At 42.7% G+C, this 72089-nt stretch overlaps 1 protein-coding gene across 3 annotated transcripts; it reads left to right on the top strand.

Moving 5' to 3' along the window:
• Window positions 1-21742: 21742 nt before the first annotated feature.
• On the top strand, window positions 21743-66068 carry CDK2AP1 (cyclin dependent kinase 2 associated protein 1). Of its 3 annotated transcripts, none has more exons than XM_056535928.1 (4): window positions 21743-22551; window positions 53175-53275; window positions 55937-56063; window positions 60655-66068. In XM_056535928.1, exons 1-4 carry the CDS (start codon window positions 22485-22487, stop codon window positions 60720-60722), a joined length of 363 nt encoding a protein of 120 aa, XP_056391903.1. In that variant the 5' UTR covers window positions 21743-22484; the 3' UTR covers window positions 60723-66068. The 3 variants fall into 3 exon arrangements, with proteins under 3 accessions (XP_056391903.1, XP_056391909.1, XP_056391918.1); XM_056535934.1 differs by lacking the exon at window positions 21743-22551 and adding an exon at window positions 29238-29370; XM_056535943.1 differs by lacking the exon at window positions 21743-22551 and adding an exon at window positions 40887-41065.
• The last annotated feature ends 6021 nt before the right edge of the window (window positions 66069-72089 follow it).

Raw genomic sequence — 72089 nt, 5'->3', positions numbered from 1 at the left:
CTTTGAGTCCGTTCTCCAACAAATCCCGTTCAGGAGGACATCCTATCTCCAATACCGAACAGGACTTTATCGCTCTATCACCGGCACCCCTATCCCCCCGCAGAAATTAGCGTTATTTTTTAGACATAAGACACAGGACCCCGGTGAAGATGAAAATTACGAACTTCTTCCCAAAAAAGACCCAAAAAAGAAAACTAGAAGAGGCAAAAGGGGAGGAGTCAGAAGAACAGGATGCAAAAATCCTAAAGAAACAGTGGTCCCCTCCCCCACAATAGACCTAGCCAACAGGTCAGGGACTGGATCCACAATTAAGATTTTCAATCTATCCAGTCACATCCTGAATACGGGTGAACACCTGCTCCTGCAAAAGGGTCTGTCTTACTGCCCTCACAATAACCCTGACAAATTTGGACTTTTTTTGGACCTACATGGGTTCACAAGACGCTTGACGTTACAACGTCATTTTGCACTGGCCACCAAAAATCCCAATCCAGAGATGGAAGAGACATTACCTGGGATACATCCAGATGTCAAAACCAAAAGTAAATTTTACCCCATCAACAGCCAGGGGCACCTTCTTAAGACTTTCCACGATCTGGTTGCCAATGAGTTTCGGACCCTACCGGACAAGATCACCTGTGTATCCCAGGAGGGAAAACTTACCCCAGTGGAACACAGAGCCCTAAAATCCCTGAAAGAAAACACCAACATTGTAATCCGCTCAGCGGACAAAGGAGGGGGGATTGTATTACAGGATCTGGAGGATTATCATAAGGAAGCAATGAACATCCTGGGAGACACTACTTACTACCAACAAGTACAGGGAGACCCCTTTCCAAAGCTACAACAAAAAATATCTATCCTGGTGAGTGAAGGTCTGAAGAAGAAGGTGATCAACAAGAAGGAGAGGAAATTCCTCCTCATACCCAGCCCCAGTGTACCATACTACTACCATCTACCTAAGGTACACAAGAATGAGCAATGCCCCCCGGGGAGACCGATCATCTCGGGTATCAATAGCGCTACCAGCAATATGTCTCAATACCTAGACCTTATATTGCAGCCCTATGTTAAAAAGCTGCCCAGCTACCTGAAGAACTCGGACGATCTGATCACCATCCTGAAGAGCCAGGCATGGGAGGACGATATGGTGCTAGTGACAATGGATGTCACAGCACTCTATACTAACATTAGGCACGATCTGGGCCTGGCAAGTAATAGAACACATCTCGAAGGGGACACACGGATTCCCCCTGCACAGGTATCCTTTCTTATGGAGTGTCTCCAGATGATATTGGAAAATAACTTTTTTAGATATGACGGCAGGACATACCATCAGACGAGAGGCACAGCGATGGGGACCCGCGTGGCCCCCTCCTATGCTAACCTCTTTATGGGGTGCTTCGAGGGTAGCTTCATTACCCCCAACCCCCTTTTTTCCAAACACGTGTCTATATACCGGAGGTATATAGACGATTTGTTCTTTCTTTGGAAGGGGGACATTGATTCTATCTCCACCCTAGTGCAGCAAATCAACGAAAACACCTGGGGTATCAAACTGACCCCCAACATCTCCAGAACATCCATAGAGTTCCTGGATTTACAGATAACTCACACTGAGAATCGGATTACTACGTCCACGTTTTTCAAACCAGTGGATTCAAACAGTTATATTCCTTTCCAGAGTGGACATCACAAGAAATGGAAACGGAATATTCCGTACGGCCAATTCCGCAGGATTAGAAAAAACTGTGCCGAAGAAAAAACATTCAAAGAACAAGCAGGAATCTTGAAAGATCGCTTCCACGAAAAGGGCTATCCCAAACAGCTGGTTAGAGATGCATACCAGAGAACCCTCAAATTGACTCAGGAAGATTGCCTACCGGTTCCTGAAGCAGGATCCTCGGCTTGGGTGGCTCTCCCGGAACCAGCAGCGATGGATCCTGTTGTTTCCCTAGTCCATCCCTTGGAAACAAAGGGGAATGAAATAACACCAGTACCCATATCTCCTGGCCCCAGAAAAAGGAAACAGGCAAAGTCAGACAGAAATAATCCAACATTGAATTTTATTACCACATACTCTGGAGGCCACAGAATTATACAACAAATCATCAACAAACACTGGAATGTTCTGAAATCAGATCCCCATCTCTCTGGAATAATTCCAGATAAACCTAGGTTTACCTACCGTAGGGCTCCTACTCTACGCAATCTGATCGCCCCTAGCCGTGGTAAGAAAAAGAAAAAACATCTAACCATAGGGGGTACCTTCAATACCATGACCACGAAGAATGGAGCCTTTAAATGTGGTCATCCCAGATGTTTATGCTGCACTACCATCTGCCATAAGCAATCAACCATTACGAGCACAGCAACGGGTGCCACGTTCCACCTTAAATCCCGCATGACCTGCCAATCATCTTACGTGGTCTACCTGATAAACTGTATATGTGGCAAACAATACATTGGTCGGACCACACAACCACTTCACATACGCTTGAACCAACACAGGACGAATATAAGAAAAGGTTTTCTCCTCCACAGCTTATCCAGACATACCAGTATTCATCATAAGGACATCCCTAACCCAATTACCATCACACCAATTGAGCAGATCCCCATTGGCGCGGACAACAGGTCTGCAATACTGAACAAAAAAGAGATGTTCTGGATTTACTCCCTCCAGACACTTCACCCTAGGGGTCTGAATGAGGCAACTGAGCTCATCTGCTAATATCAAGCTATAGACATTACCACCCCCCTTAGGTCTGCCAGCCTATTTTCTGCCTAAACCATGTACCCCCATCAGCTGGATTCAATGGAAGGGCTTAGATTGTCGGTTCCTATGTCTCCCATCCAGAGGTTTGTCCCTGCCATGCCTGAACAGCGACTAAGTGCACCATCTGTCCATGGCCCCATACCGCTGGGACTTCCTGTGCACCATGTCGTATAGTATCACTGCCCAATACTTGTTGCATGAAACTATACTAAATATAGAACGTATCCTATCTTTTGTTTTCACATGGGGCCTTTGTAACATTCTGTGCCCCACATGTTTGTATCGCTCACGATCCTTATATATTATGTATTTGTCTGCTATTTTTTGCATTATTGTGTATTCTGTGATTATGAGCACCCAAATTCGCGGGCTTTTTTCCCTTTAAAACACAAGCCCTACCCCCTAGCCCTTATGATTGGACCTGAGGAAGAGGGGAGCCTGTCCCCTCGCAACGCGTAGTCCCTGCTTTATTCAAAATAAAGTGCATCTTTTACCTCATCACGGCTCCTGACATCATTTCCTCAGCTGCCGCACGGGTGAGCGCCAGGATCGGATTCCTTTTTCCCCGCTACCACTCATACTCTCAGACCGTCCGGCCGGACGGGTGGATCCGGGCAGCACACCGTGGATTTCCACTTACCCAAACCTGTTGGGCCCCTTCAAGCTGCAACAGGTGTTATGCTCTCAGCATAACACCACCAGGTGAGAGCATTCCTTACGCTTCCTCACCTGTCACTTGTAATAAGGATAACGGCACATAGATAGGCGCATTGTCCCTTTTTGTCTTTCATACTTCTCTGTTTACATATGGGGTATCGCCGTACTCGGGAGAAATTGGGCTTCAAATTTTGGGGGGTATTTTCTGCTTTTACCCTTTTTAAAAATGTAAATTTTTTGGGAAACCAAGCATTTTAGGTTAATTTTTTAATTTTTTTTTACATATGCAAAAGTCGTGAAACACCTGTAGGGTATTAAGGTTCACTTTACCACTTGTTACGTTCCCCGAGGGGTCTAGTTTCCAAAATGGTATGCCATGTGTTTTTTTTTTGCTGTCCTGGCACCATAGGGGCTTCCTAAATGCGGCATGCCCCCAGAGCAAAATTTCCTTCAAAAAAGCCAAATGTGACTCCTTCTCTTCTGAGACCTGTAGTGCGCCAGCAGAGCACTTTTCACCCCCATATGGGGTGTTTTATGAATCGGGAGAAATTGGGCTTCAAATTTTGGGGGGTATTTTCTGCTATTACCCTTTTCAAAAATGTAAAACTTTAGGGAAACCAAGCATTTTAGGTAAAAAAATTTTTTTTTTTTTTTTTTACATATGCAAAAGTCGTGAATCACCTGTGGGGTATTAAGGTTCACATTACCCCTTGTTACGTTCCCCGAGGGGTCTAGTTTCCAAAATGGTATGCCATGTGTTTTTTTTTGCTGTTCTGGCACCATAGGGGCTTCCTAAAGGTGACACGCCCCCCAAAAACCATTTGACGCTCCTTCCCTTCTGAGCCCTCTACTGCGCCCGCCGAACACTTTACATAGACATATGAGGTATGTGCTTACTCGAGAGAAATTGGGTTTCAAATACAAGTAAAAATTTTCTCCTTTTTACCCCTTGCAAAAATTCAAAAATTGGGTCTACAAGAACATGCGAGTGTAAAAAATGAAGATTGTGAATTTTCTCCTTCACTTTGCTGCTATTCCTGTGAAACCCGTAAAGGGTTAAAGCGCTTACTGAATGTCATTTTGAATACTTTGGGGGGTGCAGTTTTTATAATGGGGTCATTTATGGGGTATGTCTAATATGAAGACCCTTCAAATCCACTTCAAACCTGAACTGGTCCCTGAAAAAAAGCGAGTTTCAAAATTTTTTGAAAAATTGGAAAATTGCTGCGGAACTTTGAAGCCCTCTGGTGTCTTCCAAAAGTAAAAACTCATCAATTTTATTATGCAAATATAAAGTAGACATATTGTATATGTGAATAAAAAAATATATATATTTGGAATATCCATTTTCCTTACAAGCAGAGAGCTTCAAAGTTAGAAAAATGCAAAATTTTCAAATTTTTCATCAAATTTTGGGATTTTTCACCAAGAAAGGATGCAACTTACCAAAAAATTTTACCACTACGTTAAAGTAGAATATGTCACGAAAAAACAATCTCGGAATCAGAATGATAACTAAAAGCATTCCTGAGTTATTAATGTTTAAAGTGACAGTGGTCAGATTTGCAAAAAATGGCCGAGTCCTTAAGGTGAAAAAGGGCTCAGTCCTTAAGGGGTTAAAGGGGTATTCCAGGCAAAAACTTTTTTTTATATATCAACTGGCTCCGGAAAGTTAAACAGATTTGTAAGTTACTTCTATTAAAAAATCTTAATCCTTACAATAGTTATTAGCTTCTGAAGTTTTCTGTCTAACTGCTCAATGATGATGTCACGTCACGGGAGCTGTGCATGATGGGAGAATATCCCTTGCATGATAGGAGAATATCCCCATAGGAGCTGGACAGCTCCCGGGACGTGAGTCATCAGAAAGCAGTTAGACAGAAAACAGCAACTCAACTTCAGAAGCTAATAACTATTGGAAGGATTAAGATTTTTTTGATAGGGGGAGGTGAGCTGAAAGAACTTTTTGTTTCCTCTTTTCTCCTTCCCTGGTTCGTCATTCTCTCTCAGTCGCCCCCCCCTACTCCCGCCCAGCTGCACTTGGCCTCTATTTTCCGGCGGCTCATTCGTGCTTCGTCGATGTATGACCTGTGGCAGATAATCACCCTACGGAGCGCTCCTTTAGTTTTTACTCCCATCGCCATAAATTGCACACGCGTATTGATTACTTCTTTGGTAACCTTCCTATGGTGCGCATGCGCTCTGCCGCTTCTCATGACCCCATCTCCTGGTCTGATCACTGTCCTGTTCTTCTTTCTTTCTTTTCCTCACCTTCCTCTCTACATTCTTGCCACTGGTGACTGAACGACTCCCTTCTTAAGTCATTGCCTTCCCGGGAGTCGATCCAACAGTGTCTCCTGGACTACTTTGCTGATAATGAGGACTCGGTCTCGTCTCAGGCTATCCTCTGAGAGGCCCATAAGTCCATGGTATGTGGGCATTGTATAGCTTTGGGTTCGCGACTCAACCGTGATACTCTGGCTCGCTCCCGTGAACTCGCTCGCCTGGAGGCTCTTTTACTGTCTACTCCCTCTTTGTCGACCTTACGAAGCTTGGTAGCCGCCTGGGCAAGGTCGGGTGACCTGGCCCTCTATAGAGTTGAGCGCCAACTGCTGTTTGCCAAGCAGCGCTTCTATGAAAAGGGCAACAAGGCACATACGATGTTAGCCAGGCGCCTCCGAGACCGGGCGGTTGCTCAATCTCCCTCGGCCCTCGAAGATTCTTCTGGTGTCCTTCACTATCATCCGGCTGATATTTCTCGTCTCTTTGTGGATTACTACACTAAACTTTACTCTCTTCCCTCACAGCTTCCGTCTGATCTGGGGGAGCGGGCTGCATCCCTTGATTCTAATCTTTCACGGTGCGGCTTGCCTACCTTGTCGGGGGCTGATCGAGAGGTCCTCAATGCACCCATCACTGGGGATGAGCTTTTGGAGGTTCTAAAGTCCTTCCCTGCTGGTCGTTTCCCCGGCCCGGACGGTGTCCCGTATCTCTACTACAAGACTTTCTCTTCTATCCTAATACCTAGGCTCGTTCCTCTCTAATTCCTTTCGGGGGGGGGGGGGGGGGGCGGGGATCCCGCAGTCCTTTTTTGCACTCTCTCATCACCCTGATACCTAAGCCTGGTAAGGATCCTCACGATTGCTCTAGTTATCGGCCTATTGCCCTCCTCAATTGTGATTTGAAACTGTTTTCTAAGGTGTTGGAAGTCCGACTTTGCTCCTTTCTCCCGTCCCTGATCCATATAGACCAGGTGGGGTTCATCCCCGGTCACCAGGGCAGTGATAACACAAGGAGGGTAGTGGACCTTGTTGACCTGATTAATCGGAGGTCTGATCAGGCGCTCATACTTAGCCTTGATGCCGAAAAGGCTTTTGATAGACTCGGATGGCCATTTCTCTTTGCCACCCTTCAGAAGTTTGGTATTAAAGGTAACTTTTTAACTGCTCTGCGGGGTCTCTACTCCTCTCCCACTGATTCTCTGAAACTCCCTCACGATCCTTCTCCGACCTTTCCTTTGTTTAATGGGACTCATCAGGGCTGTCCGTTGTCCCCCCTGATTTTTGTCTTGTGTATTGAGCCTTTAGCTGCCATGCTTAGGAGGGACCCGGACATCACTGGTATCCCTCTCCATGATAGGGAATTCAAGATCTGCCTATTTGTTGATGATGTCCTTCTTACTCTCACTCATCCTTTACTTTCTCTTCCTAGTCTTTATAGAGCTCTTCATACTTACGGTGAAGTTTCTGGTTATAAAGTGAATCTCTCTAAAATTGAGGCGCTCCCTCTGAACCGCCCACTATGTCTTTCCACTCTCCTTCGCTCCAATTACTCTTTTAAGTGGTCTCCGTCTGCTATTAAATATTTGGGGGGTCTATATTACTTCTACTTACTCCTCGCTTTATTCTACCAACTATCTTCCCCTTTTTTGGGAACTCCGTACTCTTTTGGAGAAATGGCGCTCACAGTATATATCTTTTTTAGGGCGCATCGCGGCGGTGAAAATGACCAAAATTGCTGTATTTTTTTTAAATGTTACGTGCCATTATCCACCCTGCTCTCGTTTCAAACAGCTATCTTTAAATTCATCTGGGATGGGAAGAGGCACCGGCTCCCTATGTCGGTAATGATAGCCGGTAGGGCGTTTGGGGGTCTTGCTGTCCCAGATGTAGTTAGGTACTATTGGGCCGCCCATCTGCATCATCTTGCGGCGTGGTCATCCTACCATGTGTATAGCCGCTGGATGGAGCTGGAAAAGCTTTGGTTAGCCCCTCTGCACCCCAATACGCTTCTCTGGTCCCCTCCTGCATCTACTGTTTCTTTGTCTCCTCTATTAAGCCCTATGGCGTTTTCTAAATATGTCTGGGGATACTGTTCTGTGAAATTCAAGCTGTTCTCTCCTTCCTTCCCTCTTCGGTCTTTCCTCTATCATCCTGACTTTCCCTCCAGCTGGTCCGCAATCATGGTGTGGGAGTCTAGGGGTCTCTTCTGTTGGGCAGACGTTGTGGATCCTCTATCTCGCTCACTTCTTTCCTATGCTTAATTGCAATCTCTTTGGAATCTCCCCTCGTCTGAGTGCTTTCATTACCTACAGTTACAGCATTTTCTGTCCACTACCACCTGCTCCTTGGTGGTCTCTAAGCCCATTGGTTTTGAAAGGTTATGCCGTGGTGGGCCTCAGACGAGGGGTCCTCTCCGACATCTACTCTCTGCTTATTCAACCTCCCGCAGATGCCCCAGTATTGCACCGTTACATGGGTTGTTGAGAGGACGCACTCAATACTACCATTACTGTTCCTCAGTGGAGGGTCATATGGGAACGGGCTTCAAAGGTGTCCATCTGGTATCATACTCCTGAGTTGTTAAATCGATTGAACCCAGATATCCCTCCTCAGTGCTGGCGCTGTGGGGTTGGTTTGGGCACGGTGTTTCATATATTTTGGTCATGTCCTATCATAGTGAGCTATTGGATCAAAGTGCAGGAGCTGCTCTTTGAGGTACTGGGAGTCTTGGTATCCCTTAACCCACTTGTTTATCTTCTTCAACTTTCTCATCCTGCTCTGTCTAGGAAGATGTTTTGGCTCTTTATGCACATAGTTCTAGCCGCCAAAACCCTTGTGCTGGAAGAGGTCCCTATGGGAGCTATAACACTGCTAAAAAAAGTGAATAAAGATCATTTAACCCCTCCCCTAATAAAAGTTTGAATCACCCCCCTTTTCCCATTAAAAAAAAAAAAACTGTGTAAATAAAAATAAACATATGTGATATTGCCGCGTGTGCAAATGTCCGAATTATAAAAATATATCGTTAATTAAACCGCACGGTCAATGGCGTACGCGCAAAAAAATTCAAAAGTCCAAAATAGTGCATTTTTGGTCACATTTTATATCATGAAAAAATGAATAATAAGTCCTGTCAATGCAAAAATGGTACCGCTAAAAACTTCAGATCATGGCGCAAAAAATGAGTCCTCATACCACCCCATATGCGGAAAAATAAAAAAGTTATAGGGGTGAGAAGATGACAATTTTAAACGTATAAATTTTCCTGCATGTAGTTTTGATTTTTTCCAGAAGTACGACAAAATCAAACCTACATAAGTAGGGTACCATTTTAACTGTATGGACCTACAGAATAAAGAGAAGGTGTCATTTTTACCCAAAAATGTACTGTGTAGGAACGGAAGCCCCCAAAAGTTACAAAATGTTTTTTTTTTCCAATATTGTCTCACAATAATTTTTTTTTCCGTTTCGCCGTGGATTTTTGGGTAAAATGACTGACGTCATTATAAAGTAGAATTGGTGGCGCAAAAAATAAGCCATCATATGGATTTTTAGGTGAAAAATTTAAAGAGTTATGATTTTTTAAAGGTACGGAGGAAAAAACGAAAATGCAAAAACGGAAAAACCCCAGGTCCTTAAGGGGTTAAATAATTCTATTGCTTCCTTCCTTTCTGTCTGGGAACCCTGGGATCGTTTCTCTGATAGACAACCGCCTTAACTTTTTCTTCTCTTTTACTCTTCCTTATCCCTGTTTTTCATGCCTGCTTCCCTATGTGTGATTTTGTCATTTATTGTGGGTCTTTGTGCTTCCCCGTTTGTCTTCCCTCCCTTACTCTCCCTTTGATTTTGGGCCCCGGCCCTATGCATACCCTGCTGGCGTATTGGCATTTGTTTGATTATTGGTTTGTATCATATCTAATTGCTGATCGCAGTTGTAGTCACGGTCCTCCATTTTAGCACCGGGGGCCGTCAAAGCGCTTTCAGGTGCTGTATTAGCTTGCCACGGCCCTGTTCTTTGTTCACTTTTTGCTTTTGTTTGCACTGATTATTCATGGGCCTTGACACTTGTACTGTCTATGCTATGTTTATTTTCTGTTTGGATTGACCCCTTTTTTGTCTTTTTATGGCCCTTTTTCTTTGGTCACTTAACCTCTTAAGGACCAGTCACGTATGAGTACGTCCCTGCACCCTGGGTCTTAAGGACCAGGCACGTACTCATACGTCCGTGGGAATTTCGGTCCCCGCTGCGCGCTGGGCGGGGACCGGACCGGGGTGACTGCTGATATCTATCAGCAGGCACCCCGCACAAATGCCCAGGGGGGTCCCCCATGTCGGCGTTCGCCGCAAATCGCAAGTGAATTCACACTTGCGATTTGCGCGATTCCGGGTCATTACGGGTCTATGGTGACCCGGAATATAAGGGGGATCGCGGGTGTCTAAGACACCCACAATCCCCCTGAAGAGATAGGAGTGAGGTGGCAGGGGTGCCACCCCTCCTATCCCTGCTATTGGTGGTCTAAACGCGACCACCAATAGCAGATAGGGGGCGGGGGGGGTTAACTTTAGTTTTCCCCGTTCTGCCCACCCACAATAGGCAGGGCAGAACGGGGAAACCAAAGAGGACCGGCGCTGGAGTCCACTTAATCTGAGGAGGCTGCGGGCGACGATCGGCGTCGGAGATCGGCGGGCGGCGATGTCGTGCAGCAGGCTCCCTGGATCCGACGGAAGCCGGTAAGTTGCCTAGCAACATCTGGAGGGCTGCAGTCCGAGACCACTATATAGTGGTCTCTAAACTGTAGCACTCCAGATGTTGCAAAACTAAAACTCCCAGCATGCCCAGACAGCTGTTTGGGCATGCTGGGAGTTGTAGTTTTGCAACAGCTGGAGGGCTACAGTTTGAGACCACTATATGGTAGTCTCTGAACTATAGCCCTCCAGATCTTGCAAAACTACAACTTCTAGCATGTCCACACAACTGTTTGCTGTCTGGGCAAGCTGGGATTTGTAGTTTTGCAGCATATGGAGAGCCACAGTTTGCAGTGGTCTCTATACTAGAACCCCGATGACGTGTACCAATCAGTGCACACAAATGCATCTAAAAAATTATAAGTCCATATACTTTAATGAACTCACAAAGTTAAAACATACATAGAAAAGTACAGAATACATAAAATGAGAGGCACTGGATCACTATAACTGGATCACTATAGTGGTCTCTAGAGATGAGCGAATTTACAGTAAATTTGATTCGTCACGAACTTCTCGGCTCGGCAGTTGATGACTTTTCCTGCATAAATTAGTTCAGCTTTCAGGTGCACCGGTGGGCTGGAAAACGTGGATACAGTCTTAGGAGACTCATTCCTAGGAATGTATCCACCTTTTCCAGCCCATCGGAGCACCTGAAGGCTGAACTAATTTGACGCAGGATAAGTCATCAACTGCCGAGCCGAGAAGTTTGTGACAAATCAAATTTACTGTAAGTTCGCTCATCTCTACTGGTCTCTATACTGTAGCTCTCCAGATGTTGCAAAACTGCAAATCCCAACATGCTGGGAGTTGTAGTTGCGATCCCTCCAGCTGTTGCATAACTACATCTCCCAGCATGCCCTTCCTACATGCTGGGAGTTGTAGTTTTGAAACAGCTGGAGGTTTGCCCCCCCCACCCCATGAGAACGTACAGGGTACATTCACACGGACAGGTTTACAGTAAGTTTTCTGCTTCAAGTATGAGCTGCGGCAAATTTTTCTCCTAGCAGGGAACTCACTGTAAATCTCCGCCAGTGTGAATGTACCCTAAAAACACTACACTACACTAACACATAATAAAGGGTAAAACACTACATATACACCCCCTTACACTGCCCCCCCCCCCCCCCCCAATAAAAAACGTATTGTACGGCAGTGTTTCCAAAACGGAGCCTCCAGCTGTTGCAAAACAACAACTCCCAGCATTTTTGGACAGCCACTGACTGTCCAGGCATGCTGGGAGTTTAGCAACAGCTGGAGGCACCCTGTTTGGGAATCACTGGCGTAGAATACTGTACCCCTATGTCCTCCCCTGTGCAATCCCTAATTTAGTCCTCAAATGCGCATGGCGCTCTCTCACTTCGGAGCCCTGTCGTTTTTTAAGGAAACAGTTTAGTGCCACATATGGGGTATCTCCGTCCTCGGTAGAAATTACACTACAAATTTTGGGGGACTTTTTCTCCTTTTACCCCTTATGAAAAGGAAAAGTTGGGGTCTACACCAGCCTGTTAGTGTAAAAAAAAAAATGTTTACACTAACATGCTGGTGTTGCCCTTTACTTTTTATTTTCACAAGAGGTAAAAGGAAAAAAAGACCCCAAAATTTGTAACGCAATTTCTCCTGAGTACGGAAATACCCCATATGTGGGCGTAAAATGATCTGCGGGCGCATAACAAGGCTCAAGAGTGAGAGCGCACTATGTACATTTGAAGCCTAAATTGGTGATTTGCACAGGGGTGGCTAATTTTACAGCAGTTCTGACATAAACGCAATAAAATAAATACCGACATGTGACCCCATTTTTGAAACTACACCCCTCACAGAATGTAACAAGGCTTATAGTGAGCCTTAACACCCCACAGGTGTTTGACAAATTTTCGTTAAAGTTGGATGGGAAAATGGAAAAAATTATTTTTTTTCACTAAAATGCTGGTGTTACCCTAAATTTTTCATTTTCCCAAGGGAAAATTGGAAAAAAAGCCCCCCAAAATTTGTAACCCCATTTCTTCTGAGTAAGAAAATACCCCAAATGTGGATGTAAAGTGCTCGGCAGGCGAACTACAATGCTCAGAAAAGAAGGAGCGCCATTGGGATTTTGAAGAGAAAATGTGTCCGGAATTGAAGGCCAGGTGTGCTTACAAAGCCCCCATAGTGCCAGAACAATGGACCCCCCAACATGTGACCCCATTTTGGAAACTACACCCCTCATGTAATGTAATATGGGATGCAGTGAGCATTTACACCCCACAGGTGTCTGACAGATTTTTGGAACAGTGGTCCGTGAAAATGAAAAATTTTATTTTTCATTTGCTCAGCCCACTGTTCCAAAGATCTGTCAAATGCCAGTGGGGTGTAAATACTCACTGCACCCCTTATTAAATTCTGTGAGGGGTGTAGTTTCCAAAATGGGGTCACATGTGGGGGGGTCCACTGTTCTGGCACCACGGGGGGCTTTGTAAACGCACATGGCCCCTGACTACCATTCCAAACAAATTCACTCTTCAAAAGCTCAATGGCACTCCTCCTCTTCTGAGCATTGTAGTTCAACCGCAGGGCACTTGACGTCCACACATTGGGTATTTCCATACTCAGAAGAAATGGGGTTACAAATTTTGGGGGGTATTTTCTGCTATTAGCCCTTGCAAAAATGTGAATGTGAAATTTTTTTTTTTACATATGCAAAAGTCGTGAAACCCCTGTGGGGTATTAAGGCTCACTTTATTCCTTGTTACGTTCCTCAAGGGGTCTAGTTTCCAAAATAGTATGCCATGTGTTTTTTTTTTTGCTGTTCTGGCACCATAGGGGCTTCCTAAATGCAACATGCGCCCCAAAAACCATTTCAGAAAAACGTACTCTCCAAAATCCCCTTGTCGCTCCTTCCCTTCTGAGCCCTCTACTGCGCCCGCCGAACACTTTACATAGGACATGAGGTATGTGCTTACTCGAGAGAAATTGGGCTACAAATAGAAGAAGTATACATTTTCTCCTTTTACCCCTTGTAAAAATTCAAAAATTGGGTCTACAAGAACATGCAAGTGTAAAAAATGAAGATTGTGAATTTTCTCCTTCATTTTGCTGCTATTCCTGTGAAACACCTAAAGGGTTAAAACGCTGACTAAATGTCATTTTGAATACTTTGAGGGGTGCAGTTTTTATAATGGGGTCATTTGTGGGGTATTTCTAATATGAAGACCCTTCAAATCCACTTCAAACCTGAACTGGTCCCTGAAAAATAGTGAGTTTGAAAATTTTGTCAAAAATTGGAAAATTGCTGATGAACTTTGAAGCCCTCTGGTGTCTTCCAAAAGTTAAAACTTGTCAATTTTATGATGCAAACATAAAGTAGACATATTGTATATGTGAATCAAAAAAAATGTATTTGGAATATCCATTTTCCTTACAAGCAGAGAGCTTCAAAGTTAGAAAAATGCAAAATTTTAAATTTTTTCATCAAATTTGGGGATTTTTCACCAAGAAAGGATGTAAGTGACCACAAAAATGTACCACCATGTTAACCCCTTAACGACGCAGGACGTATATTTACGCCCTGCGCCGGCTCCTGCGATATGAAGCGGGGTCGCGCTGCAACCCCGCATCACATCGCGTCGGTCCCGGCGCTCATCAACGGCCGGGACCCGCGGCTAATACCACACCGATCGCGGCAATGTGCAGTATTAACCCTTTAGAAGCGGCGGTGAAATCGCGGCGTCCCTAACAGCTTACAGGACACCAGGAGGGCCCTTACCTGCCTCCTCGGTGTCCGATCGACGAATGACTGCTCCGTGCCTGAGATCCAGGCAGGAGCAGTCAAGCGCCGATAACACGGATCACAGGCGTGTTAATACACGCCAGTGATCAGCATGAGAGATCAGTGTGTGCTGTGTTATAGGTCCCTATGGGACCTATAACACTGCAAAAAAAAAGTAAAAAAAAGTGTTAATAGAGGTCATTTAACCCCTTCCCTAATAAAAGTTTGAATCACCCCCCTTTTCCCATAAAAAAAATAAAAGTGTAAATAAAAAAAAAATAAACATATGTGGTATCGCCGCATGCGTAAATGTCCAAACTATAAAAATATATCATTAATTAAACCGCACGGTCAATGGCGTACGCGCAAAAAAATCGTATTTTTGGTCACTTTTTATACCATTAAAAAATGAATAAAAAGTGATCAAAAAGTCCGATCAAAACAAAAATCTTACCGATAAAACCTTCAGATCACGACGCAAAAAATTAGCCCTCATACCGCCCTGTACGTGGAAAAATAAAAAAGTTATAGGGGTCAGAATATGACATTTTTAAACATATAAATTTTTCCTGCATGTAGTTATGATTTTTTCCAGAAGTACGACAAAATCCAACCTATATAAGTAGGGTATCATTTTAACCGTATAGACCTACAGAATAATGATAAGGTGTCATTTTTACCGAAATATGCACTGCGTAGAAATGGAAGCCCCCAAAAGTTACAAAATGGCGCTTTTTCTTCGATTTTGTCGCACAATGATTTTTTTTTCCATTTCGCCGTGAATTTTTTAGTAAAATGACTAATGTCACTGCAAAGTAGAATTGGTGATGCAATAAATAAGCCATAATATGGATTTTTAGGTGGAAAATTTAAAGGGTTATGATTTTTAAAAGGTAAGGAGGAAAAAACGAAAGTGCAAAAACTGAAAAACTCTGAGTCCTTAAGGGGTTAAAGTAAAATATGTCACGAAAAAAAATCTCGGAATCAGAATGATAACTAAAAGCATTCCAGAGTTATTAATGTTTAACCCCTTAAGGACTCAGCCCATTTTGGCCTTAAGGACTAATTTTTTCCTCCTCGCCTTCTAAAAATCATAACTCTTTTATATTTTCATCCACAGACTAGTATGATGGCTTGTTTTTTGCGCGACCAGTTGTCCTTTGTAATGACATCACTCATTATATCATAAAATGTATGGCGCAACCAAAAAACACTATTTTTGTGGGGAACTTAAAACAAAAAACGCAATTTTGCTAATTTTGGAAGGTTTTGTTTTCACGCCGTACAATTTATGGTAAAAATGACATGTGTTCTTTATTCTGAGGGTCAATACGATTAAAATGATACCCATTATTATATACTTTTATATTATTGTTGCGCTTAAAAAAAAATCACAAACTTTTTAAACCAAATTAGTACGTTTATAATCCCTTTATTTTGATGACCTCTAACTTTTTTATTTTTCCGTATAAGTGGCGGTATGGGGGCTCATTTTTTGCGCCATGATCTGTACTTTTTTTTGATACCACATTTGCATATAAAAAACTTTTAATACATTTTTTATAATTTTTTTTTAAATAAAATGTATTAAAAAAGTAGGAATTTTGGACTTTTTTTTTTTTTTTTCGTTCACGCCGTTCACCGTACGGGATCATTAACATTTTATTTTAATAGTTCGGACATTTACGCACGCGGCGATACCAAATATGTCTATAAAAAAATTTTTTTACGCTTTTTGGGGGTAAAATAGGAAAAAACGTTTTACTTTTTTATTGGGGGAGGGGATTTTTCACTTTTTTTTTACTTTTACATTTTTTTTTACACTTGAATAGTCCCCATAGGTGACTATTCATAGCAATACCATGATTGCTAATACTGGTCTGTTCTATGTATAGGACATAGAACAGATCAGTGTTTTCGGTCATCTTCTGCTCTGGTCTGCTCGATCACAGACCAGAGCAGGAGACGCCGGGAGTCGGACGGAGGAAGGAGAGGGGACCTCCGTCCGGTGCTCTGAATGATCGGATCCCCGCAGCAGCGCTGCGGGCGATCCGATCGTTCATTTAAATCGTGAACTGCCGCAGATGCCGGGATCCCGGCACCTGAGGGGTTAATGGCGGACGCCCGCGAGATCGCGGGCGTCGGCCATTGCCGGCGGGTCCCTGGCTGCGATCAGCAGCCGGGATCAGCCGCGCATGACACGGGCATCACTCCGATGCCCGCGGTTATGCTTAGGACGTAAATGTACGTCCTGGTGCGTTAAGTACCACCTCACCAGGACGTACATTTACGTCCTGCGTCCTTAAGGGGTTAAAGTGACAGTGGTCAGATGTTCAAAAAACGCTCTGGTCCTAAGATGTAAAATGGCCTGGTCCTTAAGGGGTTAAGCATAATTTTATTATACGATTTTTATTTTTATTTTTTTTATCAAAATTCAAGACACAAAAAACACAAAAATCTTGACCTAAAGGGAGTGGGTCATCATGACATACCCAATTAACTCCTTTTGCCTGTTTTCTTTTCTGTTGTGATCCGTTTATCCCATATTTCAATCTTCTGCCACTACTGTGCTGTGCTGATTACTTCTGTCAGATGAAATTGGCGAGTGCTTACCTGCGACTAAAGAGGCTGGAACATGAGCACCCTCCGGAGGCTAGATTTCCACTTTTAAGAAAAAATTTTTTTTACACCTGATAAAAACGGCCGAAAAAAGCTTTTACCGCGTTTTGGCAGTTTTTCCTGCTTTTTTTTTCTTGTGCCCTTTTGCAGTTTTTTCATTGCCTTCCAGATTAACACTCCATGGGTCGGATGCAGAGTGCCTGGCCCACAGTGTGTAAGGCGGTGAGGAGTGATGTATAGCATTACTACTTACCTTCCGCCGGTCGTATAGTATACAGGGGTGCATAGTGTACCTGTGTATACTATACTAACGGGACTCCTTGCTCCTAGCTGTATATAGTAAATACGGGACTCCTAGATGTATATAGTAACTACGGGACTCCTAGCTGTATATAGTGTATACAGAACACAAGGTCCACTTACCTCCCTTACTCCTGTTCTGGCCAGGTCTGTGTAGCTCCGCCCCCAAGAGATGTAATTTGGCGCAGAGCTACAGACTGGAGCCAGGGTGCTAAATCTGAGCCTCTGATTCTCATTGTACTTTTTGTATAATGTGAACAGACCCTTCTGGCAGTGTCTTTCCAGACAGGGAGACTCCAGCTGGTGCTAAACTACAACTCCCAGCATGCCCAGACAGCCAAAGGCTATATACAGCTATCCATAGATAGCTGTATATATTGTATACCACACAAAGAGTTAACATACAGTATCCAGCAGTGTAAGTTAATTCTTTCCTTGCTTGGCTGGCACAAAGCGCTCAGCAGAGGATTAAGTTAACCAGCAATGTGTTTACTGTATACACATTGCAGGTTCACTGTAAATTCTTGCTGGGCAGTAGATATACGATGTATATCTACTGCTCAGCATCAGCTGTGCTCCCGGCTCTTTTGCCGCAAGCACAGCTGAGTCCCGATCTATGCAGGGACATTTTCTAGCGCAGCTATGCTGTATGGCTGCAGAGGGAAGTAGGGATGCTATGCATCCCTATTTCCCTCCAAGGATGCTGAAACTATGGTGTTTTTGCCTGCATGCAGTGATTTGGCAAAACTGCCAGATCGCAGCTAAGGGCTGGGGTCAGGGGGGAAAAAAACGCCAAACCCAAAAAACGCAAAGTGGGTTTTGCGTTTCGCTATTGACTCCTTGCTAACATCTGGCCGCTGCGTTTTGCCTACAGAAAAACGCTATGCGGCCATTTTGCCAAACGCTATGCGGCCAAAAAATTGCCTAATGCTACAGAATTCTACACAAAGAAAAAGGCTGGATCGGCATGCCGCCCGCTTCCCCGGCTTATCTCCTTATGGCAGCGGGTCTCAGGAGCGGGACGCCATGTGTGATCAACAACTTTTGTCTAAGAAACAGCTCAAAAAGTTCTTTCTAATGACAGTAATGCTTTAAGCACTGTAACTTGTAACATGCAATCTACATGGTTTGAGCTTTTTTTTCTAGCAGATCCCACAAATGCAGATCTGTGGAAATGTTTCTTAAACCATTCCTGAACAAGTTATACAGTGTTGTAGGGCACACTATCCTGCAGAAAGGGGCAGCTGTCATTGAGGAAAATACTTATATTTTTATTAGGGAATACTGCTCTTTCCATAGTGTATACTAGTGCCATCGCTTCCTCAGATAAGTGACACAAACAAACCAGGCAATCAACATGTTATGATAGATAAAAAGATCATTTTTTTATATCCATCAGACCACCTCCTCCCATTGCTCTATGGTCTAGACAGAGGTAAGCAGTAATGCACTGTGTCTGAAACCTTTCTTTCATAGCCAACATTATCTTCAGCAGTTTGTGCTACAGTTCTTCTGTGGGACAGAGAAATTGGCTAGCCTACACTCCACACAAATGAATAAGCCTTGGGTACCCAGTCCACCCTTTGTCCACTTTCATGGTTACCAACCAACGTATAGACAGAACACTTCACATGATCCACCATTTTAGAGTTGGTTCTGACCCAGATTCACCAGATAGAAAGACCTCAATTATTCACAGTAGAGGGCTCAAACATAACCTTTATTGTGTAGCATAAAAATACAAAAATCACCTACAAAAAAATGTGTGCACACTACCATAACCACAATAAAAAGAGATGCACCCCTAGATAACGGGACAAGGGAACTAACCCAGTCATATAGTTATTACAGTTTAGTCCTAGTCAGTTGCTCAGATCCTTACGCTTGCCAATTTTCCTGCTTTCAACACATCAACTTAAAGTATACCTAATGTTCACATAGAGATATATGTCATCAGTTGCGATCGATTGGGTCAGGCTGCTGAAACCTCCACCGATCACTAGAACAATGGTAAACAAGCGTTCCCGAGCACTGTTTCCCTTCTATTCTGCTTGCCATTCAGAGGAACGCCGAGCACACGGAGTAAGATCACTTGTGTCCCTTTGTTCTAGCGACTGGTAAGAGTCTCAGCAGCCGGATCCCAACCGATCAAAACTTCTGACATGTCTATATGATATGTCAGAAGTTATGTGAATTTTATGTGATGTTCCTTAGTGCGTGTTATGTACACACTAAGGAACTTACAGTTTACTTGCTGCTGATAAATCTTACACCATGACAGGTGCCTTTGTTACGAGACAATCATTGACCTGTCAGTGATTTCAATGTTATGGTAAAATTTACTTTCTAATTTCTGCAGTCCACTGTGACTGTAAACAAACTATGAGCAAAACTTTATTTAGACAGCTGTAAAGCTATTTGACGTAAATTGGCAACATAGCTCTAAAATGTGACATGAAGAGGCCTTTAGGAGTAAAACATTTTCATTTAGAGACACCATATTAGGTGCCTATGTACAGTATGGAACCTCTCTGTAAATACTGCAACCTGATTATTATATAAGAACTATTATAAGTATATAGCCCAATTTTATTTGGTAGGTGTTACATATTTTATGTGGTAGGTGTGCGTTACTATTGTGCAGGCACTATTTGACCTTCTTGATGGGAACTTGTATTTGAATCATCTAGTCTACACCTTTGGGTTATACCATTGTGTGGGTGCAACGAGGTCCCAGCGTTGCAATTGCTATATGCAATACGATTTACAATACGGTAGTATCATTGGCACCACTAGCTTTCTTCCCTCACATGCTTCTATACTTCCATTATTGATGCTCCAAAACATGAAACAGCCATTGTAACTTCCAAAAAGGTACAATAATTTGTCAGGTTTATAGAAATAAAGGAGAAAAAAAAAAAAAAAAAGAATCCCAACTCTGAATGAGACAACCAGCTAACTAATATTAATAAATTATGGTAGAAGACTGAGTCTGGCACCGCTACTGTTCATGCATATAGAGAGCGGTATTAGACAAAATGCAATGCAGCTAATGTACGCGTCTGTCTGCTAAATGGTTGCTATGGGTGATGGCGGTGCTCATATCCAAAGAGTCCAGTATTACAACAAAATCTTAGCAAGTTGAAAGTGAAGATAAAGCACTCACCGCAGTCCGGGGTTCAGCAACCAAATAGAGCTTTATTCCAAACCAGAGTTGGTATAGCGGAGCAGACAGACACACAGGGAGCATGGATGGAACAGGTGAGGCGGGGGCGTGACGAAGGGGTGGCAACCGGTTTCACACACTGAGGCGCTTCCTCTGGCCCACGCGTGGGCCAGAGGAAGGGCCTCAGTGCGTGAAACCGGTTGCCACCCGTTCTTCACGCCCCCGCCTCACCTGTTCCAGCCATGCTCCCTGTGTGTAGCCCCGCGTGGGCCAGAGGAAGCGCCTCAGTGCGTGAAACCTGTTGCCACCCGTTCTTCACGCCCCCGCCTCACCTGTTCAATCCATGCTCCCTGTGTGTAGCCCGCGTGGGCCAGAGGAAGCGCCTCAGTGCATGAAACCGGTTGCCACCCGTTCGTCACGCCACCTGTTCCATCCATGCTCCCTGTGTGTCTGTCTGCTCCGCTATACCGATTCTGCTTTGGAATAAAGCTCTATTAGGTTGCTGAACCCCGGACTGCGGTCAGTGCTTTATCTTCACTTTCTACTTGCTAAGATAATATTAAGAAATTGTTTCTAAATATTCTTATAAGACAAAACATTTGCAGAGAATATGAGAAGGTAAAAAAAAATATATAATCACTTTTACTGGGAGGGTAGCGAGACTGTCTGCACAGATTTGCTACATTTGTGTTCCAATGAAAATAATATATTGTGATCCTTTTGTACTTCTACCAGTTATCACATGTAGATTTCTAAATGTAACTATCAATATTCAAACCCCGATCTGACATGGGTGAATATGTGAAAGAAATTCTGTGATTAGCATTGACCTATTTGCTGCTATAGAAGTCAGCACAGCAGCTGAATGCGAAGCATGTGAATGCCCCACCATACAGGTTACATAAAGAGAAGATTATGCAGTGATTGCTCTTTGCTGACATCCATATTCTGCTCTCTTTTATTCTCTTCCAGTCACATTAGCTGCTCTGAGCCCATACGTCACAAAATGGCTGTTAATACTGACAAAATCATTCATCCGAGACATAAACCTAGTTCACACTGTATACAAGGCACCTCGAGCATAAAGGAACAAGCATTTTACTGCCTCACAATAATGTGCAATTTCCCAACAATGAATGACATTAGACCATGGGAAATAAAGATTTACTCATCATGTGCTTAGCTATTCACAATCAGCTGCCTGTATACAGTGATTTTAGCCCGCACCCCCCCCCTCCCCCGATCTTTAGAGAATACATACAGATGAGGGGTCCTCCTGTGCACTCATAATACATGTATCATTTATAGTATGCTGAAATTATTGTATGAAACCTAAAATAAAAAAATAAAAAATCAATTATATATATTTATTTATTTAATTTTTTTTTTACTATGAAATAAGGTTCTACCTTATGAAGCAGATTGGTCCTGCAGTCTCTGTTCACAAAAGACAAAATAAAAGGAACATTAGTAAATCAGCACAGAAAATTAAACATCGACACTATATACTTCAACATTCCAAAATATGTACAATCAACTCGGAAATATTTATCATCGTCAAATATTTTCAGAAAGCACTTGGGTCGCACAAAAATAAAAGCTTCAGAAATATATGAACGTAAATAAAAACAACAATTTTGAGATTTGAAATTAAGAAACAAAAAGAAAACTAAAAATTCTTTTAAGTTTGCCAAGTTTTTTTTATTTTTTTTTATTCTCAACTTTTGTAAATATTTTGAAGAAAAAAAATATTAAAATTTCTGCCTATAAAAAAAAGTTGTAAAAAGTTGGACAGAAAAAAAAGAAAGAAAATGCACTCCCAGAGCCCTGACAAAATGTCTAAGTTTTAGTGACAAAAGCAGAAATGACACAGTTAATAATGTGACAGCTTCTGCCACGCACGGACAAAATGTCTGTATTTTTGTGAGAAAGGATGAAAAAAGCCACATCTCTGTATTGCATTTCAGGCTGGAGCCCCCCAGGGTGAGGTGACTGGGGGTCTGTGGAGGGACATGGTGTCTGAAGTCTTCATTGCATTGTGGGTGTCAGTAGAAGTGACGCCATATTTGCCGGTGCCGCCGCTGTAAACAACAAAAAGTGTCTGAGGGAGACAGACAAGAGACGCTTCAGTGGATTTCAGGACATTTTATTTGTTGTTGTGGGTGATCCGCTCTCCTCTCGCCAGTCATGTCTCTGGGAATGTCTTATAAACCCAACCTGAACGCACAGCTGCACGGCAACCATGGGGCTCCGGGTAAGTGATCGTCTAGAGTGGGGAACTTAGTCTGGGGGAGCCGTGGGCTCAGGCCCGGGTGACTGGGGAGGAGGGAGGTGGATGGAGATACCTGGGGAGAGCCCCAGCCTGGAGTTGATGTGCTGGCCGGTGGAATAAGGTCACATCCTGTCACTAGCGTGCTTCCTAGCCGGCTGGAGGACAGGCCGGAGAGAGCGGGGAGTCCCGGAGCGGCTCTGGGGAAGGCGGGAGGCCAGTCCGTGGCCCCGGTGACAGGCGCGGCATACACGGATCAGCAGGAGCCCTTTGATCAAGTCCGTTTCGGCGTCTCCATGATCGGCTCCCCAGGGCTGCTGATTGATCTGAAACAAGCGAGCGGCGCAGAGACCTCTGCTGGCCGTTCTTGGTATTGCGGGGCGCTGCTGATCTGTAGGAGGGAGGGGGGAGAAGTCAGTCCTGCCCATCACTAATAGCTGCTTCATCATTCATTGTGTGTAAGGAGCTGGGGATGTGTCATCTCTGTTATTTTCACATTATGTCATCTGCTTAGTGTACATTTTATAACAAAGCCCAGGCACCATGTAAATCACTACTATTGCTTAGTTTTTGTATGGGGAGTCAGTATATGGCAGTGCCATAGTCTTATATTAAGATAGCTGCTTTACACACTAAATAGACTAACGTATTGGGACACCCACACATTGCCCTTATAGATCACATTCTGAATCCCCAGATATAATTATGGAGTCTGTCCCACTCTTTACAGTTATAACAACTTATTCTCCTTTAAGAAGACTTTCTATAAGATTTTGGGGTGTGTCTGTAGGGATTTTTGCCCATTCATCTAGAAGAGCATTTATGAGGTTAGAAAAGAGGGCCTGACTCAAAATGTCTATTCTAGTTCATCCCAAATATTGGATGGGGTTAAAGGGGTATTCCAGGAAAAAACTTTTTTTTAAATATCAACTGGCTCCAGAAAGTTAAACAGATTTGTAAATTACTTCTATTAACAAATCTTAATCCTTTCAGTACTTATGAGCTTCTGAAGATAAGGTTGTTCTTTTCTGTCTAAGTCCTCTCTGATGACACGTGTCTCGGGAAACGCCCAGTTTAGAAGCAAATCCCCATAGAAAACCTCTTCTAAACTGGGCATTTCCCGAGACAGGTGTCATCAGAGAGGATTTAGACAGAAAAGAACAACCTTAACTTCAGAAGCTCATAAGTACTGAAAGGATTAAGATTTTTTAATAGAAGTAATTTACAAATCTGTTTAACTTTCCGGAGCCAGTTGATATATAAAAAAAAGTTTTTTCCTGGAATACCCCTTTAAGGGCCAGTCAAGTTCATCTACAACAAACTGGCCCACCCCTGCCTTTATGGACCTTGCTTTGTCAACTGGGGCACAGTCATACCAAAACGCAAAAGGGCCCAAACCAAACTGTTCCCAAAAAAGCTGGAAGCATATAATTGTACAAAATGTCTTGGTATGCTGATTTCCCTTTACTGGAACTAGGTGGCTTAGCCCATAGCAATATGCCTCCTACATTAAACTTTACAGCTGGCACAATGCAGCCAGGCAGGTAACATTCTCCTGGCATTCAACAAACCCAGACTTGTCCATCAGACAGAGAAGTGTGATTCATCACTCCACAAAACACGTTTCCACTGCTCCAATGACCATTGGTAGTGTGCTTTACACCACTCCATCTGATGCTGGGTGTGGTGCTTGGTGATGTAACGCTTGTATACAGCTACTAAACCATGAAAACCCATGCCACGAAGCCCACTACAGAAGCTGTAGTTTGTAACTGTACTCAGTTTTAAGACCCTTCACATTTTGTTATGTTGCGGCCTTGCGCGAAAACAAAACAAAATAACTATTTCTCACCCCACCCTATTATTCTGCACTCAATACCCCATAATGAGAATGTGAAAATACATTTTTTCCAGATTTATTAAAATGAGAAACAAGAATTTTGCATGGACAAAAGTATTCAGACCCTTTTATGACACTTGTTTTTTTAAAATCAGAAATTTTTATTAAACATTTTGTAGTTTACAAACAAACGACAAAACAAAACCATAAACCCCATCCCCCCACCCACACAGAGCACCCACCCCCAAGTCCCGTGTCTTACCCTCGTAAAAGAATAAGTATAAAACTTGAAAATAGAAAAATAGTGCAAAATCTGTCCATAAGTTGCATATACTCGATACAGTCAGAACAGAAGAAAAAAAAAAGAAAAGGGAAAAAGGGTCAGAGAAGCCACATTAGTAGCAAAAGGAGGGTCGCCACCTTCGAGAGTCCGCACAAAGTGCGAATAAGCACATTTAGAGAAGGTAACAAGAGAGCATGAAGAGGGCCCTACACAAAAACGCAGAAAGAGTCTCACAGCATTAGGACATAGTAACGCATCGAACATATACAGATCAACAAGACAAGCCGAGCAGAAATGACACAGAAAAGACAACAGAAAACACAGATAGGCAGATTATCTCACTCCCCCTAACAACACTTCCATAGGGGTCCTCCGTAAATATATGGAAGGCAGACCCGGAGTGTCAATCCATGGCCCCCAAATAAGCTCAAAATTGTGTATGGCTTTCCATTTAAGATATACACCCTTCTCCAACCTAATAATATGGTTCATTTTAGTAATGAGCTCGGATACAGTAGGTGGAGAAGCTGGCAGCCAATGTTGTGCAATCAACTTGCGAGCCTGATAGAGAATTCTACTGGTACCAATGTATAAGCCACCATCCTCATCCAAACCATCTATATACCCCAAAACACACGGCAAGGCAGACAAGCGAAACGGACAACCAAATACTCTCCCAAGCAATTGTCCCACATCAGCCCAAAATTGCGTTAAAGAAGTACAGTCCCACATCATATGAAGTAAATGGGCATCAGACATGGAGAATCTGGGACAACAGGAATCAGGCGTACCCCAATTCTATGTAAAAATGCTGGGGTGCGATACACCCGATGGAGCAGAAAAAATTGAGATACCCGGTGGGCCTCCAACACAGCAAGGCACGGGGTTGTAGTCATAATCTGTGCCCATTGTTCATCTGACAGGAGACCCATGTTTGTCTCCCATTTTTCTTTAAGATGTAGGGGATAAGCCTCATGGTAAGAAAGTAACAGTTCCCTATACAGCATGGATATCACTCCTTTAGTAGAAAGAAAATTCATAAAAAGCAGCACATCCAGAATAGTGAAATGGGTGCAAGCCTGTTGAACCTCGGTGCTCCGATTCTTACTAGATATAAAATGGATAAAGGCAGCACACCACGATGGTATAATCCAAAAAATCGTGAATTTATTCCATGATGTAAAAAACAACGTTTCGGCGATCTCTCACCGACTTGAAAATGGCGGTGAGAGATCGCCGAAACGTTGTTTTTTACATCATGGAATAAATTCACGATTTTTTGGATTATACCATCGTGGTGTGCTGCCTTTATCCATTTTATATCCTTTAGTAGAAACCCGACCGAATAAGCCATTCACCACTGTTGAGGGACCGATAGTCAAGGCACCCGCTTGTGACTGCACATCCAGTGCATGCCGTAGCTGCAGATAACAAAAGAAGAATGAGTGTGGTAAATTAAATTCCTCCTGCAGCTGAGCAAATGACTTCAGCACCGGCTCATCATACAGTTGGGAGAGGTACAATATCCCATATGAGAGCCATAGAGCAATATCAGGCAGGGAGTGCAGTTCAAGAAGACCCGGGTTATACCACAACGGTGAGTATGTCACAAAAACAGGATAGTGGTGGAGAGACTTAAACTTCAACCATACCTTACGGAGAAGAAGAAAGGTAGGTGGAAAGTCTGGGGGCGCGTTTGTGACGCCATTTTCAACAGATATAGAGGGATCACACCCCCGATACATTGTGAGATCAGAGCCCCTGTATGTCCTATGGTATCCAACAGTGCCCAACCCTTCAGCTGCTGGACCTGCGATGCTAAGAAATATAACCAGGGGTTAGGGACAGATAAACCACCCGCCTCCTTACCACGTTGTAACGTTTCAAGGCGGATCCTAGCTAATTTGCCGTTCCAAATAAGTTCTCGAAATAAGAACTGAATCCTATGAAAATATTTCATGGGAATCCAGGTAGGAGTGTTATGCAAAATATACAAAAACTGAGGCATGAGAACGATTTTAGTTAAGTTACACATGCCTATTATAGATAAGGGAAGCTTGGGCCAAGTAGTCACCTTTTAGGAACTACGATCTAACAATGGCACTAGATTGAGAGGAACATAATCAGAGGCAGAAGCCGTGACATACACACCTAAATATTTAAACCTAGAAACTATGGGAAGCCCAACCCTAGTAATTATAGGCATCGGAGGGAGAGGATCCAGGGGAAGTAGTGTGGACTTATCCCAGTTAATAGACAGGCCTGAATAATTGCCAAAAGGAGGCAGTGATCGCGGAGCATCGCCCAAAAAAAGGAGCATGTCATCCACATAAAAAGCAATACGCTCTTCCAAAGTCCCGTAACAAAAGCCCCGAATATCAGGGGAGGCTCTTACCAACGCTGCTAATGGCTCTATAGCAATAGCAAATAAAAAGGGGGACAAAGGGCACCCCTGGTGAGTGCCACGCCCCAACGGGAAAGAATGGGACAACAGGCCATTAGCTCTAATTCTAGCGCATGGGGCCGCATATAACAATTGAACCCAATTTAAAAATACGGGTCCAAATCCCATGTGGGGCATAACACTCCATAAGAAGTTCCAAAATCGTTGGCAGCGTCAAGGGAAAGCACAGCCCTACAGGAAGCATCATCAGGGCGCAGTTCTAGATTTAAGTAAAGCCTCTTAATATTATCAGCAGTGGACTTCTCCGGCATGAATCCCGTCTGATCCCCGTGAATCAAAGTAGTGATCACCCTCAGCAATCTATTGGCCAAAACCTTAGCTAGTAGTTTAACATCAGAACACAATAGAGAAATCAGCCTATAGGAACCCGCAGACAGCGGGTCTTTACCCAGCTTCAAAAGCAGCACTATAATAGCCTCCAACATAGATATCGGTAGTCCCGCTCCCTCAGCCGCCACCCGCCACACCTCCAGCAAGTTGGGCAGCAGCACCTCTCGGTATTGCTTGAGATACTCATTAGGCAAGCCATCAACTCCCGGTGACTTCTATGACACTTGTAATTTAGCTCTGGGGCCTTCCACTTCTGTTCATCATCTTTGAGATGTTCCTACACCCTGATTGGAGTCACCTGTGGTAGATTTGAAATTATATCTCTAAAGGTTTTATAGCTTACACTGAACATCAGAGCAAAAAAAAAAAAAACAAAGCCATGAGGGACAAAGAACTGCATGTAGATCTCAGATACAGGGTTGTGTGCAGACGCAGATCTGGAGAAGGGTACAACAAAATTGTTCAGTACTGAAAGGTCCCAAGAGCACAATGGCCTCCATAGTTCTTATATGGAAAAAGATTGGAATAACAAGGACTCTATCTAGAGCTGGCTGCTAATGCCAAATCTGTCTAAGGCTGGATTCACACTACGTTTTCTCCCATACGGGAGCGCATACGGCAGGGGGGAGCTAAAACCTCGCGCTCCCGTATGCCTTCGTATGCGCTCCCGTATGTCATTCATTTCAATGAGCCGGCCGGAGTGAAACTTTCGGTCCGGTCGGCTCATTTTTGCGCCGTATGTGCTTTTACAACCGGACCTAAAACTGTGGTCAACCACGGTTTGAGGTCCGGTTGTAAAAGCGCATACGGCGCAAAAATGAGCCGACCGGACCGAACGTTTCACTCCGGCCGGCTCATTGAAATGAATGACATACGGGAGCGCGAGGTTTTAGCTGCCGTATGCGCTCCCGTATGGGAGAAAACGTAGTGTGAACCCAGCCTAAGCTTCGAAGATGCTATGTGCAGATGGGAGAAACTTCCAGCAGGTCATGCACCAAAATCTTGAGTTTTATTGCAGAGTGGCCAGAAAGGAGCCTCTGTGTGTAAAAGACACGGGAAAGCCCACTTGGTGTTTTCAAAAAACAAAACAAAAAAAAGCACCTAAAGTACTCTCAGACTGTGAGAAACAAGATTTTAACTAGACCAATTGATGTTTTTGGCCTCAGTTCTAAGCATCATCAGTGGCGTACCTACCGTATGCGAACCTGGCCCCTGCCAGGGGCGCACACCTGGAGAGGGAGCAGGCCGCCAAACAGATCTAGCAGCAGCAGTGCAGAGCTGTCATAAGGGGCCCGCTGGCATTTTACATGGAGGCATTCACCCTTGCTGCTATCATCTTAGTCTGCACAATCTTCTCCTCACAGGCCCGGCTGCTGAAAGCCCCTCTCCCTCCCTCACTCCTGTTACTACAGGTACTGTGTGCAATGGCATCACCAAGGAGGGTCCAGATGGGACCACGGATCCCCCCTACATCATGCTGTGCCACCCCCATGTGCCCCCCCAACTGGACTGACATGGGAAGTAATAAGGGCAATTTGGGCTGTGCATAAACAATACAGCAGCAGCAGGGGAGAGACACTCATCTCTGCTAAGAATCAGCATTTAGCTATGGTGGACTTGGGGAGACACAGGATAACAATCAGCTGATTCCTCCCTCCTATCGGTGTCAGAGGGAGCTGTCAGCATGTGAGGAAGGACATCAGTTTTGCCAGAAACCGGGTGGATGGATTGGGGGTGGGGCCTAAGTGAAGCTGCTCGTGTGAGAAGTGAAGACAGGAGAAAAGTGAAAGGAGGGGATCCAAGAAGGAAACTAGCAGAGAAGTGTACGGAGGCAGATGGAGGAGGCAGAAGAGGAAGGAAGCTCCATGTGCTGTAAACAACCTGCAGGTCAGATAAGACCACAGACAGGTCACCTGTCTTACTGTGCTGCTAGTATGCCCCAGGGGCCCCTGGGTGGTGGGCTCGCTACTAGGCCCTAATTCCAAAGGTGCCCCCTCCCCTTAGGCCTTGTTTAACATAAATGTCTGGAAAAAAGGCAAACCTATAAGGGCTCTGTGTACTGTGTAGCATCTCTCGCTCTAACCTGCTGGTACAGGGTAATAGTGCAGGTGACACTGATTCCAGCACTGTTTACCTTGTAATGAAGAAAACTGTGTCCCTATAGCAGAATGTGACCCTCTGCACATGGACACAGTTTTCTGCTTTACAGCTGGCTCAGCCTCACTCCATTCCCGCTACGCTCTCTCAGGGGTACAGGGACAAAGTTTCTGCACACATCTCCCACCCAGCCGCACTGCACACATCCACTATCCACTCACTAGCTGTTCCAAGACTACAGCTCCCAGCATCGGCCCGATCGTGATGTCCGGCATTAACCCTGGGTCCTGGCTGCTGATAACAGTCAGGACCCACCGTATATCTTGCACAGTCAGCTTGTGAGTGTACTCAAACAGTGATAGCGGGATCAGGGCATACAGGTACACCCTGTGTCCTTAACAGATTAAACAGAGGCTGTGGCGGTTGCCATACTTTGGCATCTATAAATTTATTGGATACCTTTTTTTAACCCCTTAATGACCATGGATGTGTATACACGTCCATGTGCCATTAAGCAGGTATGGCGCGGGCTCACGACTTGAGCTCGCGCCATACCAGCGAGCCCCCAGCTGATTCCGGTTACTGGGGGTAGGTGTTAATAGCCGACATGCGGCGATCGCCGCAGCCAGCTGTTACCCTTTAGATCGCCGCTCTCAAAGCTGACAGCAGTGTCTAAAGGTAACTTTAACTGCTCCCTGGTGGTCCAGTGGGGTGGCACGATCGCGCGCGGGAGGGGGATGTAATCCACTTCTGAGGTAGCCAGAGGGCTTACCTCACATCCTGTGTCGGCTGCTGCGCTGTGAATGATAAAGCATGGCAGGACCAGGCTTTATCAATCGAGCGCAGAGCACACAGGTCAATGTGGTTCTATGGAACCACATTGATCTGTATGAGGAATCAAATGATTCCTCCTAAATGTCTCCTAAGAGGACTAAAAGTGTAAAAAAAAAATATATATATATATTTAAAAACACACACATTAACCTCTTCCTTACTAAAAGTTTAAAGGGGTTATCCACCATAAGGTGATTTTAGTACGTACCTGGCAGACAGTAGTGGAAATGTTTAGGAAGGATCTGCGCTTGTCTTGGACTAAATGGCTATGTTGTGAGATTACCATAATACTGCGGATAGCTTTTTGGGAACTGGTATTTCCTGTTTCCGTTTTCTTATTTTGACTACAAATCCCATAATTCCATTTTCCTCCCTCCTACACATCAGCCACCCCACCCATTGAAACATAAATGAGCTGCATCCATTCAAAGACCTGTGGTTTTCAATCAGGGTGCCTACAGCTGTTGCATTAGTTGCAGATAAATCTCTCTCCCACCAAACGATTGATCCACCCATTGAAGCAGACAGGCTCCCTGTCATCAGCTGACTAGTGAGTCAGGTCTCGGCCGCATTGCAACTTGGGAAAAATCTGAGACCACTGTCATTTCGCCACGTGCGTAAATGTCCCAACTATAAAAGTATAAGGTTAATTAAATCGCACGGTCAATGGTGTACACGTAAAGAAAAATCCAAAGTCCAAAATTGCGTAATTTTGGTCACTTGGTACACCCTAAAAAAATGTATAAAAAGTGATCAAAAAGTCAGATCAAAACAATCATGGTACCGATAAAAACTTCAGATCACGGTGCAAAAAAATTAGCCCCCATACCACCCTGTATATGGAAAAATAAAAAAGTTATAGAGATCAGAAGATGACAATTTTAACATACTAATTTTGGTGCATGTAGTTATAATTTTATAAAGTAGTCAAATAAAGAAAACCTATATAAATTGGGTATCATTGTAACCGTATGGACCTACAGAATAAATGCATTTTTACCAAAAAGTGCACTTCGTAGAATCGGAAGCCCCCAATAGTTAAAAAATGGCGTTATTTTTACAATTTTGCCCCAAAAATATTTTTTTTCTGGGTTCGCCGTAAATTATGTGGTGAAAGGATTGATGTCATTACAAAGTACAATTGGTGGCACAAAAAATAATCCCTCATATGAGTCTTATGAGTTATGATTTTTAGAAGGTGATGAGGAAAAAGTGAAAGTGCAAAAACGGAAAAACCTGTGGTCCTTAAGGGGTTAAACCACTTCATGACCTCGTTTAATGTTTAAATGTTACAACCGCTATTAATCGCAGCATTTAAACAGTTAAATGACTGCCGTGGCTGTATTCTTTTGTATAGTCTGCAGGGTGATGATACTCTGTAGAGGGCCTAATGTCTGACCGCTAAATGGTCACTGAATGGTGGTATTGTTGACCATATTGGTCTGCTTGTAGTGGCAGCATACACTAGTTCCTGACTGAAAAAACAAGTGTACACCTGGCTTGACCATGTTATTAGCTGTTTCCATGCTCAAATGTTACTTTTTTCTTTGGGTTGTTATGATAACTTGCATATGTAAGGTAGTGTTGAAGGGTGTGATCAAATAAAGCTAATTTTACCACAGTGTGATACTATATGTGGGCTGGTTAGGTTTGTGTGCCAGAGCTGCTTTTCAGTACCAGTCCGTCTCTGTTCTCAGTGACTGTTTGGTGTATATGTATTGCTTTATAATTGCCCCCAGTGTGCCCCCCCCCCCCCCAAAATATGAATGCTGAAGACGCCACTGCCTGTGTGAGAGGAGATGAAAAGGACAGAACACTGTAGTGAGGTGCTGCCATTTTATGGCCTGAAGGGACCAGTGTGAAGAGATCCAGAGCTATAACAGACAGTGAGTGATCACCATATTTGTCAGACTTCTAGGGTAGACTGTGGGTAGACTTCTAGGGTAGACTATAGTGTTATAGGAAGTGTATATAGTGATTTAGAGAGTGTATACAGTGTTATAGGAAGTGTATATAATGATGCATGTAAGGGCTCGTTCACATTAACATCAGTCCCGGTTAATTCCTGCCCGTTCTTAAATCTGTTCTTGCCTTTTGCAAACGGCTGTAAATGAACCCATTAATGTCAATGGGATTTTTTTTACAGTCCTTTGCAAGCTGTTTGCACTTGTTTGGTTCCTAATCCGTTATTTTTTACTTCAAAAAGACGTTGCATGCAGTATTGGAATGCAGAAACGGATATTATACATTTAACAATGAAGTCTATGGCAAGCGGATGAACCTTTAATGTCATCCGTTTGCACACAGTTTTTAATATCCGTTTTTGAACTGTTATTACTTCTGAGCATGCTCAGAAGAGGTGAAATCAGCGGACTTCTGCAGTGCTGCGGGACGACTACTTCTCCCATGATGGAAGTAGTAGTTCCCCCAGCTGCGGGAGTTCCCATGATGGGAGTAGTACACTGCTCCAAAAAAAAAAAAGGGGACACTAAGATAACACATCCTAGATCTGAATGAATGAACTAATCTAATGAAATACTTTTGCCTTTACATAGTTGAATATGCTGACAACAAAATCACACAAAAATTATCAATGGAGATCACATTTATCAACCCATGGAGGTCTGGATATGGAGTCACACTCAAAATCAAAGTGGAAAACCACTCTATAGGCTGATCCAACTTTGATGTAATGTCCGTAAAACAAGTCAAGATGAGGTTCAGTAGTGTGTGTGGCCTTCACGTGCCCGGATGACCTACCTACAATGCCTGGGCATGCTCCTGATGAGGTGGCAGATGGTCTCCTGAGGGATGTCCTCCCAGACCTGGACTAAAGCATCCGCCAATTCCTGGACATTCTGTGGTGCAACGTGGCGTTGGTGGATGGAGCGAGACATGATGTCCCAGATGTGCCTGATTCAGGTCTGGGGAACGGGTGGGCCAGTCCATAGCATCAATGCCTTCCTCTTGCAGGAACCGATGACACACTACAGCCACATGAGGTCTAGCATTGTCTTGCATTAGGAGGAACCCAGGGCCAACCGCACCAGCATATGGTCTCACAAGGGGTCTGAGGATCTCATCTCGGTACCTAATGGTAGTCAGGCTACCTCTAGCAAGCACCAGAAATGCCACCCCACACCATTACTGACCCACCACCAAATCGATCATGCTGGAGGATGTTGCAGGCAGCAGAACAATCTCCACGGTGTCTCCAGACTCTGTCACGTCTGTCACATGTGCTCAGTGTGAACCTACTTTCATCTGTAGCAAATTTGCCAATCTTGGTGTTCTCTGGCAAATGCCAAACATCCTGCACGGTGTTGGGCTGTAAGCATAACTCCCACCTGTGGACTTGGGGCCCTCGTTCCACTGTCTGTTTCTGACCGTTTGAGTCGACACATGCACATTTGTGGCCTGCTGGAGGTAATTTTGCAGGGCTCTGGCAGTGCTCCTCGTGCTCCTCCTTGCACAAAGGTGGAGGTAGCGGTCCTGCTGCTGGTTTGTTGCCCTCCTACGCCTCCTCAATGTCTCCTGATGTACAGGCCTGTCTCCTGGTAGCGCCTCAATGCTCTGGACACTACGCTGACAGACACTACAAACCTTCTTGCCACAGCTCACATTGATGTGCCATCCTGGATGAGCTGCACTACCTGAGCCACTTGTATGGGTTGTAGATTCCGTCACATGCTACTACTAGAGTGAAAGCACCGCCAGCATTCAAAAGTGACCAAAACATCACCCAGGAAGCATAGGAACTGAGAAGTGGTCTGTGGTCACCACCTGCAGAACCACTCCTTTATTGGGGGTGTCTCGTTAATTGCCTATAATTTCCACCTGTTGTCTGTTCCATTTGCACAACAGCAAGTGAAATTGATTGTTAATCAGTGTTGCTTTCTGAGTGGACAGTGTGGTTTCACAGACATGTGATTGACTTGGAATTACATTGTGTTGTTTAAGTGTTCCCTTTATTTTTTTGATCAGTGTAGTTCCCCCAGCTGCGGGAGTCTGCAGACGACTTGGGAGGCTACATTAGTGCTTGTACTACTACCCCCATCATGGAAAAGAGTCTGTTCCATGTTGGGGTAGTAGTACAGGGGTTGAGGGACTGATCACACCGGGTCTCTGAGACCTCATGTGATCATAAGCCATTAATCAGGGGAGCGGGCGGCATGCTCCGCTCCCCTGCGATGTATGTAGTGTCTTTACTTTCATTTTTAAATCCCCCGCCAGGAGCCCTGAATGGCCAGCACCGAGTGGCCATTCAGGGCTCCCAACAGGGTTTTTAAAGTGAAGATTGTGAGTGTGCAGCAGGGGCCATATGTTTATAAAAGCGCTGTGGGGGCAAGGCATATAGAAGCGCTGCGGGGGGAGGAGATATATAGCGCTATATGTCTAGCCCCCCTCCTAGTGCTTCTATATATCTTGCCCCCTGCTGTAATATATATATATATATGTCTTGCCCCCGCAGCGTATTTATATGCATATGCCCCCCGGAGCGCATTTAAATACATATGCCCCGTAGCGCTAAGTGTGAAAAGTATTCTATCTGCGTTCGTCGGACGACTCTCCTGATACAGTACTTTTCACACATAGCAAGAAATGCAACGGCCATACAACACTAGGAACGTATGCACATAATAAACATACCTACTTTGGAGGCTACACACGTATGCACCAAGATAACTATGAACAAATGCATAGAACTACAAACTATGGCTGTATGTATCAACAATGCTGTGTACTAGTTCATGTATAATATAAGTGCTGGGAGCGTATGTACCGTGAGAATGTAAAGAATTTATAAATTCACAATACGCTACGAGTGTATGTACAGCATAAAAGCTATGTACAGTGAATACTACATGTGAACAGTATAGAACCTATATACAGTAGGGATAAAAAGTTTGGGTACCCTAGGTAAAAATTTGTATTAATGTGCATAAAGAAGCCAAGGAAAGATGGAAAAATCTTCAAAAGGCATTAAATTATAGATTAGACATTCTTATAATATGTCAACAAAAGTTAGATTTTATTTCCATCATTTACACTTTTAAAATAACAGAAAACAAAAAAATGGCGTCTGCAAAAGTTTGGGCACCCTGCAGAGTTAATATCTTGTACTGCCCCCTTTGGCAAGTATCACAGCTTGTAAACACTTTTTGTAGCTAGCCAAGAGTCTTTCAATTCTTGTTTGAGGTATTTTTGCCCATTCTTCCTTACAAAAGTCTTCCAGTTCTTTGAGATTTCTGGACTGTAGGTCACAATCTGCTCTTTTAAGGTCTATCCATAGGTTTTAATTTATGTTGAGGTCAGAAGATTGTGAAGGCCATGGCAAAACCTTCAGTTTACGCCTCTTGATGTAATCCCCCGTGGATTTCGAGGTGTGTTTAGGATCATTATCCATTTGTAGAAGCTATCCTCTCTTCAACTTCAGCTTTTTCACAGATGGCATCAAGTTAGCATCCAAAATTTGCTGAAATTTTATTGAATCCATTTTTCCTTCTACTCGTGAGATGTTCCCTGTGCCACTGGCTGAAATACAACCCCAAAGCATGATTGATCCACCCCCATGCTTAACAGTTGGACAGAGGTTCTTTTAATTAAATTTTGTTCCCCTTCTTCTCCAAATGTACCTTTGCTCATTCCGGCCAAAAAGTTAAATTTTAACCTCATCAGTCCACAGAACTTGTTTCCAAAATTCATCAGGCTTGTCTATATGTTCATTTGCAAAGTTCAAATGCTGATTTTTGTGGTGAGGATGTAGAAAAGGTTCTCTTCTGATGACTCTTCCATGAAGACCATATTTGTACAAGTATCTCTTTATAGTGGAATAGTGTACCACAACTCCATTGTCTGCCAGATCTTTCTGGAAGGATTGTGCAGTCAAATGTGGGTTTTGAATTGTTTTTCTCACAATCCTGTTAGCTGTTCTGTCTGATATTTTTCTTGGTCTTTCAGATCTTGCTTTAACTTCCACTGTATTATCGCACAACAATATAGGTCCTGTACACGACCGCTGTTATCAGTAATCCTCAAGGCATAAAGAATATAAGGTACTACCAGTTAGACCAAAATAATAACTAGTGTTTGAGGTGCCTAAAACATAACTTTTAATGTATGAGTAAAATCTCCAAAGTAATTAGTGTAAACGTACTCATATAGTAGTATATGTCCCGTAAATAATAGAGCTGTTAAAAATATTTCTCATTTAACAATATTTTTAAACCAAGGGTGCTCATTTGTTTGATATCAGCACAACCTTTATCACTTTAGCCTCCTTTATCATACCAAAGGATGGCTAATTCCCCTTATCCGACGCGTTTCTGTTGCCCGTTTGGCGACGTCCTCAGGGGTGATAGCAAAATATAGGGGATATATAAAGTAAATGACATATATATTACAGTAAGAAAACCAATGTCCTATATGCTCATAAAGAATTTATAAAACATAGACCATATGGGTCCCGTGAAGCCTGCTGTCAGTGGTGATCCATCTATCATTCCACTGGCACACGGTTTAGAGGCTTCTAGGAATGTATAACAGCAGCGCCCACTCCCGCAGTGGCGAAGAGGCCGGCTGACTTCCAGCCCAGCGGCTAACTTCTACTGTTCCTGATGACTGCCATTTCTTAATTACATTCCGAACAGATGATATTGACATCTGAAAACATTTTGCTATCTTCTTATAGCCTTCTCCAGCTTTGTGAGCGTCAACTATTTTCAGTTTCAGATTTTTAGACAACTGCTTGGAAGAACCCATGGTGCTGATTATTGGGGCAAGGTCAGATGAGTCTGAGCATTTAAAAACTTTGAGATTGACATCACCTGGTCTTCCCAGATGATGATTGAGAACAATCTTCTGCAGGGTGCCCAAACTTTTCCAGATGCCATTTTTTTTTGTTTTCTGTTATTTTGAAAGTGTAAATGATGGAAATAAAATCTAACTTTTGTTGACATATTATAAGAATGTCTAATCTTTAATTTGATGCCTTTTGGATATTTTTCCATCTTTCCTTGGCTTCTTTATGCACATTAATACAAATTTTTACCTGGGGTGCCCAAACTTTTGATCTCCACTGTATATATATATATATATATATATATATATATATATATATAGAAAAACTACATAAGAACGTTAGCGATGCTACACGCGTGTGAACATAAACTGTTACGGGCCTATGTATAGTAACCGCTACGAGCTAAAACACTTGCCAGTAAAGCCACGAGCGTAGGTATGATATGAATGCGATGAATATATGAAACAATATAAATGCTATCAGCAGGTAAACAGTATAAAGTTATGAGCATACGTACAGCATGAAGGCAATGAGTGTATGAACGATGTAACTGCTACCCATCAAATAAACAGCATAACACTATAATCGTATGCATTGCATAAACTTTTTTTTCCATAACACTAAGAACGTGTGCACATATTTTTGTTTATTTATTTATTTTTAAACACTAGAAACATACAATATGAAGCTTAACATATGCATAGTATAAACGCAAGGCACGTATGCTTGGCATAAATGCTCTCCAAGCTACTGTGGTGCAAAGTAGTGATGAACTGTAGTACACGCAATATACACACACATATATATACACATATACCCACACTTTTTATATATATATATATATATATATATATATATATATATACACACACTCTTACGCACAAAGGTATTGGTGATGAAAGGGTTACTGATTAGTAACTACAGGTATATACAAGTAGCAGAAACTGTGTGGCAATAGCAATACTGACATTGACCGTAGTGCCACAAGTATAAACTAGTGTGACAACGCTGAAGTCAGGCACAGCTGGGGAGCTCTCCACCCACCGGACTGTGCTGTCTGGCCTGCAGGCAAAATGGGATTCAGTGCAGGCGCAATCAACAGGCTCCCGTTATTGCATGACCTGACCCATGACCTGAACTAGCTCAGGTCCCTTACTGTGAGCCATCATGTTAACTGGCTGCTTCAACTAACCTACTCCTCCTGACAGACACGCGCCTCTGCCACACCAGGCTATCCTCACAGGCCTCAAAACATCTCGACTCCCCCCTGTACACGGCAATAAAAACACTTACTCTGTGTCCCCACGGGTGATGCGTGCCAAACATCTGGCACTGAGGTAGCTGACGGGCTGCGCCAGAAACCGGGACTGCGACACCCGTAGTAAACGCAGCAACAGCTGAGTGCCGAATATTGGCGGTAAATTCAAATACCCGCCACAGCAACACAGCACCGAACGAAAATCTGAGTGCCTTGCAGACAGAGGTGTCCCTGCCAGTAACACTGCAGCACCCGGCTGTATATCTGAATGCTGGAGACTTGCTCTGCAGGTTCAAGACCAAACTGCTCTGCTACGGTACACCACGGAACCTTTCCCCCAAGCTTAATACGGTCAGGGAAAACCGCAGTTACATAGAAAAATCCAACCTGATATGTTCAACGCTGGGACTGGAGAGGCCATCGACAGGTTCCGCAAACGTCACGTACGCCCCACCTGGAAAGAAAAGGGGGAGTTATATACTCACACCCCTCACTTAATTGCTATAAGCCCCACCTAGAGGTGCAGGGGGCATGAAATACTTACGCTCCTCGCACAAATACAGCCCTATGGGTGTCTTACATATGTATATATACACTGCTCAAAAAAATAAAGGGAACACTAAGATAACACATCCTAGATTTGAATCAATGAACTAATCGTATGAAATTCTTTCGTCTTTACATAGTTGAATGTGCTGACAACAAAATCACCCAAAGATTTATCAATGGAAATCAAATTTATCAACCCATAGACGTCTAAATATGGACACACTCAAAATCAAGATGGAAAACCACGCTACAGGCTGATCCAATTTTGATGTAATGCCCTTAAAACAAGTCAAAATGAGGCTCAGTAATGTGTGTGGCTTCCACGTTCCCGTATTATCTCCCTACAATGCCTGGGCATGCTCCTGATGATGAGGGCTGTGTGGTCCCCTGAAGAAATGCCACCCCACACCATTACTGACCCACCGCCAAACTGGTCATGCTGCAGGATGTTGCAGGCAGTAGAATGTTCTCCATGGTGTCTCTGCCACGTCTGTCACATGTGCTCAGTGTGAACCTGCTTTCATCTGTGAAGAGCACAGGGTGCCAGTGGCGAATTTGCCAATCTTGGTGTTGTCTGGCAAATGCCAAATGTCCTGCACGGTGTTAGGCAGTAAGCATAACCCCCACCCATGGACATCGGGCCCTCATACCACCCTCATGGAGTCTGTTTCTGACCGTTTGAGTGGACACATACATATGTTTGGCCTGCTGGAGGTCATTTTGAAGGGCTCTGGCAGTGTTCCTCCTGCTCCTCCTTGCACAAAGGCGGAGGTAGTGGTCCTGCTGCTGGGTTGTTGCCCTCCTATGGCCTCCTCCATGTCTCCTGATGTACTGGCCTGTCTCCTGGTGGCGCCTCCATGCTCTAGACACTACGCTGACAGACACAGCAAACCTTCTTACCACAGCTTGCATTGATGTGCCATCCTGGATGAGCTGCACTACTTGAGCAACTTGTGTGGGTTGTAGACTCCGTCTCATGCTACTGAGTGAAAGCACCGCCAGCCTTCAAAAGTGACCAAAACATCAGCGAGGAAGCATAGGAACTGAGAAGTGGTCTGTGGTCACCACCTGCAGAACCACTTCTTTACTTGCCAATTGCCTATAACTTCCTCCTGTTTTCTGTTTCATTTGCACAACAGCATGTGAAATTGATTGTCAATCAGTGTTGCTTCCTGAGTGGACAGTGTCATTTCACAGAAGTGTGATTGACTTCGGGCTACATTGTGTTGTTTAAGTGTTCCCTTTATTTTTTTTGAGCAGTGTGTGTGTGTGTGTGTGTGTGTATATATATATATATATATATATATATATATATAGTGGTATTGGGGGGTATATTTAGTGATATAGAAAGTGTGTATATATAGTGATATGGGGAGTGTATATAGTCAAAGACAGCTCTTCTATTAGACCACGCACTGGCCCTGTACCCTGTCACAAGTGCAAGATTGTGCCTCAGATCAGCCTGAGGCGGTGGCCTAATGGAAGAGCCGCCTCTGAGCCCCTCTGCTACTTTAAGAGAAGTGGTGGATGCTATGTCCCTGCCCTGCTAGCAGAGTGCAGGGGAGAGAGGAGTGGCGCCCTAAGCCTCATCACACTGTCCACTATGCTCAGCTCCACTATTCTACCCCCAATGTGCACAGTACTGTGACATCACTGTGCTTAACCTGTGCTGACATCACTGTGTATATTAGCCGTGTACTGTGATGTCACTGTGCATATGAACCATGTACTGTGATGTCACTGTGCATATTAACCCTGCAAGTCACAGTACAGGGTTAAAACACAAAGTGACATCACAGTGTTAATATGCACTGTGGTATAATGAAGATTCGCATCTGGCACTAACGTCACTAGATATCTAGCCTTCACAATATTGGAGACAGTCCGGACTGACCTTTGGCAAACTGGTAGCGGTGATGCTCAGCCTTGAGGAGTAGTATCATCCGGGATGGCAATGTGAGGCGGGGGGAAACTCGCAACATCGCCATACCCGCCTGTGCCTGTGATGCTTGTACATAGTCAATAAAGCACCTTCCTGGATGGTGAGTGCCATCTTTCATGTCTTCTTTGTACGCCATTAATATGCACAGTGATGTCACTGTCCAGGGTTAAAGGGGTTCTCTGGTGAGAGTTTCCTTTTTTTTTTTTTCAGAACTATGCCCATACCTAGTATTTACCTAGTGTCTCCAGTGTCCTACTCTGGTCCCCAGCTGTGATTCTCTACCTGAGTTGTGGCCTGGAGTGACGTTGGGGCCAAGTGTGTCACACTCAGCCAATCACTGGCCACATAGAATCGGTGTAGCTTCAAGAGGTTTGCTGGCTCAGATAGGCACAGGAACCACTCGTAGGCAACAGGGTAGGAGATAAAAACTTTATTCCCAAGATGCAGCGCGTTTCACTGCGATTGCGCAGCTTCTTCAGGCGAAGCTGCGCAGTCGCAGTGAAACGCTTTGCATCTTGGGAATAAAGTTTTTATCTCCTACCCTGTTACCTACGAGTGGTTCCTGTGCCTATCTGAGCCGGCAAACATCTTGAAGCTACATCGTTCTATATATCCTATTGAGCCGGTGGGCAGCGGACACCTATTTTACGTGTATTACCATTGTTGTGTATGGGCCTGCACAACATTTGGTGAGCAGTTTTGATATTCTTTCCTCCACCCTTAAGTCCCTGTTTTAATTGCACCATGGAGCGCTCTCACCTTCATTTTTAAATAATCACTGGCCATGGCAGAATATTACTCCAGGCCCAGGAGTCACACTGCAGCTCAGGTAGAGAATCGCAGCTGGGGACTGGAGCAGGACAATGGAGACACTGCAGGAGCTGTTGGAGATGAGAACAGGCTTATTATTTTATATACTAGGTTTGGGCATAATTCTGAAAAGAAAACCGTCCTGTCGAATAACCCCTTTAATATATAGAGTGATGTCACAGTACAGGGATAATACAGCACACACAGTGATGTCACAGTAAATGGGCCAATACACATGGGGAATTTGTAAAGAGGTGGGGATGGTGCTATAGAGAGGAACCTAAAATGTTTGTCTGGCAGATTCTGCAGAGACAAGTCTTGACTAGGAGAAGTCATCATGGTGACTGATCTGAAAAGGAGAAGTGAACGACTCCGATTATAGAAAACATCACCTATTGGTCTAAGTATACAGGATTTGGTCAGTAACAGTATGATGGTAATATGTATGGTGATAATATTCTTCCCTGTATACTGATATTATTGGTAATATTGGTCAGTGTACAGTATTTGGTCAGTAACAGTATCATGGTAATATGTATGGTGATAATATCCCTCCTTATATACTGGTAATATTGATCTCAGTGTACAGGATTTATTCAGTAACAGTATGGTAATAATATTCCTCCTTGTATGCTGGCATTATTGGTGATTGTGGTCTCGATGTACATGCTTAAATTTGCAATGGGACCCATGGGACATTAATTACCCCCCTGATCTTAAATCTGCCCTGCCGCCACTTAAGATTGGTGCTGCAGCAACAGCGCAACCATCTCCCAGCTGAACAGATCACTATGTAAAGTCTGCAGAAAATTACGCAGGGCCTCATGCATGAGTTTCGCCTAAGGCCTCACCTCTACAGCTGCCTCTATACATATATATATATATATATATATGTGTGTATATAGTAAGATAAGGAGGGGTTATATAGTGATATGGGGAGTATATATACCGTCATGGCCATAAATGTTGGCACCCCTGAAATTTTTCTAGAAAATGAAGTATTTTTCACAGAAAAGGATTGCACTAACACATGTTCTGCTATACACATGTTTATTCCCTTGGTGTAGTGGAACTAAACCAAAAAGGGAGGAAAAAAAGCAAATTGGACATAATGTCATACCAAACTCCAAAAATGGGCTGGACAAAATTATTGGTACCCTTAACTTAATATTTGATTGCACACCCTTTGGAAAAAAATAACTAAAATCAGTCGCTTCCTATAACCATCAATAAGCTTCTTACACTTCTCAGCTGGAATGTTGGACCACTCTTCCTTTGCAAACTGCTCCAGGTCTCTCTTATTGGAAGGCGCCTTTTCCCAACAGCAATTTTAAGATCTCTCCACAGGTGTTCAATGGGATTTAGATCTGGACTCATTGCTGGCCACCTCAGAACTCTCCAGTGCTTTGTTGTCCTCCATTTCTGGGTGCTTTTTGATGTATGTTTGGGGTCATTGTCCTGTTGGAAGACCCAATATCTCGGACGCAAACCCAGCTTTCTGACATTGGGCTGTACAGTGTGACCCAGTGCCAGAGGCAGCAAAACAACCCCAAAACATCATTGAACCTCCACCATATTTCACTGTAGGTACTGTGTTCTTTTCTTTGTAGGCCTCAATCCGTTTTCGTTAAACAGTAGAATGATGTGCTTTACCAAAAAACTCTATCTTGGTCTCATCTGTCCAACAAGATGTTTTCCCAGAAGGATTTTGGCTTACTCAAGTTCATTTTGGCAAAATGTAGTCTTGCTTTTTTATGTCTCTTTGTCAGCAGTGGGGTCCTCCTGGGTCTCCTGCCATAGCATTTCATTTCATTTAAATGTCGATGGATAGTTTGCGCTGACACTGTTGTTTCCTGGGCCTGCAGGACAGCTTGAATAGCTTTGGAACTTGTTTGAGGCTGCTTATCCACCATCCAGAATATCCTGAGTTGACACCTTTCATAAATTTTTCTCTTCCGTCCACCCTCAGGGAGATTAGCTACAGTGCCATGGGTTGCAAACTTCTTTATAATGTTGACAATACTGTGGACAAAGGCAAATCTAGATCTCTGGAGATGGACTTGTAACCTTGAGATTGTTTATATTTTTCCACAATTTTGGTTCTCAAGTCCTCTTCTCCTCTTTCTGTTGTCCATGCTTAGTGTGCCATTATACAGTGGTCTCTAACTGTAGCCCTCCAGATGTTGCAAAACTGCAACTCCCAGCATGCCCAGACTGCAAAACTACAACTGACAGCATGTACTGATCGCCGAAGGGCATGCTGGGAGATGTAGTTATGCAATAGCTGGAGGAACGCAATTACAACTCCCAGCATGCCGAGACAGCTGTTTGCTGTCTGGGCATGCTGGGATTTGTAGTTTTGCAACAGCTGGAGGACCACAGTTTGGACATCACTTTGCAGTGTTCTCGAAAACTGTAGCCCTCCAGATGTTGCAAAATTGCAAATCCCAGCATTCCCAAACAGCAAAAAGCTGTCTCTGCATGCTGGGAGTTGTAATTGCGTTCCTCCAGCTATTGCATAACTACATCTCCCAGCATGCCCTTCGGCGATCAGTACATGCTGTCAGTTGTAGTTTTGCAACAGCTGGAGGCAAACTGGTTGAAAAATACTGAGTTAGGTAACAGAACCTAACTGAAGGTTTTCCAACCAGTGTGTGTCCAGCTGTTGCAAAAGTACAACTCCCAGCATGCACGGTCTGTCAGTACATGCTGGGAGTTGTAGTTTTGAAACTGCTGGAGGTTTGCCCCCCCCATGTGAACATACAGGGTACATTCACACGGGCAGGTTTACAGTAAGTTTTCTGCTTCAAGTTTGGGCTACGGCAAATTTTTCACCCCAGCACAAAGTCCTAGCGGGAAACTCACCGTAACACGCCAGTGTGAATGTACCCTAAAAATACTACACTAACACATAATAAAGAGTAAAACACTACAAATACACCCCTTATACCGCCCCCCCCCCCCCCCAATAAAAATGAAAAACGTATTGTATGGCAGTGTTTCCAAAACGGAGCCTCCAGCTGTTGCAAAACAACAACTCCCAGCATTATGTTTCCATCATAAAGTTGAGATGTTTTTACTTTTGGAAGACCTCAGAGGGCTTCAAAATATAGCAAAACAACTCCAAAACATCATTGAACCTCCACCATATTTCACTGTAGGTACTGTGTTCTTTTCTTTGTAGGCCTCAATCTGTTTTCGTTAAACAGTAGAATGATGTGCTTTACCAAAAAGCTCTATACCGACCCCCCCCCCCCCCCCCAATAAAAATGAAAAACCTATTTTATGGCAGTGTTTCCAAAACGGAGCCTCCAGCTGTTGCAAAACAGCAACTCCCAGCATTATGTTTCCATCATAAAGTTGAGATGTTTTTACTTTTGGAAGACCTCAGAGGGCTTCAAAATATAGCAAAACAACCCCAAAACATCATTGAACCTCCACCATATTTCACTGTAGGTACTGTGTTCTTTTCTTTGTAGGCCTCAATCCGTTTTCGTTAAACAGTAGAATGATGTGCTTTACCAAAAAGCTCTATCTTGGTCTCATCTGTCCAACAAGATGTTTTCCCAGAAGGATTTTGGCTTACTCAAGTTCATTTTGGCAAAATGTAGTCTTGCTTTTTTATGTCTCTTTGTCAGCAGTGGGGTCCTCCTGGGTCTCCTGCCATAGCATTTCATTTCATTTAAATGTCGATGGATAGTTTGCGCTGACATTGTTATTTCCTGGGCCTGCAGGACAGCTTGAATATCTTGTTTGAGGCTGCTTATCCACCATCCAGAATTTCCTGAGTTGACACCTTTCATAAATTTTTCTCTTCCGTCCACCCTCAGGGAGATTAGCTACAGTGCCATGGGTTGCAAACTTCTTTATAATGTTGACAATTCTGTGGACAAAGGCAAATCAGCTTTCTGACATTGGGCTGTACAGTGTGACCCAGTGCCAGAGGCAGCAAATTTTCAAAATGGAAATTTTTCAGGGACCAGTTCTGTTTTGGAGTGGATTTGAAGGGCCTTCTTATTAGAAATACCCCACAAATGACCCCATTATAAAACTGCACCCCTCAAAGTGACATTCAAAAGGTTTGTTAACCCTTTAGGTGTTTCACAGGAATAACAGCAAATTGAAGGAGAAAATTCAAAATCTTCATTTTTTACACTGGCATGTTCTTGTAGACCCAGTTATTGCATTTTTACAAGGGGTAAAAGGAGAGAAATCTTCCTAAAATGTGTAACTCAATTTCTCTCGAGTAAGAAAATACCTCATATGTGTATGTCAAGTGTTCGGCGGGCGCAGTAGAGGGCTCAAAAGGGAAGGAGCGACAGTGGGATTTTGGAGAGTGAGTTTTTCTGAAATGGTTTTTGGGGGGCATGTCACATTTAGGAAGCCCCTATGGTGCCAGAACAGCAAATAAAACCCCACATGGGATACTATTTTGGAAACTACACCCCTCAAGGCACATAACAAGGGGTCCAGTGAGCCTTAACACCCCACAGGTGTTTGACGACTTTTCGTTAAAGGTGGATGTGTAAATGATTTTTTTTTCCACAAAAATGCTAGTTTTCCCTCAAATTTTAAATTTTACAAGGGGTAATAGGACAAAATGCCCCCCAAAATTTGAAACCCCATCTCTTCTGAGTATGGAAATACCCCATGTGTTGACGTCAATGCTCTCCAGTGCTTTATTGTCCTCCATTTCTGGCTTACTCAAGTTCATTTTGGCAAAATGTAGTCTTGCTTTTTTATGTCTCTTTGTCAGCAGTGGGGTCCTCCTGGGTCTCCTGCCATAGCATTTCATTTCATTTAAATGTCGATGGATAGTTTGCGCTGACACTGTTGTTTCCTGGGCCTGCAGGACAGCTTGAATAGCTTTGGAACTTGTTTGAGGCTGCTTATCCACCATCCAGAATATCCTGAGTTGACACCTTTCATAAATTTTTCTCTTCCGTCCACCCTCAGGGAGATTAGCTACAGTGCCATGGGTTGCAAACTTCTTTATAATGTTGACAATACTGTGGACAAAGGCAAATCTATATCTCTGGAGATGGACTTGTAACCTTGAGATTGTTTGTTTATATTTTTCCACAATTTTGGTTCTCAAGTCCTCTTCTCCTCTCTCTGTTGTCCATGCTTAGTGTGCCATTATACAGTGGTCTCTAACTGTAGCCCTCCAGATGTTGCAAAACTGCAACTCCCAGCATGCCCAGACTGCAAAACTACAACTGACAGCATGTACTGATCGCCGAAGGGCATGCTGGGAGATGTAGTTATGCAATAGCTGGAGGAACGCAATTACAACTCCCAGCATGCCGAGACAGCTGTTTGCTGTCTGGGCATGCTGGGATTTGTAGTTTTGCAACAGCTGGAGGACCACAGTTTGGACATCACTTTGCAGTGTTCTCGAAAACTGTAGCCCTCCAGATGTTGCAAAATTGCAAATCCCAGCATTCCCAAACAGCAAACAGCTGTCTCGGCATGCTGGGAGTTGTAATTGCGTTCCTCCGGCTATTGCATAAATACATCTCCCAGCATGCCCTTCGGCGATCAGTACATGCTGTCAGTTGTAGTTTTGCAACAGCTGGAGGCAAACTGGTTGAAAATACTGAGTTAGGTAACAGAACCTAACTGAAGGTTTTCCAACCAGTGTGTGTCCAGCTGTTGCAAAAGTACAACTCCCAGCATGCACGGTCTGTCAGTACATGCCCCCCCCATGTGAACATACAGGGTACATTCACACGGGCAGGTTTACAGTAAGTTTTCTGCTTCAAGTTTGGGCTACGGCAAATTTTTCACCGCAGCACAAAGTCCTAGCGGGAAACTCACCGTAACACGCCAGTGTGAATGTACCCTAAAAATACTACACTACACTAACACATAATAAAGAGTAAAACACTACAAATACACCCCTTATACCGACCCCCCCCCCCCCCCCTCAATAAAAATGAAAAACGTATTGTATGGCAGTGTTTCCAAAACGGAGCCTCCAGCTATTGCAAAACAACAACTCCCAGCATTTCCGGACAGCCACTGACTGTCCAGGCATGCTGGGAATTTAGCAACAGCTGGAGGCACCCTGTTTGGAAATCACTGGTGTACAATACCCTTATGTGCACCCCTATGCAATCCCTAATTTAGTCCTCAAATACGCATGGCGCTCTCTCACTTCAGAGCCCTGTCGTACTTCAAGGAAACAGTTTAGGGCCACATATGGGGTATTTCCGTACTCAGGAGAAATTGCACTACAAATTTTGGGGGGGCTTTTTCTCCTTTTACCCCTTATGAAAAGGAAAAGTTGGGGGCTACACCAGCTTGTTAGTGTAAAAAAAATAAAAAATTTTACACTAACATGCTGGTGTTGCCCCATAATTTTTATTTTCACAAGTGTTAAAAGGAAAAAAAGACCCCCAAAATTTGTAACGCAATTTCTCCTGAGTACAGAAATACCCCATATGTGGGCGTAAAATGCTCTGCGGGAGCACAACAAGGCTCAGGAGTGAGAGCGCACCATGTACATTTGAGGCCTAAATTGGTGATTTGCACAGAGGTGGACGATTTTACAGCGGTTCTGACATAAACGCAAAAAAATAAATACCCACATGTGATCCCATTTTGGAAACTACACGCCTCACATAATGTAATAAGGGATACAGTGAGCATTTACGCCCCACAGGTGTCTGACAGATTTTTGGAACAGTGGTCCGTGAAGATGAAAAATGTAATTTTTCATTTGCACAGCCCACTGTTCCAAAAATCTGTCAAACGCCAGTGGGGTGTAAATACTCGCTGCACCCCTTATTAAATTCTGTGAGGGGTGCAGTTTCCAAAATAGGGTCACATGTGGGGGGGGGGGGGGTCCACTGTTCTGGCACCCCGTGGGCTTTGTAAACACACATGGCCCCTGACTTCCATTCCAAACTATTTTTTTCCCAAAAGCTGTGGGGTGTTAAGGCTCACTGGACCCCTTGTTATGTGCCTTGAGGGGAGTAGTTTCCAAAATAGTATCCCATGTGGGGTTTTATTTGCTGTTCTGGCACCATAGGGGCTTCCTAAATGTGACATGCCCCCCAAAAACCATTTCAGAAAAACTCACTCTCCAAAATCCCACTGTCGCTCCTTCCCTTTTGAGCCCTCTACTGCGCCCGCCGAACACTTGACATACACATATGAGGTATTTTCTTACTCGAGAGAAATTGAGTTACACATTTTAGGAAGATTTCTCTCCTTTTACCCCTTGTAAAAATGCAATAACTGGGTCTACAAGAACATGCCAGTGTAAAAAATGAAGATTTAGAATTTTCTCCTTCAATTTGCTGTTATTCCTGTGAAACACCTAAAGGGTTAACAAACCTTTTGAATGTCATTTTGAATACTTTGAGGGGTGCAGTTTTTATAATGGGGTCATTTGTGGGGTATTTCTAATAAGAAGGCCCTTCAAATCCACTCCAAAACAGAACTGGTCCCTGAAAAATTTCCATTTTGAAAATTTGCTGCTATATTTTGAAGCCCTCTGAGGTCTTCCAAAAGTAAAAACATCTCAACTTTATGATGGAAACATAAAGTAGACATATTGTACATGTGAATCAATATATCATTTATTTGGAATATTCATTTTCCTTATAAGCAGAGAGCTTCAAAGTAAAAAAAAAAAGCTAAATTTTCAATTTTTTCATAACATTTTGGAATTTTTCACCAAGAAATGATGCAAGTATCGACAAAATGTTACCACTAACATAAAGTAGAATATGTCACGAAAAAACAATCTCGGAATCAGAATGAAAGGTAATAGCATCCCAGAGTTATTAATGTTTAAAGTGACAGTGGTCAGATGTGCAAAAAATGGCCGTGTCCTACAGTGAAAATTGGCTGGGTCCTTAATGGTTAAAGGAGCATCACATGCTTGAAACAATCTTATTTTGTCCAGACCATTTTTGGAGTTTGGTGTGACATTATGTCCAATTGGCTTTTTTTCCCCTCCCTTTTTTTGTTTAGTTCCAATACACACAAAGGGAATAAACATATGTATAGCAAAACGTGTTACTGCAATCCTGTGAGAAATACTTAATTTTCTTTAAAAATTTCAGGGGTGCCAACATTTACGGCCGTTTGTGTATTTGTGGTGTTTGTGTTGCAAACCCTGAAGCTCCCAGTAACCTTATTGGGTGTTTCAGTGTGACATGTCCTCTCTGCTTCATCCTGCTTATGTGTCCACATACTGATGTCGAAAAAATGTTTGCTACCCTACCGTTAAAGACAGGAACCCCCACAATGCTCCCTGAAATAACTTGAAACTGACAAAAGTAATAATGAATAAAGTTACTAAAAATAAGCATCAGAAATTGCTTTTGAATTTTGGTTTAACAGAATAATTTAAAAAAACAAACAAAATAATTTAACTGTCCTGGACAATAATGATGGTAGCCTAAACTTAATATTTTGTTGCACAACCTATTGTGGCACTCACTGCAATCCAGCGATTTCTGTAACTCTCAATGAGACTTCTGTGCTTATCTACAGTTATCTTAGTCCACTCCTCATAAGATACTGCTCCAGCTGTCTCAGGACGCCAGACTGAATGTTTCAGCTAATTCCACTGATGTTCAATAGGATTTAGATCAGGACTTAGAAGACCACTTCAGAATAGTCCAATGTTTTGCTCCTAAACATTCTTTGGTGTTTTAGCTGTGTGTTTTGAGTTATTATCCTGTTGGAGGACCCATGACCTGCAACTTAGACCAAGCTTTCTGACACTGGCAAGCACATTTAGCTCCAGAATTCCTTGAAAGTCTTGAGATTTAATTGTACCCTGTACAGATTCATGACCCCTCTGCCAGATGTAGCAAAGCAGCCCCAAAACATAACCGAGCAACCTAGATGCTTCACAGTAGGTAGTGTTTCTTTCTTTGTATACTTTATTTTTGCGTCTGCAAATATAGAGCTGATATCACTTGCTGCCAAAAAGCTCCAGTTTTGTCTTAAAGGAGATGTCCGGTACGGACTATTCTTATTCTATCCTGCCCGGGCTGCAAAAAAAAGAGAAAACAAACTTTCACTTACCTTCCTATGTTCCCCCGGAGCTCCGCAACAGCTGATCGGTTGGCCGGGCTGTCTGCTTCCTACTTCCTTTTGCCCGGGATGTCACACGGTGCTTCAGCCTATCACCGGTTGCAGTGATGTCCCGCCTTGGCCGGTGATTGGCTGAAGCGCCGTGTGACGTCCCAGGCTAAGGGAAGTAGTAAGTAGACAGCGGCCAACCGATCAGCTGTTGCGGAGATCCGGGGGAACGTAGGAAGGTAAGTGAAAGTTTGTTTTCTCTCTTTTTTGCAGCCCGGGCAGGATGGAATAGGAATAGTCCGTACCGGACAACTCCTTTAAGGACATTCTCTCAGAAGCTTTGTGGCATAACATTGGACTTCTCTTAATTGGCCTTCTATAAACTCTGATCTGAACCCTGAACATCTGAGGAAGGAGCTGTCATGAAGTCTGGAGAAGGCATCCTTTAAACCTGAGACAGCTGGAGTGGTATGTTTTGAGGAATTGGGCCAAGATACCTGTAGACATGTGCATAAGTTTCATTGAGAGTTACAGAAATCGTGAGATTGCAGTGAGTGCCTCAAAAGGTTATGCAACAAAATATTAAGTTCAGGGAAACATAATTTTTGTCCAGTCCAGGTTCTTTTTTTTTTTTTTCTTCCAATGATTGTGTTGAACCACAATTCAAAAGTAATGTCTGATTTTCATCAGTTAAAGGAGATGTCTGGTACAGACTATTCCTATTCCATCCTTCCCAAGCTACAAAAAAAGAGAAAACAAACCATCACTTACCTTCTTATGTTCCCCCGGAGCTCTGCAACAGCTGATCGGTCGGCCCGGCTGTCTACTTCCTACTTCTCTTAGTCCGGGACTTCACACGGAGCTTCAGCCTATCATTGGCTGAGGCGGGACATCGCTGTGGTCGGTGATAGGCTGACGTCCCGGGCTAAGGGAAGTAGTAAGTGGGAAAGCCCGGCCAACCGATCAGCTATTGCAAAGCTCCGGGGGAACGTAGGAAGGTAAGTGAGAGTAGGAAGTGAAAAAAAGCATGAGAGACTTGTCTGTCTTCACACTATTCCCAGTATGGTGATAAATATGAGAAGAGGTTGACTTTCACACCTTTCTCAATGTAGCTGACCTGGTTTGAAAAAAATTGTAGGATGTCTGCTTCAACAGTGATAAAGTTATATGGAAAACCTTGAAAAGGCAGATCTGGAATGCACCAGAAGATCATGCCCATGTACCAAGACCATCTTGGCCAGTTTGGTTGCACAATAATAGCTTGAATTTTTTCTGCCTTGATCTTCTTTAGTGTTTGTGGAGGATCATCAGGGCATCCAATGTGACTGCCAGAGAGTCATGTGCCTTGGTAATGAACCATGGTATCTTGTGATATCACCAGGGAAACAGTTCCTGACAGATGTAGCAAGCAACCAAACTTTCTACTCCAAGGATGTAGACTGTAGATATTGCAGGGACATGACATTATTCTCTGTGGAGGACCTGAGCTACTTCTTTCATGATGTCCTTACTTTGACTGTAAGCCCTCTTGCCCACCACTGGACTTGTGTTATGTGGTGGATAAAAATTTACCCCAGTCCAGAAGGCTGGCATCTCTGAGAACCAGTCAGTAAACTGGGACAAAGTGGTGACCCTAAAGGATCAGAGGAGAGGGAGAAACCTCAGTAGAACCTGGTGACCTGCCTGGGCACCAGGATAGGCTAGTCTAAGGAGTGAGACCTTTTATTCTGTCTGGGAATTTGCTGCAGAATCGGAATGAGAAAAAGATGGTATCCTGAGGGACAAGTCTTTGTTCTGGAAGTTACTCTTTTGTCATTTAGAAGAAGGACACACTGATGACATGTCAAACAACATCTCCAGAAAGGGAATGAATTTGGAAGAAGACTTTAATTTATTTTAATGTTCCCACCAGAGCGAGTGAGGGCCTCCAGGGTGATTATGAGATTCTACAGATTTTCCATATACCAAGTATGGAAACTAAATTGAAAGGTTTATCCACAGCATACAAGACAATAACATAGATGGGATACTTTTAGAGAAGTACAGGCCCAAACTATGTGTGCCTCCTTCTGATACAAAGCTAAAACAAATTTATCTCAGGGTCTATAGGCTGGCTATAGCATGCATAGAACAAAACAACATTTTAATTAATAATAAAATAATTTTGCCACAACAGGCTTCTGCAGCTTGCATGTATTGCAATGTATACAGCAGCAAGCTGGTTGATAATAGGTTAGGGATTTTTAGTATGCTCAGATTTAATGACTATAACATTTTTATCCACTAAGCCATCTTTATCATTCCTTTTGTTTGTGCTCAAATTCACTTCCTATGCACTGTATATTTTTCAGCACCTGTCAGTGCACATTCTCCATCTACTAGCATGGCATCCTCTGCACAATACAGACAGCTGGTGAATGATTATGGACCTCCATCTCTGGGATATACACAGGTAAAATAAAAACTTAAACATTAACTAATTGACTCCACAATTAGGGATGTCCCGATACCATTTTTTTTAAGACCGAGTAAGAGTACCGATACTTTAATTCAAGTACTCGCCAATACCAAGTATGAGTACTTTTATTTTAAAGGGAATCTGACAGCATGGTGATCTGGTTTCTGGCGCTGTTTACTGTATGATATGTGGGTTCCTTGTTGTGTACAATGGAGGCGGCTGCTGTAGTATGAGCCAAGATTTCCCTATTCTCCATTGGACAGAACAGGGAATTTGCATTGGTGGTGAAACCGATGTACACATGGTGAGCAGCGGTAGAAACCTACCTATAAATTGAAGTTAGTGCAGGTGACTCTGCTGTAAGATTGTCTTTAATAGTAGGGAGTATCCCCCTTTAGACGTTAGCAGCCCCCTCCCCCTTTAGAGGTTAGCGGCACCCCTCCCCCTTTAGATATTAGCAGGGCCCCCCTTTAGACATTAGCAGCCCCCCTTTAGACAGCAGGACCCCCTTTAGACATTAGCAGCCCCCTCCCCCTTTAGAATTTAGCAGGGCCCCCTTTAGACATTAGCATTGCCCCCCTTTAGACATTAGCGGGGCCCCCCCTTTAGACATTAGCAGGGCCCCCCTTTAGATGTTAGCAGCCCCCTTTAGAGGTTAGCAGCACCCCTCCCCCTTTAGACATTAGCAGGGGCCCCCCTTTAGACATTAGCAGCCCCCCTTTAGACAGCAGGGCCCCCCTTTAGACATTAGCAGCCCCCTTCCCCCCTTTAAACAGCAGGCCCGCCTTTTAGACAGCAGGACCCCCCTTTAGACATTAGCAGCCCCCTCCCCTTGTAGACTTTAGCAGGGCCCCCCTGTAGACATTAGCAGGGCCCCCTGTAGACATAAGCAGGACCCCCCTTTAGACATAAGCAGGACCCCCCTTTAGACATAAGCAGGACCCCCCTTTAGACATAAGCAGGACCCCTCTTTAGACATGAGCAGGACCCCCCTTTAGACATAAGCAGGACCCCCCTTTAGACATAAGCAGGGCCCCCTTTAGACATAAGCAGGGCCCCCTTTAGACATAAGCAGAGCCCCCCTTTAGACATAAGCAGGACCCCCCTTTAGACATAAGCAGGACCCCCCTTTAGACATAAGCAGGGCCCCCTTTAGACATAAGCAGGGCCCCCTTTAGACATAAGCAGGACCCCCCTTTAGACATAAGCAGGGGCCCCTTTAGACATAAGCAGGACCTCCCTTTAGACAGCTAGCAGGGACCCCCCTTTAGACAGCAGGGCCCCCTTTAGACATTAGTAGGGCCCTCCTGTAGACCGCAGCCCTCACCCTTGTAGACAGCTCACCTGCAGCTGTCCTCTGTCGGCTGCTGCATCTCCGCTGCTCCGTCCTCTCCCGTCGCATCATGGCGATCTATGGAGGGCTGCTTCCTCCGTAGCGTTACGCTGGGCGCAAGGGAGGAGGAGTGACGTGTGTGTCACATGCTCCTCCATCGATCGCCATGATGCAGACAGGAGAACCGGTAGTGAAGATCGGGACACAGAACGCTTCAAGACACAGTTTTCTTCACTACATTGGGCAGCGGAGCGGCAGCAGGTATCGGACATGGTATCGGGGACATTGAACGAGTCCCCGATACCATGGAAATGGCCAGTATCGGCCCCTATACTGATACTAGTATCAGTATCGGGACATCCCTATCCACAATACACATATATTTCTATGACATAAGGGAAAAACAACAGCCAGATAGTTTAAAACATCTGTCGTAACAGAAACATAAGGATCAAACATTGTAAGACCCACAACATCTAACTGCTGATTTCTTATTGGACTTTCTCCTGGGCCTCATAAATATACATTTTGAAATTATTAGGATCTGTCTGAAGAAACTACTCATGGCTGTGTTTCTTTACTTTTGTCAACAAAATATACTGAAATAATAAGAAACAATGAACAATGTTTTAATAAAAAAAATAGATCAAATATTAGTTTCCTTACAACCAAATAATTTGTTTAATTTTAGCAAGAGATCTACCTTAATAAAAAGACCCATCCAAAGGAGCAAGGAGAGAGAGCATGAGGGATACTTTACAAGAAACAATGTTCTACCTTAGTGTTAAGTGTAAATCTGGAATGGAAAATTACATTGTAAAAGTGTTTTCCACCTTCCTGACTAATTTTTGAACCGCTCCCCATTCCAGACTATTTCCTCCCTAGGGATCTCTATTCTTTAACTCATTCAGCAATGTTTTCCAATTACTGGAAAAAATCTATCCTCTAAATTATCCGATCACTAAAATTGGAACATTTTAATGAACATTGGCTGAAATGTTATCAGTTATTATTCCCATCTCCCCACCAACCAATAATAAGTATTGGGGGTGGTGGGAATAGCTGCCATCCAAATGAATGTTCGACTGACAGCTACCATAGGTTTGTTGCCACCTTATAAGAGGAAGGGGTTTATAAATGAACAGTAAAGCGCAAAAATTAAAAAAAATTATTCATTTAAAATTTGCATAATAAATGCATGCTTGCCACACATTTGTTCACTTGAAAGCTTTTCCATCTTAATCCCTTATAAAAGTTTGCATTTTCAGACCGTTTTCTTTATTTTCAATTTTTTTCACCTTCCATTTCCTATATTTTTTCAGGGCACCTCTAGCAATCAGGTACCCCAAAGCAAGTATGCAGAACTCCTGGTCATCATAGAGGAGCTAGGTAAAGAAATTAGACCAACCTATGCCGGCAGTAAGAGTGCAATGGAGAGACTAAAACGAGGTAAGAATGTGTTACTTCTAGTAAAGACAAGAGCTATTGCATGTCCTCTAGTTGTATTACCAAAGGATAACATGAGTACAATTTTTACCCATAATTTCAGTGGGGAGACCTCTCTTGCATCCTCCCACTGTGCCTTGTAGCATGCCAACACTCCTGAGGATTGAACTTAAATAAACCAAGAAGGCAGTGGCATAGGCAGGACACTGCTTTAGAGTGCCTTTTCCTGAATGACACAGGCTCCAGGCAACAGATGACTCCTATAAAGTCTTAAATTGCATACTCCATTACATTGTGCCATACTTAATTTTAAAGCTATACCAGCTATCTGGAGGCCAAAGGTATACCGGACAACTTTCTAAATAGCATAGTCCATTACGCTATGCCATACTAACGTATACTGGCCATCTGGAGGCCAAAAGGAAGTATTTCGACCTTTTAACAGGCAGTCTAAGGCTATTCCGTTTGTACAACAGGAGCCTTCCTGAAATACACGCTAAATAGACATAACAAATATTATCTAAACATACTCTAAGATGGACAGCAAACAGCTGATTACTGCCTGCCCTGGCTTCAAACCCCACAACAATCCGCCATTATCGTCACTGCCAGGGAAATGTACTTTTGCAATCAAAATGATTCAATCCCTCATTGCATATTAGATTTTTAAAATTTAATAACTTCCATCTGTTTGAAATAGAAAAAAAAATTAAAAAAATCAAGAAGAACAAAAAAAAAACCTCAATATAACTAAGAGGTTTCTCCAAATTTAACACAACATGTCACTTTTAATGATTACTGCAGTTTCTGAATTATTCTACCACCTAAATAGAATCCCTCATAAGAGCACATATTTGTCAAAGCAGAAGATCTGAGAGCAAAGTCGCATTTCTGATTTAGAGAACGCTTACAAGCCAGTTCCAGATAAAATCTCTACCTTACAGCGACAGATGGCAGCTTCAGTGGATAAAGCTGATGACCTGGAGATCTGTCTCTGCCAGAAAATCATTCACATTGTTGGGCTGCCAGAGAAGGTGGAAGGTGCTGATCCTGTCTCATTCTTGGAATCATGGCTGAAGGATATCCTGGACACTGTCTTTACCGCCTTCTTCTCCATTAAAAGGGTACACAGGGTTTCGGTCCACCAGGGGGCCCCTCCTTTTCCAATACTTGCCAAGGTCCTGCATTTCCTTGACAGAGATGTGATTCTCTGGGCTGCTCATGAGAAGTTAGATATTCTCTACAACACCAAAGTCTCCTTTTATTCTGACTTTCCAGTGGTATTACAAAAACAATGCACCAGATAAAGTACACTTAAAATTTTGTGAGAAGGGCTACAAATCTGCCATGATGTTTCCAGCTAAGGTCACAGTGGTTGATGTCTGTACCTATCGTTTTTTTAAGTCCCCAACTGAAGCCCAGAACTGGGTCTCCCGGGCTCCTAGAGCCCCATAAGATTCACCTTGTCTTTAGGCGTTATAAGGGCTACTCCTGTACAAGTTATGAGATGTCCCCAGCTTGGTGCTTGGGGATCTCTTGGTGAGCCTGGTAATATCCCTTAGTGACCCTACTATACCATTTAGTGATTTAGGATAAGGAACTGCACTGTTAGTGCCAGATAGAGTGTTTGTTTGGGTCTTATTTTAATATTTGTTCTCTGCTAGCTTATTGAATTTGTTCAAAAGCCTTTTTGGCCTTTAAAGGGGTACACTGGTGGAAAACAATATATTTTAAATCAACTGGTGCCAGAAAGTTAAACAGATTTGTAAATTACTTCTATTTAAAAATCTTAATCCTTTCAGTACTTATCAGCTGCTGTATGCTCCACAGGAAGTTCTTTTCTTTTTGAATTTCTTTTCTGTCTGACGACAGTGCTCTCTGATGACATCTCTGTCCATGTCAGGAACATTCCAGAGCAAGATAGGTTTGCTGTGGGGATTGTTTTTTTTTCATCAGAGTACTGCTTTAAAGAATGTCGCTTTCTACAAGATATTGTGTATAGCTAGGAAATGCCCACACACATTTGGTGGATTGTTGTGCCAATCCTATCTAGTTCAGTATATGCTTTCCCTTAGTGAGCTTTACTCTTGGTAGAGGGATGGAAGCGGAATGGCACCTGGGTGTGTATCACAGCATGTATGTGTTGCGGTGGGGACTCACATTGATATTGTTTAACATCCTTACTGCCTTTCTATAGTCCCATTTTGATCTGCGTTCTGCTTTTACTTCTTGGATCCTGCTTCATGTATAAGCATGATGTTGTACAAAGGCATGTCTTTTTAAAAAGGCATTTTTTTTGCACATAAAGCCTATAACTTGTCTTTGTTTGTACCCCATAATTGTAAGCGCTGCGGAGTCTGTAGGCACTATATAAATAAATAAATAAAAAATAAATAAATATAATAAAAATAATGAAGCATATGCTGAAGAGAACACCCTGCCTATATTGATTGAGGAGCATGGTAGTGTCTCTGTGATGCTGCGGGGCTGTTTTGCTTCCTTTGAAAACCTACAGCGTGTGGGGCAAGATGAATTCAATTAAATGTCAAAAAATCATAGAAGAAAATGTCATGCCTTCTGTGAGGAAACTGAAGCTTGGATGTCATTGGACCTTCCATCATAATAATGAGGGGCTATAACATTGTGGAAAAAAAGTGTTAATAAATGTGATTTAACCCCTTCCCTAATAAAAGTCAGAATCATCTTCCTTTTCCCATAAAAAAAAACAAAAAAACATGTAACTAAAAATAAATATAAACATATGTGGTATTGCCGCATGCGTAAATGTCCAAACTATAAAAATATATCGTTAATTAAACCGCAAATTCAAAGGTCCAAAATAGCGTATTTTTGGTCATTTTTTATACCATTAAAAAATGAATAAATAGTGATCAAAAAGTCCAATCAAAACAAAATTGGTTCCAATAAAAACTTTAGATCACGGTGCAAAAAATAAGCCCTCATACATCCCCATATGCGGAAAAATAAAAAAAATTATAGGGGACAGAAGAGGACATTTTTAAATGTTAAAATTTTCCTGCTTGTAGTTATGATTTTATCCAGAACTACGACAAAATAAAACCTATATAAGTAGGGTATCACTAATGATAAGGTTTCATTTTTACCAAAAAATGCACTGCGTAAAAACGGAAGCCTCCAAAATTTACAAAATGGCATTTGTTCTTCAATTTTGTCGCACAATTTTTTTTTCCCTTTTAGCTGTGGATTTTTGGGTAAAATAACTGTCACTGCAAAGTAGAATTGGTTGCGCAAAAATAAGCCATAATATGGAAATTGAAAGGGTTATGATTTTTAAAAGGTACAGAGGGAAAAACAAAAATGCTAAAACTGAAAAACGCTGAGTCCTTAAGTGGTTAAAGGGGTATTCCAGGCCAAAACTTTTTGTTATATATCAACTGGCTCCAGAAAGTTAAACAGATTTGTAAATTACTTCTATTAAAAAATCTTAATCCTTCCAATAGTTATTAGCTACTGAAGTTTTCTGTCTAACTGCTCAATGATGATGTCACGTCCCGGGAGCTGTGCAGTTCCTATGGGGACATTCTCCCATCATGCACAGCTCCCGGGACGTGACATCATCATTGAGCAGTTAGACAGAAAACTTCAGAAGCTAATAACTATTGGAAGGATTAAGATTTTTTTAATAGAAGTAATTTACAAATCTGTTTAACTTTCCAGAGCCAGTTGATATATAAAAAAAAGTTTTGGCCTGGAATACCCCTTTAAGATGGATATGGGGGAATTTATCATTTTCTGTGAAGACCAAGTTTCCCCCCCCCCCCAGTTTGCCTACGTGGACGTGCCTTTATTGTGGTAAATTGATCTTTTATGCCATGCTTTGCGACACCAAAAATACTCGAGGTCTGCTGAATAAGTTACTGCTAGACATCTCAATTGAGCTGCCCCAAATAATACCAGCTGACCTTTTTGTATAGACATAGGCCTTGTTCACAGTGCATTTTTAGTGCCTGTAATATTCGTGTTCGTTGATGGTAAGCATAAAGGCTAGACTTACAGTAATTCTCTCCTGAATAAGGGTTAGCATTAATAAATCATACAGAAATAAATCATTTATAGCTTTAGGTGGAATTTGTAAACTGTAACACTTAAAGAGGTTTCCCCATCTCATTACACTATCCCCCTATTCATAAGTATGGGTAAACAACCTAATCAGTGGAGGTCCGACTGCTGGAACCCCACCAATCCCGAGACTATGAGACATAATTGTCTCTGCAATGGATGGAGTACACAGAACGGTCAAGGCCACCTCTTCATTTATTGCCTATGGGGATGCTGAACATTTTCAAGTTCAGCTCTTGGAAATGTTTGGCAGTCCCATAGAGAAAAGATGGAGCTCTAGATTGCATACTTTTGGTATCTTCCTTTCATTCCAGGGGCAATTGTATCCCTGTTTTCATCATTGGTGGGGGTCCCAGCTGTTGGACCCCACCAATCAACTTATCCCCTATCCTAGGGATAGGGGGTAACTTAATGAGATAGGAATACCCCTTTTAAGCTGATTTTTTTTTCAATACATTTTATGTTAATAACAGTATATTTCTCTCTTCCTCAGGAATCATTCATGCAAGGGGTTTGGTACGAGAATGTTTGGCTGAGACAGAGCGAAACGCTAGATCCTAGCTATGCCAAATGAAACTTTCTGATGCATACAAAGCTAATCCGGATTTTTTTTTTTTTAAACTTCAGGGCAGTCTTTCTGAATATTTAGCCAGTGGGATTCACTTACTCTCGGGGATCCCTCTAATGTACTGTAAAGCTGCTAAACACAAGATGCAATTTTTACTAGCAAACAGAATTTCCACGTATAGTAAAGTATTAAAGGCTCTCTGATTCTTTTTCTAAGAGTCCAAGGAAATTCATGAGTTCTTGCATCGTTAGCTACAATATATTTTGTTTATCTTTCTTGTACATTAATATTCAGGTTCTACCAACTTTTATGCATTCTAATTAGATGCTTATTACCTTGTGCTGGTCTTAAAAGAACAACGCATGTTTTTTTTTTTTGTCAGGAAGTTTTGGTTTATGTTTGAAATTATTGACCACCTTTGTTTGAACTGTATTAAGATGGACTTCTTTGTTTTTATTTCAAATTCAGTAAAGAAACCAGTTTGGGTCCTAATGTGATAAAATAGGGCATAAAACAAATTTCTATGGTTACCATTTTTTCTGTATCTTTGGCCATTACAGTCTATGAGGACATCAGGTCCAACCACAATACAAACAGAGCCAAAGTGTAAGACATACAGTTGTACGCAATATTTTGTCAAACTAGTCAAATTACAAGTTTATTTTATTTTCGGAGTTAAAAGAAGTCAATGCAGCCTTTGCGGGAAATAAACTTAAAGGAAACTTGGCAGCTCTATTTGCTGCTAAGAGCTGCAGACATTAGTTGATAGCAGCAGTAATATTTTGTATAAAAGCAAATTGTACTTTTCCTAATGGTGGTTGCCAGACTTATGAAACCTATTTTTATTTGTCAGACAAGCGTCAAGGAGGTTGTGCCTAGCTGCTTATGTGCCACAGTCTACACACCTTCTTGCTCACCCTAACTTCCCAGCCCCTCCTTGAATGAAGTACAAGGTTAGCAGTTACGTGCCTGGGCCCCGCTTGGCTGAGAAATAAAATGGTGATAAGTCTGGCAACCACCATCTGCTCCAGGAAAGGTAAAGTTTTTTTTTTTTTCCCTTTATACCCTAACAGCTATTCAACAGCTGTCTGCAGCTTTACGCAGCAAGTTGAGCTTACAGATTTCCTCTAACCGTATTCATAATAGTCTATTTGCTAAATTGACCATAATGGAAACAATCAAAAAATCTGTCATGTGTAAATTTTACGTATCTGACCAAATTCTTCTTCCTAAGGCTAAGTTTCCACTTGGCTTTTTTTTTCTGGCAGTTTTTGGAATACTGCCACTGCAGTTTTTGAGCCAAAGCCAAAAGTGTATTCAAAAGGAATAGGACATATATAGGAAGGACTTACACTTCTCCTCCCTTATGGATCCATTTCTGACTTAGGCTCAAAAACTGCAGTGGCCGATATTAAAAAAAACTGCCAGAAAAAAAAACAAGTGGAAACTTAGCCTTATACTCTTTGTGGCATTTTTGATGCAAATTTTCCACATAACATTTTCAGAAATGCTACAATTTCCTCCATGGATTTTTTTTTCCATTGATATAGGAAAGTCAAAATCTCAAAAAATTCACAAAGCTGCTAATTTCATTGCTAAAATGCTGCACTAATTGGTGCAGATTTCAGTACAAAAATCCATGTTAACATGAATGAGCTGTGTGCACTTTACCAAATTTTTCTCTGCTAATAGGTTTTTCATCTCCAGTCATGCTTGCTGCTCCCTCTTCCTGCCAGGCAGGCTTGATTAACAGTGCTTCTTCCTGTACTCAAGCTCAAGCTGTCAATCAAAGCTGTCTGGTTGGAAGATGGGCATGGCGCCAACTCCCTTTTGACTGGATACTAGCCATGGCGAACGCAGTTTAAAGCTCTTTCAGCTCTATGTGGCGTTGCATTGAGGTAAGAACAGTGTTGAAATGCTGTTCTTCTCACCTGTCAGGTCCTGGGGCCGGTGTGTGCAGCACCAGGGACCAGACAGGTTTGCTATTAATTTTAGCAAAAGTGTTTAGTCTTTAAAGGGGTATTCTGGCTTTATACATCTTATCCCCTATCCAAAGGACCCCTGCAATCTCGTTACAGCCCCCGGCATCCTGTGCGGGTGCTCCCTCCGAGACGAGGATGTGACATCACGGCCACCCCACCCCCCCACCCACCCATTCATGTCGATGGGAGGGGACGTGACTGCAATCCAGCCCCCTCCCATAGACATGAATGGAGGGGGCGTGGTTGTGAGGTCACATTCCCATCTCTGAGGCAGCGCCTGGCACAGAATACCGGGGGCTGCACCGAGATTACGGGGGTCCTCAGCGGCGGGACCCCTGCGATCATACATCTTATCCCCTATCCTTTGCATAGGGGATAAAATGTATAATGCCGGAATACCCCTTTAATTTATCTGACCAGAGCACTTGATGTGTTACATGTGGCATACTTCAAATGGAACCTGTCACATTAAAAATTAAATCTGATTTATAGAGCAGGAGGACCTGAGCAGATCAGTATATAGTTTAATGTGGAAACGTGAATTTTTGTTCATTCTAGGCTAAAGTAATCAAGTGGACAGTCCTACTCAGTGACTGACATCTCTTCATATGCACGAATAGCTGTCAATCACTAAGGAAGGACCTCCCACTTTACTACAGAGGTTTACTTGAATAAATGACAGGTTATCCTGTTACTTTTCTCACAAAACTATATATCAGTCTGGTCAGCTCTTCCTGCTGTATAACATGCTGCCTGCAGATTGGACTGTGACAGGTTCTCTTTAAGATGTTGATTGCTGTCTTAATGTTCACTTTGTAAACAAAAGGATTTTTTCTAATGACTTCTGCATGCAGGTCATCTTTGTGCCAGCAATGTAGCAGAGTTGACTAGTGCATAATCCTTGTCATGGTGGCAGTCAGATGCTCTTTCTAGTCCATAGCCATGATGTAAGTTAATTAAAGGGGGTTTCTAGGACTATATGATTGATGTCCTATCAACAGGCTAGGCCATCAATCGCTGATCAGTGGAATGCCAACACCCATGAAGTGAATGGGAGCAGAGCTGCAGTTACCCAACGCCACCACTATGCAATGAAAGGCGCAGGGCTTTTGGCCTCATTTACTATGTAGTGCAGGGTGTCAAACAGCTGGTTGGTGGGGGTGCTGGGTGTCCTGTGGATAGGTCAATAATATAGTACCAGAGAAACCCTTCAGGTTAACACCCTCCAAAAAAACAACATTATTACATATCAATCATTTGACTATGATAATTCAGCAAATAAACTGTAATGATAATGTGTGTGTAATTTGTTTTTATTTATGAAAAAAATTAACAGAACAAGTAATTTCTCACTTGTTTGTATACAATTGTATCAGTGTCTAAATGTTATTAAATTGGTTTGTACATGACATAAATACAAGTCAAATATACTGGAAATGTAAAGTGACTTGTACAGGATCATGCCATGTGCGACCATAGAGACATGGTTGAATTATGGTATCCCAGGGCAACCAAACAGCAAAGTGGGACTTGTGACATGGGTATGACACTGACACTGCATATTTTAAAAATTACTTCCAATTGTGAATACAAGTCACTTTACATTTCCTGTAAATGCGATTTCTATTTTTACTTTGTAGGCAAACCCCTTTAACACATGATCCCTTATGTTTTGGCTATAAAAATAAACTTGTTTAAACTATAGCAAGAAGATTATTCTGAGGCTAAGGATGTTGCATTTAGTTTTCATGCAATGTAATTTTCTCTTTATCACTTTAGGGTTTGTTTTTTATGGGTTTGTATAATTAACCTATGCATCTGCATGTAATCGTTTTCAACATTCAACATGCATGTGTTCCTTAACTAGAGATGAGTGAATCCAATCGGACAAAGTCGAATTCATTCCGAATTTCATGAAAAATTTGATTCGGACCGAATCTGAACTTCGACTCGGTTCGAAATAACAAATTTCTTCATTAGCAACACCCCTGCGATCGTTCTGTATAATGTATAGATGCGAGCGGCTTTCTCCTGCGCTCGCATCTCTGCAATAGATAGGACAATCGCAGCGGGTGTCAGGAGTGTGATCTGTCCTTAACTGCAGGTACTACTACTCCCAACATGGAGCACACTCGCCTTCATGCTGGGACCTGTAGTACCTGCATTAATAGACAGATCGCAGCAGGTGTCACTTCTGACACGCGATGCGATCGTCCTGTATAATGTATAGATGCGGGCGGCCGGCTGCTCTTCTCTGGTTCCACTGTAGTATGAGTATATGCCGTATATACACCTATTATTCATATTTCCCGCAGAGAGCTGTGATTAGTTCGAGTCATCTGGCCAATCACAGCTCTCAACGAGAAATATGAATAAGTGATGTGAATTCTATTCACCTCACTTGCCGGCCAGAGTATAGTGCAGAGATGCGAGCGCAGGAGAAAGCCGCTCAATCTCTGCAATAGAAAGGGCAATAGCATTGGGTGTCAGGAGTGACACCCGGGGCCATCTGTCTATTAGTACAAGTACTACAGCTCCCATCATGGAACAGTCTGTTCCATGCTGGGAGTAGTAGTACTACCTAAAAAATTTTACAAAGAGAAAAAAAAGTGAAACACACACACACACACACTTTTAAACACAATATTAAAATACATTACTAATAAAAAAAAAAATTACATTTAAATGGCCCCTTTCTAAATTTTTATTATTATTTTTTTGGCTGTCAAATTTCGGGAGCAGGCAGGGACCAGAAAATTCAGCGCTCAATATTAAAAATGAATATGAGTGAGTTGTCATATTTTTTTTTTCAAGTTTTGCTTCTAAGTCATAATTTTTTTATTTTCATTTTACTTTTTTAGCCCCATTATGTCCCTGCCCGCTCCCAAAAATTGAAGGACAAAAAAAATATTTTTAAACAGGGATCAATTTATGCGGGCGGGCGGGCAGGGACCTAAAAATGTAGACAATAATAAAAATGTAGAAAGGGGCCATTTAAATGTAAAAATAATATATTTTGTCTAATTTTTTTTTATTAGTAATGTATTTTAATATTGTGTTTTAAAAAGTGAAACACACACACACTTTTATTTAACACATTATTAAAATATATTACTAATAAAAATTTGCCGAGAATTTATTCGGACAAAATTTTTCAAAAAATTCGCTCATCTCTATCCTTAACCTATAAGAGGGCACGAAAACTTTTTTTTTAGGTAGATTTAAATGTCTGCCTTATGGTTATTATTGCATATTCACATTACGTTGTGTAAGTGAGAAAAACAAAACAATGAAGTCTAACAATTTGCATCTTTGTATGTATTTATTACTTGATGTAATAAAGCTTATTTTCACTAATGATGGTGTACACTTGTTTAACAAATACTTAAATGTTTATTGGAAATCAGTGATCATCACATAACTGATAAAGAATAGATAAAGATCATGCATGAGCCAAGACAGTACTGTAATGGTAATACTACACTGTTTAGCAAACTTTGTAAAGTAAACAATCTTTTACTTTATTTTATTCCATAGGGGAGGAACATACTGTAATAGTGACTCTGAGGCTCTCTATGCTCATTTAAGAATGGGGAGCTAATGGATGTTCTGGGAAGCATGCAGATATTAACTTCAGACTACTTGGTGATTCTAAGGGAAGAAATGTTCAGTGAATTTTTTGGACTGCAGACATATTAGGCTGAAGATACACTCAAATTCAATCCAACACTAAAGTAAAGTAAAAGGGAAAAAAAGGATAAAATATGCTGTCTTTCTTGGTTACCACTGGAAGGCACAATAAAAGCAAATGGCTCCGGGACACACCTGACTAATAGTGACATGTAGGGAAAGCAGACAATATTGACCACACTTTACTTCTTCCTGCTAATTTTTTTATTTTACTGCTTAATAAATTCCCCCCTTATAAAGCAAGGAGGGAAAAATATAAGGCCAGTAAAAAAATAAATGCTGGCCTAAGAATTGCCTTGTAAAATTTTGCACATCTGCAACTGTGGATTTTACAACTGTGGATTCAGTGTATGTGTTTTGTAAGTAAATGCACCCTGAGGATTTATTATTTTAGGGAGAATTTACACTTTTTTATATTGACATTTTTCAACCATACAAATAAAATGTATTAAATTCGAGAAACCATAAATGGGTGACACAGCGCCCTTTGAACAGAAGCTGTTTACATAGCAATTTAGAGTTTTAAGGGGTACTCTGGCACTTAATTACTTATCCTCTATCCTGTGGAGATAAGTGAGGATCAGATAAGTGTCTTGATCCCCATGCACAAAGCGGCCACCATTCCATGCACGGAGCGATGTTGACCACCGCACGGAGAAGTGGTCAATAGGCCCTCTCCATGCATCTCTATGGGAGAGCCAGAGATACACGAGAACAGCACTCATGTATCTCTGGCTCTCCCATAGAGATGAAATAAGGCATTATGTCAATCACTGCAGCGTGCAGTGGTTGACACCCCTCCATGCATGGAGCAGTGGGTGCTGCATGCATGAGAAGAGCTGGGCTGTCTGTCAGGATTTTGCAGGGGTCCCAGCGGTCGCCCCCCCCCCCCCCAATCAAACACTTATCCCCTTATCCTGTGGATAAGTAGTTAAGTACCAGAATTCCCCTTTAATGGTTGGTTTTGAAGGGGGGAAATATCATTGGCTCTACACTATTGTTTAGTTTTTTGGTAAATTGTTGCAACGTTTAGCGCAATGGGTGAAAAATTCACATTTTTTGACCAACTCAGATTTATTAAAGAAAACAACTTGATTGTAGTGTGGCATAGGTCATGGGTTTATTACAGCAACTTTTTTTTTTCTTTAAATTGTCACATATTTTTGCACGAGCATTAAAATTTTTGCGCACCAGCTCATACCACACTTAGAAACTTGTCTGCCTCTTAGCTACTTTATTTATAAAGAAAGTGCCCCTCTTTGATAAATGCGGAGGAAGCACACATGACGTACACTCAGGCAAACAGAGGTAAAAACAACTTGATTTACACATAAAATGATAAATTCTCCCCAATGCCTATACATACGCAGGCATTAACAATAAAAGAAAGGGTTGGGGGAAAATAAGAGAAGGTAAGATCACAGAGGCTTGTGACTAGAAGATAACAAATATAAGTTATGCGTTATGAGAATTACAGTACCGAGACAGGCTATCACATTTGAGGTTATTTAGTTTGGAGAAAAGATGTCTTAGGGGGCGATATATGAATAATAGTACAGAGATCTTTCTAGTGATCTTGTTATACCATGAAAAGGGGGCATCCTCTATGTCTAGTGAAAAGAAGGTTTCACCATCATCACAGATGGTGATTCTTTACTATGCGAGCAGCGAAGCTATGGAAATCTCTGCCATATGATATTTTGATTTCTAACTCAATAAACAAGTTCAAGGGGGGGATGTTTTTCTAGAAAAATATAATATTACAGATTATGGATACTAGATTTATGTGGATAGACCATTGATTCAGGGATTTATTCTGATTGCCATATTGGCATCAGCCTTATGGGGGGGTTTGCCTTGCTCTGGAAAAACACAGTAGGGTTTTAGGTTAAACTTGATGGACTCTTGCCTTTTTTTCAACCTTACAAACTATATAACTAAGTAGGAAAGAGTGGAGCAAAGACCCCAAAATATACAGAGCTACATACTTTCCAAAAGGCAGAAATAAATGGTGACAAGGCAGACTGAGGTACTTAGAGTAGTGAGCAGCCTAAGACCTATTGCCCCGCAAATGCCCACCTGAGGTCTTCAGGTATTTTAAGAACACCCAGCAAGCCCTTGAAGTCTGCAATTAGATACCATATTGTGTGTTGAAATTGTCTGACAAAGTCATAGACCTTATCCCAGGGGAGACAATCAAAAAGGTGCACCATTTTACAATAAAAAAAAATCTTGGAATTATTTTATTTGTGGTGTTCAGTGTCAATTTCATGTCTGAAACTACTTCCTGGATCCTTGTCATGGCCAGTTTAATTTATTTGTGCAACAAAACTTGTTTGACAAACTAGTACAACACCATACTTAAATTTTGGCAGAAGCGTCTATTGTTAAAAAGGTCTATACTTTAAAAAAAAGAACTTAAAGGGGTATTCCAGGAATTTTTTTATTTGACTATGCTACAGGGGCTGTAAAGTTAGTGTAATTCATATTATAGTGTCTGTACCTGGGTTTTCTCACAATTCTTCTGTGATTTTCACTCCAATATTTATTTTTACCAGCATACAAAATGACTGTCTCAGATTTTTCCCAGCTTGCAATGTGGCCAAGACCTGACTCACTAGTCAGCTAATGACATGGAGCCTGTCTGCTTCAATGGGTGTAGTGATCGCTTGGTGGGAGATCTGCAACAGCTGTAGGCACCCTGATGAAGCCACACTGATTTGAATGGATGCAGCTCATTTATGTTTCAATGGGTGGGGTGGCTGATGTGTGGGAAGGAGGAAGATGGAATTTTGGGATTTGTAGTCAAAAAAAGAAAAGTCAAAACAGGAAATAGCAGTTCACAAAAAGCCACAGTAATCTCAATCACAACATAGCCATTTAGCTCCACGACAAGTACAGATCCTTCCTAAGCATGTCCATAACTGTCTGCCAGGTACGTACTAAAATCACCTTATGGTCGATAACCCCTTTAAAGTTCAAATGGCAGCTTCAGTTTGCAGCTTCAATGTAGGAGAACTAAATTAGACAAGTACCACGTGATCAGCTAGTACACAGCCGTCAGGGCCCCTCCTATAGACATGAATGGAGAGGCCTGGTGTGACGTTACGATCACGGAAGCCCCAGGCTTCCATGTCAGTAACGCTGCAGCACCGCCCCGGAGATGGCAGGGGTCCCAGCGGCCAGACCCTCCGCAATCAGATATGTTATCCCCCATCCTTTAGATAGAGGATAACATGTCTAGGGGTGGAGTACCCCTTTCAGAGCACATCCAAATGCGATGCCAAAAATCAGTAGCAAGCAGGTTACACTTTGGGCAGTGTTGAATCTAATTGTGGAAACTTTGCAAGGTGGATACATTTTAAATTAAAGGGGTATTCCAGGCCAAAACTTTTTTTTTATATATCAACTGGCTCCGGAAAGTTAAACAGATTTGTAAATTACTTCTATTAAAAAAATCTTAATCCTTCCAATAGTAATTAGCTTCTGAAGTTGAGTTGTTGTTTTCTGTCTAACTGCTCTCTGACTCACGTCCCGGGAGCTGTGTAGTTCCTATGGGAATATTCTCCCATCCCAGGACGTGACATCATCATTGAGCAGTTAGAAAGAAAACTTCAGAAGCTAATAACTATTGGAAGGATTAAGATTTTTTAATATAAGTAATTTACAAATCTGTTTAACTTTCCAGAGCCAGTTGATATATATAAAAAAAGGTTTTGCCTGGAATACCCCTTTAAGTTTTAAAGTCTTCCACCAGCATTCGCTAAAGACAAGAACGCACATGCCTCCATTTTTGGTGGATGGGACTTTCTGACGTGACAAAAAAAAATGTAATTCTGGCAGTGAGTATATAGCAATATAGCATTTCAGGTTTTAGCTGTATTTTTGTGCTAGCAGTGTGCTGCTGTATTCTCCTGTTTGTGTATATTTAGCCTAGCAGCATGCACCTGTACGCCGGGTCCATGCAATAGTTGTGTATCAGTATGTGCTCTCCAACGTATCCTTTTTTGTATTGTACATATGGGGGGAGTGGCCACCTCCATGTTGGTTCCTGAACCCCACCCATCTTATAAGGTGCTGGATAGCTCAGACCTTACAAGCCTGTTAACTGACTGCTCAGAGGCACATTCAGGGTTTGTTCACACTGAGGAATTCAAGAGTAATTCTGCTAGCTTTTTCAGCAATTGATTTTCAGCAATTGATTTTCCATTCACTTCAATGTATTTTCCGCTTCTCAGTTCACACTGAGTAAATTCTACTCACTGAATTCAGTTCCGCTTGAAGAAAGAACATGTTAATTCTTCAAGCGGAAACCGCAAGCAGAATTCAATAGAAGTCAAGCGTTTTCACGTGGAATTCAGAAAAGTAGAATTAAATAGCCTCCTCCTTCATTCCTCTTCATTTCCACGTGGAAATTCCGCAAACGACGGCCAAATGGTGAGCGAATTTTTTCATTGTAGCAATATAGCATTTCATGTTTTATCTGTATCTTTGTGCTAGCAGTGTGCTGCTGTATTCTCCTGTTTGTGTATATATATTGTGGCAGTGTGGCAAAGAAAGGGTGTATTTCCTTGGCTCACCCTGCAGAAGCTCTCACCTGCTTCTTAAGTAATGAGGCAGGAGGGAAGGGAGGTGTATATGAGATGAAGACTCAGTGTAATGGGGGCTCTTCCTAGGAGACAGCATGTGGGCTGTAGGGAAGAGACAGAGCCTGCTGAGGAGTACACAGCCCGAGCTATGAGGGGCTCAAAGAGAGTGACATTGTGAGTAGAAGGTTGCAGGGAACATGTGTTTAACCGGCTGAGGGAAGCTCAGCGGTTGTTAGTCAGGACAAGCTGATCTGTTTAGTCAGTGACCAGACGGTCTAGGATTTTGTTTTGTTCCTGCTTTTTGTTTATTTCTTTCCCTGCAACCTGTCTAATAAAACTGGCAAGGTGCCAGATTTGCATTATAAGCGTTTGTTTGCTGGTTTATTGAGAAGAAACGCATCCTGTGGCGTGGTCCAGGACGATCCCAGAGCTAATCCCCAAGACGGATTGTCACAATATATATAATATATATATATATATACACACACACACATATACACAATCAAAAGAAAGAGGTTCGGGGAGCACCGTGTAGCAGGATTCCAGATCCACGTGGGTGCCAAGCTTCGGGAACAGACCAATTCCCACGAAGTACAGAAAAAAGGTAGAAGCGGCACTCCGGCTTGTAGGTGAAACAATCACAAAATGTATTCACATATCTGTGCAGGCAACGTTTCGGCTCAACAATAGAGCCTTTCTCAAGGCTTGAGAAAGGCTCTATTGTCAAGCCGAAACGTTGCCTGCACAGATGTGTGAATACATTTTGTGATTGTTTCACCTACAAGCCGGAGTGCCGCTTCTACCTTTATTTATATATATATATATATATATATATATATATATATATATATATATATATATATATATATGCATACACCGTATTTATCGGCGTATATATATATATATACGCCGATACACCCCCAGGAAAGGCAGGGGGAGAGAGGCCGTCGCTGCCCGCTTCTCTCCCCCTGCCTTTCCTGGGGTCTAGAGCGCTGCTGCCGGCCCTTCTCTCCCCCTGGCTATCGGCGCCGACAGCCACGGGGAGAGAAAGGGCAGCGGCACCCATTGCCGGCGCCGCTGCCCCGTTGCCTCCCCGGAG

Source organism: Hyla sarda, chromosome 1 (genome assembly GCF_029499605.1).
Source record: "Hyla sarda isolate aHylSar1 chromosome 1, aHylSar1.hap1, whole genome shotgun sequence".
In the NCBI taxonomy this organism is placed as follows: Eukaryota; Metazoa; Chordata; class Amphibia; order Anura; family Hylidae; genus Hyla; species Hyla sarda.
The sequence above is the reverse complement of the archived record's forward strand: the minus strand, read 5'-3'. Positions and strand labels throughout refer to the sequence as shown.

What these genes read in the sequence shown, in the direction of transcription:
- CDK2AP1 (XM_056535928.1), top strand. Translation starts at nt 22,485, where the DNA reads ATGTCTCTGGGAATGTCTTATAAACCCAACCTGAACGCACAGCTGCAC. An exon ending in CATCTCTGGGATATACACAG is followed by an intron (nt 53,276 to 55,936) that starts GTAAAATAAAAA and finishes ATATTTTTTCAG; the next exon opens with GGCACCTCTAGCAATCAGGT. An exon ending in AATGGAGAGACTAAAACGAG is followed by an intron (nt 56,064 to 60,654) that starts GTAAGAATGTGT and finishes TCTCTTCCTCAG; the next exon opens with GAATCATTCATGCAAGGGGT.